The 72,089-nt window shown below is 38.5% G+C and overlaps 1 protein-coding gene across 1 annotated transcript; it reads right to left on the bottom strand.

The window, feature by feature from the left end:
• Positions 1-39,090: 39,090 nt before the first annotated feature.
• Positions 39,091-52,018, bottom strand: S1PR4 (sphingosine-1-phosphate receptor 4). Its single transcript, XM_053700670.1, has 3 exons — positions 51,965-52,018; positions 44,649-44,866; positions 39,091-41,492 (listed from the first exon to the last, which is right to left on the bottom strand). The coding sequence occupies exons 2-3, from the start codon at positions 44,846-44,848 to the stop codon at positions 40,571-40,573; spliced, it is 1,122 nt and encodes a 373-aa protein (XP_053556645.1). The 5' UTR covers positions 44,849-44,866; positions 51,965-52,018; the 3' UTR covers positions 39,091-40,570.
• Positions 52,019-72,089: the final 20,071 nt, after the last annotated feature.

The following is a 72,089-nucleotide window of genomic DNA, read 5'->3' as shown; positions in this document are numbered from 1 at the left end:
AATTCTTCCTTCCCCAAACTTCCTGCTCCTGAGTCCCAGAAACTTTTATATACTGTATTTAGACTTCAGATTCGTTCCTATCTTGTCTTGTGCTAGCTAGCCTACCTCATTTCTACAGTGCTCTTGCTACTGTTGTTCTTATCCTTCCTGGTTTTGCTGGTCTGTAATTGTCATGATCCAGCCTGGAATTGAACCTGGGACCTGTCTCTGTTTCTGCTGCTGTTCCTCCCCAGCCTGTTGTTTTGCCACTTTGCCACCAGATGGCTTGAGCACAGACTAAGAATATTGGGTTTTCTGATTGCTGCAACTTTGGTTCTCTGGCTCCACCTGCTTACCAGCTGAAACAAATCATATAATCAGCAGCCTGCTATATCTGGGAGGTTTGCTTTCAGTTCTGGGCCTTCACATTGAGTGTTATACTCTGACAGACCCCCTGGTCCTCTTTCCTGAGTGAAATACAGATTTGTTGGATTTCCTGGTGCCTGATTTCTGCTTCATTTACAGACTGCTCTTCTTGATTTTCCCTTGGCACTGTGTTCCATTTTTAGACTGATTTCCTGGCAATTGATCTTGGCTAATTCTCTATTTCCTAAGGACTGACTCAGGTACTTTTGCTTGCTTGTTACCTGTTACTACAGAGTTCCAGTTTGCAGTCTATGCAAGTTTCCTGTTTGTTACTACAGTGTTCCAGTCTACAGCATATGCAAGTATCCTGCTTGTTATTACAAAGATCTGCATTCCTGCCTGTTACTACAGCGTTCAGTCTACAGCTTATAGTTCCAGTCTACAACATATAGTTCCAGTCTACAGCATATGCAAATATCCTGCCTGTTATTACAAAGATCTGCATTCCTGTCTGTTGCTACAGAGTTCCCGTCTACAGCATATGCAAGTACCCTGCTTGTTCTTACAAAGATCTGCATTCCCGTCTGTTACTACAGAGTTCCAGTCTACAGCATATGCAAGTATCCTGCCTATTACAAAGATCTTTATTCCTGCCTGTTACTACAGAGTTCCAGTCTACAGCATATGCAAGTATCCTGTCTGTTATTACAAGGACCTGCATTCCTGCCTGTTACTACAGAGTTCCAGTCTACAGCATATGCAAGTATTCTGCCTGTTATTACAAAGATCTGCATTCCTGCCTGTTACTACAGAGTTTCAGTCTACACCATATGGTTCCAGTCTACAGCCTATAGTTCCAGTTTACAGCATATGCAAGTATCCTGCCTGTTATTACAAAGAACTGCATTCCTGCCTGATACTACAGAGTTCCAGTCTACAGCCTATAGACTTTGCCTTATATAATTTGCATATCTCTGCATTGCTAATTATCCTATCAATAAAACCATCACCTTTATTTCCTAAAACTTTGTACCTGTTTAATTATGCCAAAAAGGAAAGACTCACACAGACAAAATGCAACTTTAACCCCAGAACCTGACACCTCTGCACAACAGCTCCCAACTCCTGAACCTGCTCCCTTGCAGAGTATGACAGTAATGATACCTAGACACCTTGGCTTTAATCTGAATCGATATGGTCAGTGTTTAGACATTTACATTTCATATGTGTTGCTATCTCAAATTCCACAATTAGCCCTCCTAGACTAATGCAGTACTCCTGCCTTCATGGGCATTCGTTCCTTTCCATGACTAACTAAGGCTCAGGAACATGTCTGCATATTTATTTATTTATTTATTTATATATAGCTATGTATATATATATATATATATATATATATATATATATATATATATATATATATATATATATATATATATATATATAATCCAAGACAAATAGATGCACTCTCAGGTCTTTTGTTGAAAAAGTAAATACTCTTTAATGGAACGTTTTCGGGGACTTCCTCCCCATCATCAGCATAAACATATTGTGCATTAAACAAACTTATATACAAAATAAAGTGATTGCCAAAATTCAAATACCTGTGTGATTATTTCAGTGAAACTCGCGCCAAACAGTGCATATGTGGACCGCATATCTTGCGTTCCACACTGTGAACCGGAATTGGAAAAGTAACTCCATATCCGGTTAGCTAAATAAAGTATAACGTAACTTAAATGTGATATGTCATAAATATGTCCTATATCTTAACAACAGTAGTGTACATATTAGGTCCGTTATATGTATTGTTACATATTTACTGGTGTCTGTGTTATATGCGTAACTAGTGTAGCTGGTGCTAATTTGTGGGAACTTCACTTCAGTTCCTTTCTCTACTGTGCCCGACTGTAGATCATAAGTATATCTAACCTAAGTGCTTAACTCGAACTTGTAATCTACTAGTTTATTAATTTAATTTAATACTTTAGAGGGAGTCTCACCCGGTAGTTCCTATATCTGCTTAAGGGACCGCCGTCTTAGCCTGGTTGACATGGTAACCGGTTGTTGTGCCGGATCTTTATAGGCGGATGGTTCTATTGGCCCTACTAATAATGGTGCATACTTGCTTGTTTCTTCCGAGAGTATAATAACCTACTGCTACATAGCCTGTATTAGTGTGTTACACCTGTGCAGTGGCTATATCCTCAACTTATCCAAAACATATCCAAAAGCCCAAGTGGTGACACGTTCACTGTGCCAACCTGGCCTCAGGGCTACCAATATCTGAAATACAAGCAATATGTATAGTATAAGGAATGTAAGAGGTATCGGAACATAGAATATATATAGGGTTCTTCTCGCTATCCCTATTGCAGTATAAAGATTTACTAGGGTGTATGTATGAACAAATTTTGTATAAAACAAACAAATAGGAATAAAATTAAAAATAAAATTGACATATAGGGCAATAAAAATAAATAAAAATAAAATAAACAAACAATGGTTAGAGCAACCCTGGTAGTGTTGCTTCTATGTACACTAAGTGTTAATGTTAAGTGTATTGGTTTGAGGTATTAGATAGTGGCTATCCTTATTTGCAATCATACCCCTTATTCTTATATTATTCGTTATAACTTTCATAGCTAATGTCAAAGAAGCAGTTAACTCCATATTAGCTTCTATATCATATTGCTAGCACATTGCTAAATGAGGATTTTCTTTGATCATAAGTTTTAAGTTTTTAAACAGAATATTATACACGAGTCCCAGTTTAGTGTCCCTGTTCCATGTCCCTACACAACCTGTCTTGCATGGTGCTTAGAATGGTATTTCCTTCAGCGTGGGGGTTGTTTCTTCCCCTAAGGAAATTGTCAGTCCATGCTTTACTGGCAAATGGCTCTGTGGTATCCTATGATTGATTTTCTGTATCCTGTATGATGCACCTGTTTTCTGGATCAGGAGTTTGTATTTGTTATCCTTGGCGATTGCTCAGTGCTTCAAGGTTGCTCCATAATTTAAGTATGCAAAGATAAATATGGGCTATTAGCTAGGGGGACCGAGTGCTGTCAATGGAGGGGGTCACCTCAGTGTCCCCCCCAGAAACAGGATGTGTGCCCTGCACTGAATAGTCTACCTCATTAGAGGCCTGACCACCAAAGCATCATCACATTGTGCTCAAGGTCCTCCCACCGTGCCCCAGTGTGTATCTTTCCTTAAATGAGCGCCTTGAAGTCTGGCGGAGAGTTGAGTCCTCCTGGGGCTATGGTGCCCAGTCTATACATCCACTCTGCCTCCCTTCTTAGCAGGGCCTTGTTCCGATCACCCCCCCTATCTAGGGGGGGGACGTGATCAATCAGGATGTACCTGATGGTAGGTACTTGATGTCCCATTCTTGCACAGTGTCTGGCCACTGGTTGGTCCGAGTCTCCTAGGTCCAGTGCCTGTCGTATGGCCCGTCTATGGTTTGCCATCCTTTCACGGAGTGTTCCGCTTGTTTTACCCACATAGAACCGGGCACAAGGACAGAATAGGAGGTATATTACAAATGCAGTATTGCAGGATATTGAATGCTTGATACTGAACACTTTGTTTGTATGCGGGTGGTGAAAGGTTTTAGTTGCCATTAAACCATTGCATGTTGTGCACCCCAGGCATCGATATGAGCCTTTGATGTTAGTGTGCGTTGTGTCCATGTAGTTAAGTTTAGGGTCTGTGCGTACTAGAATGTCCCTAAGGTTAGTACCTCTCCAGTAAGCTACCATCGGTGTCAGGTTGTGCGTAAAGGTCAGTTTAGGGTCAGTTTGAACAACTGGCCAGTGTTCTCTCAGTGTTCTACCAGCCATTGTGGTGTTGGGTGTAAACGTAGTTGCCATTATCAATTTATTAGTTTTCTCTTTTGGATTGTCCTTATGTATCAGGGTGTCCTGGGTATATGGAAGGACTTGCTCCAAGGTGCTGTCAACTATTTGTTGTTTATAACCCCTCTGCAGGAATTTGTCCCTCATGAGTTGCAACTGTGAGACCCCTGTAGCGATGTTTGAATTATTGCGTATGACTCTAGTCATCTGGGATTTCACTATGCCTTTTAGTAGAGCAGGAGGGTGGCAACTGCTCTACTAAAAGGCATAGTGAAATCCCAGATTTATATGTATTGTTACATATTTACTGGTGTCTGTGTTATATGCGTAACTAGTGTAGCTGGTGCTAATTTGTGGGAACTTCACTTCAGTTCCTTTCTCTACTGTGCCCGACTGTAGATCATAAGTATATCTAACCTAAGTGCTTAACTCGAACTTGTAATCTACTAGTTTATTAATTTAATTTAATACTTTAGAGGGAGTCTCACCCGGTAGTTCCTATATCTGCTTAAGGGACCGCCGTCTTAGCCTGGTTGACATGGTAACCGGTTGTTGTGCCGGATCTTTATAGGCGGATGGTTCTATTGGCCCTACTAATAATGGTGCATACTTGCTTGTTTCTTCCGAGAGTATAATAACCTACTGCTACATAGCCTGTATTAGTGTGTTACACCTGTGCAGTGGCTATATCCTCAACTTATCCAAAACATATCCAAAAGCCCAAGTGGTGACACGTTCACTGTGCCAACCTGGCCTCAGGGCTACCAATATCTGAAATACAAGCAATATGTATAGTATAAGGAATGTAAGAGGTATCGGAACATAGAATATATATAGGGTTCTTCTCGCTATCCCTATTGCAGTATAAAGATTTACTAGGGTGTATGTATGAACAAATTTTGTATAAAACAAACAAATAGGAATAAAATTAAAAATAAAATTGACATATAGGGCAATAAAAATAAATAAAAATAAAATAAACAAACAATGGTTAGAGCAACCCTGGTAGTGTTGCTTCTATGTACACTAAGTGTTAATGTTAAGTGTATTGGTTTGAGGTATTAGATAGTGGCTATCCTTATTTGCAATCATACCCCTTATTCTTATATTATTCGTTATAACTTTCATAGCTAATGTCAAAGAAGCAGTTAACTCCATATTAGCTTCTATATCATATTGCTAGCACATTGCTAAATGAGGATTTTCTTTGATCATAAGTTTTAAGTTTTTAAACAGAATATTATACACGAGTCCCAGTTTAGTGTCCCTGTTCCATGTCCCTACACAACCTGTCTTGCATGGTGCTTAGAATGGTATTTCCTTCAGCGTGGGGGTTGTTTCTTCCCCTAAGGAAATTGTCAGTCCATGCTTTACTGGCAAATGGCTCTGTGGTATCCTATGATTGATTTTCTGTATCCTGTATGATGCACCTGTTTTCTGGATCAGGAGTTTGTATTTGTTATCCTTGGCGATTGCTCAGTGCTTCAAGGTTGCTCCATAATTTAAGTATGCAAAGATAAATATGGGCTATTAGCTAGGGGGACCGAGTGCTGTCAATGGAGGGGGTCACCTCAGTGTCCCCCCCAGAAACAGGATGTGTGCCCTGCACTGAATAGTCTACCTCATTAGAGGCCTGACCACCAAAGCATCATCACATTGTGCTCAAGGTCCTCCCACCGTGCCCCAGTGTGTATCTTTCCTTAAATGAGCGCCTTGAAGTCTGGCGGAGAGTTGAGTCCTCCTGGGGCTATGGTGCCCAGTCTATACATCCACTCTGCCTCCCTTCTTAGCAGGGCCTTGTTCCGATCACCCCCCCTATCTAGGGGGGGGACGTGATCAATCAGGATGTACCTGATGGTAGGTACTTGATGTCCCATTCTTGCACAGTGTCTGGCCACTGGTTGGTCCGAGTCTCCTAGGTCCAGTGCCTGTCGTATGGCCCGTCTATGGTTTGCCATCCTTTCACGGAGTGTTCCGCTCGTTTTACCCACATAGAACCGGGCACAAGGACAGAATAGGAGGTATATTACAAATGCAGTATTGCAGGATATTGAATGCTTGATACTGAACACTTTGTTTGTATGCGGGTGGTGAAAGGTTTTAGTTGCCATTAAACCATTGCATGTTGTGCACCCCAGGCATCGATATGAGCCTTTGATGTTAGTGTGCGTTGTGTCCATGTAGTTAAGTTTAGGGTCTGTGCGTACTAGAATGTCCCTAAGGTTAGTACCTCTCCGGTAAGCTACCATCGGTGTCAGGTTGTGCGTAAAGGTCAGTTTAGGGTCAGTTTGAACAACTGGCCAGTGTTCTCTCAGTGTTCTACCAGCCATTGTGGTGTTGGGTGTAAACGTAGTTGCCATTATCAATTTATTAGTTTTCTCTTTTGGATTGTCCTTATGTATCAGGGTGTCCTGGGTATATGGAAGGACTTGCTCCAAGGTGCTGTCAACTATTTGTTGTTTATAACCCCTCTGCAGGAATTTGTCCCTCATGAGTTGCAACTGTGAGACCCCTGTAGCGATGTTTGAATTATTGCGTATGACTCTAGTCATCTGGGATTTCACTATGCCTTTTAGTAGAGCAGGAGGGTGGCAACTGCTCTACTAAAAGGCATAGTGAAATCCCAGATGACTAGAGTCATACGCAATAATTCAAACATCGCTACAGGGGTCTCACAGTTGCAACTCATGAGGGACAAATTCCTGCAGAGGGGTTATAAACAACAAATAGTTGACAGCACCTTGGAGCAAGTCCTTCCATATACCCAGGACACCCTGATACATAAGGACAATCCAAAAGAGAAAACTAATAAATTGATAATGGCAACTACGTTTACACCCAACACCACAATGGCTGGTAGAACACTGAGAGAACACTGGCCAGTTGTTCAAACTGACCCTAAACTGACCTTTACGCACAACCTGACACCGATGGTAGCTTACCGGAGAGGTACTAACCTTAGGGACATTCTAGTACGCACAGACCCTAAACTTAACTACATGGACACAACGCACACTAACATCAAAGGCTCATATCGATGCCTGGGGTGCACAACATGCAATGGTTTAATGGCAACTAAAACCTTTCACCACCCGCATACAAACAAAGTGTTCAGTATCAAGCATTCAATATCCTGCAATACTGCATTTGTAATATACCTCCTATTCTGTCCTTGTGCCCGGTTCTATGTGGGTAAAACGAGCGGAACACTCCGTGAAAGGATGGCAAACCATAGACGGGCCATACGACAGGCACTGGACCTAGGAGACTCGGACCAACCAGTGGCCAGACACTGTGCAAGAATGGGACATCAAGTACCTACCATCAGGTACATCCTGATTGATCACGTCCCCCTCCTAGATAGGGGGGGTGATCGGAACAAGGCCCTGCTAAGAAGGGAGGCAGAGTGGATGTATAGACTGGGCACCATAGCCCCAGGAGCACTCAACTCTCCGCCAGACTTCAAGGCGCTCATTTAAGGAAAGATACACACTGGGGCACGGTGGGAGGACCTTGAGCACAATGTGATGATGCTTTGGTGGTCAGGCCTCTAATGAGGTAGACTATTCAGTGCAGGGCACACATCCTGTTTCTGGGGGGGACACTGAGGTGACCCCCTCCATTGACAGCACTCGGTCCCCCTAGCTAATAGCCCATATTTATCTTTGCATACTTAAATTATGGAGCAACCTTGAAGCACTGAGCAATCGCCAAGGATAACAAATACAAACTCCTGATCCAGAAAACAGGTGCATCATACAGGATACAGAAAATCAATCATAGGATACCACAGAGCCATTTGCCAGTAAAGCATGGACTGACAATTTCCTTAGGGGAAGAAACAACCCCCACGCTGAAGGAAATACCATTCTAAGCACCATGCAAGACAGGTTGTGTAGGGACATGGAACAGGGACACTAAACTGGGACTCGTGTATAATATTCTGTTTAAAAACTTAAAACTTATGATCAAAGAAAATCCTCATTTAGCAATGTGCTAGCAATATGATATAGAAGCTAATATGGAGTTAACTGCTTCTTTGACATTAGCTATGAAAGTTATAACGAATAATATAAGAATAAGGGGTATGATTGCAAATAAGGATAGCCACTATCTAATACCTCAAACCAATACACTTAACATTAACACTTAGTGTACATAGAAGCAACACTACCAGGGTTGCTCTAACCATTGTTTGTTTATTTTATTTTTATTTATTTTTATTGCCCTATATGTCAATTTTATTTTTAATTTTATTCCTATTTGTTTGTTTTATACAAAATTTGTTCATACATACACCCTAGTAAATCTTTATACTGCAATAGGGATAGCGAGAAGAACCCTATATATATTCTATGTTCCGATACCTCTTACATTCCTTATACTATACATATTGCTTGTATTTCAGATATTGGTAGCCCTGAGGCCAGGTTGGCACAGTGAACGTGTCACCACTTGGGCTTTTGGATATGTTTTGGATAAGTTGAGGATATAGCCACTGCACAGGTGTAACACACTAATACAGGCTATGTAGCAGTAGGTTATTATACTCTCGGAAGAAACAAGCAAGTATGCACCATTATTAGTAGGGCCAATAGAACCATCCGCCTATAAAGATCCGGCACAACAACCGGTTACCATGTCAACCAGGCTAAGACGGCGGTCCCTTAAGCAGATATAGGAACTACCGGGTGAGACTCCCTCTAAAGTATTAAATTAAATTAATAAACTAGTAGATTACAAGTTCGAGTTAAGCACTTAGGTTAGATATACTTATGATCTACAGTCGGGCACAGTAGAGAAAGGAACTGAAGTGAAGTTCCCACAAATTAGCACCAGCTACACTAGTTACGCATATAACACAGACACCAGTAAATATGTAACAATACATATAACGGACCTAATATGTACACTACTGTTGTTAAGATATAGGACATATTTATGACATATCACATTTAAGTTACGTTATACTTTATTTAGCTAACCGGATATGGAGTTACTTTTCCAATTCCGGTTCACAGTGTGGAACGCAAGATATGCGGTCCACATATGCACTGTTTGGCGCGAGTTTCACTGAAATAATCACACAGGTATTTGAATTTTGGCAATCACTTTATTTTGTATATAAGTTTGTTTAATGCACAATATGTTTATGCTGATGATGGGGAGGAAGTCCCCGAAAACGTTCCATTAAAGAGTATTTACTTTTTCAACAAAAGACCTGAGAGTGCATCTATTTGTCTTGGATTATCTATTGCATGCTTGCACCCAGGCAGACATCCTTCAGGAGGGTAACACAGTACATTGGACGGTAGTATATATATATATATATATATATATATATATACAGGGAGTGCAGAATTATTAGGCAAGTTGTATTTTTGAGGATTAATTTTATTATTGAACAACAACCATGTTCTCAATGAACCCAAAAAACTCATTAATATCAAAGCTGAATAGTTTTGGAAGTAGTTTTTAGTTTGTTTTTAGTTATAGCTATTTTAGGGGGATATCTGTGTGTGCAGGTGACTATTACTGTGCATAATTATTAGGCAACTTAACAAAAAACAAATATATACCCATTTCAATTATTTATTTTTACCAGTGAAACCAATATAACATCTCAACATTCACAAATATACATTTGTGACATTCAAAAACAAAACAAAAACAAATCAGTGACCAATATAGCCACCTTTCTTTGCAAGGACACTCAAAAGCCTGCCATCCATGGATTCTGTCAGTGTTTTGATCTGTTCACCATCAACATTGCGTGCAGCAGCAACCACAGCCTCCCAGACACTGTTCAGAGAGGTGTACTGTTTTCCCTCCTTGTAAATCTCACATTTGATGATGGACCACAGGTTCTCAATGGGGTTCAGATCAGGTGAACAAGGAGGCCATGTCATTAGATTTTCTTCTTTTATACCCTTTCTTGCCAGCTGTGGAGTACTTGGACGCGTGTGATGGAGCATTGTCCTGCATGAAAATCATGTTTTTCTTGAAGGATGCAGACTTCTTCCTGTACCACTGCTTGAAGAAGGTGTCTTCCAGAAACTGGCAGTAGGACTGGGAGTTGAGCTTGACTCCATCCTCAACCCGAAAAGGCCCCACAAGCTCATCTTTGATGATACCAGCCCAAACCAGTACTCCACCTCCACCTTGCTGGCATCTGAGTCGGACTGGAGCTCTCTGCCCTTTACCAATCCAGCCACGGGCCCATCCATCTGGCCCATCAAGACTCACTCTCATTTCATCAGTCCATAAAACCTTAGAAAAATCAGTCTTGAGATATTTCTTGGCCCAGTCTTGACGTTTCAGCTTGTGTGTCTTGTTCAGTGGTGGTCGTCTTTCAGCCTTTCTTACCTTGGCCATGTCTCTGAGTATTGCACACCTTGTGCTTTTGGGCACTCCAGTGATGTTGCAGCTCTGAAATATGGCCAAACTGGTGGCAAGTGGCATCTTGGCAGCTGCACGCTTGACTTTTCTCAGTTCATGGGCAGTTATTTTGCGCCTTGGTTTTTCCACACGCTTCTTGCGACCCTGTTGACTATTTTGAATGAAACGCTTGATTGTTCGATGATCACGCTTCAGAAGCTTTGCAATTTTAAGAGTGCTGCATCCCTCTGCAAGATATCTCACTATTTTTGACTTTTCTGAGCCTGTCAAGTCCTTCTTTTGACCCATTTTGCCAAAGGAAAGGAAGTTGCCTAATAATTATGCACACCTGATATAGGGTGTTGATGTCATTAGACCACACCCCTTCACATTACAGAGATGCACATCACCTAATATGCTTAATTGATAGCAGGCTTTCGAGCCTATACAGCTTGGAGTAAGACAACATGCATAAAGAGGATGATGTGGTCAAAATACTCATTTGCCTAATAATTCTGCACACAGTGTATATATATAAACATAATTTATGCTTACCTGATAAATGTATTTCTCTTGTAGTGTATCCAGTCCACGGATCATCCATTACTTGTGGGATATTCTCCTTCCCAACAGGAAGTTGCAAGAGGATCACCCACAGCAGAGCTGCTATATAGCTCCTCCCCTCACTGCCATATCCAGTCATTCGACCGAAACAAGCCGAGAGAGGAGAAACCATAGGGTGCAGTGGTGACTGTAGTTTAATTAAAATTTAGACCTGCCTGAAAAGGACAGGGCGGGCCGTGGACTGGATACACTACAAGAGAAATACATTTATCAGGTAAGCATAAATTATGTTTTCTCTTGTTAAGTGTATCCAGTCCACGGATCATCCATTACTTGTGGGATACCAATACCAAAACTAAAGTACACGGATGATGGGAGGTACAAGGCAGGAACTTAAACAGAAGGAACCACTGCCTGTAGAACCTTTCTCCCCAAAACAGCCTCCGAAGAAGCAAAAGTATCAAATTTGTAAAGTTTGGAAAAAGTATGAAGGGAAGACCAAGTTGCAGCCTTGCAAATCTGTTCAACAGAGGCCTCATTTTTAAAGGCCCAGGTGGAAGCCACAGCTCTAGTAGAATGAGCTGTAATCCTTTCAGGAGGCTGCTGTCCAGCAGTCTCATAGGCTAAACGGATTATACTCCGAAGCCAAAAAGAAAGAGAGGTTGCTGAGGCCTTCTGACCTCTCCTCTGTCCAGAGTAAACAACAAACAGGTTAGATGTTTGGCGAAAATCTTTAGTAGCCTGTAAGTAAAACTTCAAGGCATGGACTACGTCTAGATTATGCAAAAGACGTTCCTTATTTGAAGAAGGATTAGGACATAATGATGGAACAACAATCTCTTGATTGATATTCTTGTTAGAAACCACCTTAGGTAAAAACCCAGGTTTTGTACGCAGAACAACTTTATCTGAATGAAAGATCAGATAAGGAGAATCACAATGTAAGGCAGATAACTCCGAGACTCTTCGAGCCGAGGAAATAGCCATCAGAAAAAGAACTTTCCATGAAAGAAGTTTGATATCAATAGAATGAAGGGGTTCAAACGGAACCCCTTGAAGAACTTTAAGAACCAAGTTTAAGCTCCATGGAGGAGCAACAGGTTTAAACACAGGCTTAATTCTAACTAAAGCCTGACAAAATGCCTGAACGTCTGGAACTTCTGCCAGACGCTTGTGTAAAAGAATAGACAGAGCAGAAATCTGTCCCTTTAAAGAACTAGCTGATAATCCTTTGTCCAAACCCTCTTGGAGGAAGGACAATATCCTAGGAATTCTAACCCTGCTCCATGAGTAATTCTTGGATTCACACCAATGAAGATATTTACGCCATATCTTGTGGTAAATTTTCCTGGTGACAGGCTTTCGTGCCTGTATTAAGGTATCAATTACTGACTCGGAGAAGCCACACTTTGATAGGATCAAGGGTTCAATCTCCATGCAGTCAGTCTCAGAGAAAGTAGATTCGGATGATTGAAAGGACCTTGTATTAGAAGGTCTTGTCTCAGAGGCAGAGTCCATGGTGGAAAGGATGACATGTCCACTAGGTCTGCATACCAGGTCCTGCGTGGCCACGCAGGCGCTATCAATATCACTGATGCTCTTTCCTGTTTGATTTTGGCAATCAGACGAGGGAGCAGAGGAAACGGTGGAAACACATAAGCCAGGTTGAAGAACCAAGGCGCTGCTAGAGCATCTATCAGTGCCGCTTCTGGGTCCCTGGACCTGGATCCGTAACAAGGAAGCTTGGCGTTCTGGCGAGACGCCATGAGATCCAATTCTGGTTTGCCCCAATGGAGAACCAATTGAGCAAACACCTCCGGATGGAGTTCCCATTCCCCGGATGAAAAGTCTGACGACTTAGAAAATCCGCCTCCCAGTTCTCTACACCTGGGATATGGATCGCTGACAGGTGGCAAGAGTGAGTCTCTGCCCAGCGAATTATCTTGGAGACTTCTGACATCGCTAGGGAACTCCTGGTTCCCCCTTGATGGTTGATGTAAGCCACAGTCGTGATGTTGTCCGACTGAAATCTGATGAACCTCAGTGTTGCTAGCTGAGGCCAAGCCAGAAGAGCATTGAATATTGCTCTTAACTCCAGAATATTTATTGGGAGGAGTTTCTCCTCCTGAGTCCAGGAACCCTGAGCCTTCAGGGAGTTCCAGACTGCACCCCAACCTAGAAGGCTGGCATCTGTTGTTACAATTGTTCAATCTGGTCTGCGAAAGGTCATACCCTTGGACAGATGGGCCCGAGATAACCACCAGAGAAGAGAATCTCTGGTTTCCTGATCCAGATTTAGTAGAGGGGACAAATCTGTGTAATCCCCATTCCGCTGACTGAGCATGCATAATTGCAGCAGTCTGAGATGCAGGCGCGCGAATGGCACTATGTCCATCGACGCTACCATTAAGCCGATTACTTCCATGCACTGAGCCACCGTGGGGCGCGGAATGGAGTGAAGAACACTGCAAGCATTTAGAAGTTTTGATAACCTGGACTCCATCAGGTAAATTTTCATTTCTACAGAATCTATTAGAGTCCCTAGGAAGGAAACCCTCGTGAGAGGAGATAGAGAACTCTTTTCTTCGTTCACTTTCCACCCATGCGACCTCAGGAATGACAGAACTATCTCTGTATGAGATTTGGCAATTTGAAAGCTTGACGCCTGTATCAGGATATCGCCCAGGTAAGGAGCCGCCGCTATGCCTCGCGGTCTTAGGACCGCCAGAAGTGAGCCCAGAACCTTTGTAAAAATTCTTGGGGCTGTAGCCAACCCGAATGAAATAGCTACAAATTGGTAATGCCTGTCTAGAAAGGCAAACCTCAGGAACTGATGATGATTCTTGTGAATCGGAATGTGAAGGTAGGCATCCTTTAAGTCCACTGTGGTCATGTACTGACCCTCTTGGATCATGGGTAAAATGGTTCGAATAGTTTCCATCTTGAATGACGGAACTCTGAGGAATTTGTTTAGGATCTTTAAATCCAAAATTGGCCTGAAGGTTCCCTCTTTTTTGGGAACCACAAACAGATTTGAATAAAACCCCTGTCCTTGTTCCGTCCGCGGAACTGGATGGATCACTCCCATTACAAGGAGATCTTGTACGCAGCTTAGGAATGCCTCTTTCTTTATCTGGTTTGCAGATAATCTTGAAAGGTGAAATCTCCCTTGTGGAGGAGAAGCTTTGAAGTCCAGAAGATATCCCTGAGATATGATCTCCAATGCCCAGGGATCCTGAACATCTCTTGCCCACGCCTGGGCGAAGAGAGAGAGTCTGCCCCCTACTAGATCCGTTGTCGAATAGGGGGCGCTCCTTCATGCTGTCTTAGAGGCAGCAGCAGGCTTTCTTGCCTGCTTGCCCTTGTTCCAGGACTGGTTAGGTTTCCAGGCCTGCTTGGATTGAGCAAAAGTTCCCTCTTGTTTTGAAGCAGAGGAAGTTGATGCTGCACCTGCCTTGAAATTTCGAAAGGCACGAAAATTAGACTGTTTGGCCTTTGCTTTGGCCCTGTCCTGAGGAAGGGTATGACCCTTACCTCCAGTAATGTCAGCAATAATTTCTTTCAAACCAGGCCCAAATAAGGTCTGCCCCTTGAAAGGAATGTTGAGTAATTTAGACTTTGAAGTCACATCAGCTGACCAGGATTTGAGCCATAGCGCCCTACGCGCCTGGATGGCGAATCCGGAATTCTTAGCTGTTAGTTTAGTCAAATGAACAATGGCATCAGAAACAAATGAGTTAGCTAGCTTAAGAGTTCTAAGCTTGTCAATAATTTCAGTCAATGGAGCTGTATGGATGGCCTCTTCCAGTGCCTCAAACCAGAATGCCGCCGCAGCAGTGACAGGCGCAATGCATTCAAGGGGCTGTAAAATAAAACCTTGTTGAATAAACATTTTCTTAAGGTAACCCTCTAATTTTTTATCCATTGGATCTGAAAAAGCACAACTGTCCTCAACCGGGATAGTGGTACGCTTTGCTAAAGTAGAAACTGCTCCCTCCACCTCAGGGACAGTCTGCCATAAGTCCCGTGTAGTGGCATCTATTGGAAACATTTTTCTAAATATAGGAGGTGGGGAAAAGGGCACACCGGGCCTATCCCACTCCTTACTAATAATTTCTGTAAGCCTTTTAGGTATTGTAAAAACATCAGTACTCACCGGCAATGCATAGTATTTATCCAGCCTACACAATTTCTCTGGCACTGCAATTGTGTCACAGTCATTCAGAGCAGCTAATACCTCCCCAAGCAATACACGGAGGTTCTCAAGCTTAAATTTAAAATTAGAAATCTCTGAATCAGGTCTCCCCGATTCAGAGACGTCACCCACAGACTGAAGCTCTCCGTCCTCAGGTTCTGCATATTGTGACGCAGTATCAGACATGGCTCTTACAGCATCTACGTGCTGTCAGAGTATATGAATATTATGATGAATATTACATATGTATACATATATATATATATGCATATATATGTATATTTTATACACTGTATATATTAAATGAGACATCAGAATTAATTGAACATGAATTTGTTGAACACAGCTTCTAATCCACAGGTGGTCCCATCCCCCTACCAGATGGGCTGGGTGAATACACGTTTATCAGGATTGAAGATCAGCCTAGCTTTTGAAGCATGACTTCCTGCTGTGTAAGCACGCAGACAAATTTTCCTAAAAGCAACTAACTCAGTGACCATGCTCATTTGACTATATGCAGAGTTTTATGACTCTAAAACATTTGGTCTACCCAATTTAAGACCATCACTTAAAAGGATAAAATCTAAAATAGTTGGATAAGCATAGTACTTACAGGAAATGTGCTGTATTAAGACTTTTACAGCTACTCGTGGATTGACCCCATGTGGGGCAATGAAGGCCTTGGAAAACAAAAGACAGATGCTGAGGTGTGACTCTGAAACTCATTAAAACAGATAACAAATAAACATTTTTTTTTCTCTCTCTTTGAATGCATGCCCCAGAATGTATTAAATATAGAAATTTGGGAAATTATCTAATTCTCTATTATTGCATGGGTATTTGCTAAGCTGGGAGGCAACTGTTTTAGTCAGTCAAAAATGTTTAATAACCTCTGTGTTTTTAAGAATATAAATAGATGTTTGTGGACCTAAAAGTAAATGATTAATGATACTTAATCTAATTTCAGATGGACCCTAGACATATAAATGCTTGGATCACTTCTAATAATTATTTCTATTTTTATTGCAGACAACCATTGGTCATGGGCATCAATCTATGCACTTAGAAAGAGATGGAATGCCTGCATGAAATGAAATGTCATATCATATGAATGTGCAATAAATGTTTATAATGTTTTAAATACATCTCTTAAAATATAGTGAGATGAAGATATGGAAGTTACTTTGATGTGATACGACTATGAGATATAAATTTTCTGTTAGGCTAAATGAAATATAAATTATTTTAATATAATGTTAGATATATGTGATGTTTCATATCAAAATGATCAGAAAATTCATTAAGATATAACTTATCCAAAGCAAATATTGTGAATAGTTGTTACAGTAAATTATGATAAAATGAATAACCATTTCATAGAAATACTGATTTAAGTTGTTTCAAATGTTGCTGTGTCTGTTTGTGGTGCCACCTGGTGTTGCCATGAGAGAACTACAGCCAGAAAGCTTTTTGGCTGTTGGAAATGGGATATTCAGATTATCCAATAGAGGGACAAGGTTTCGAAGGGCCACCCATATTTCACACCTATGATTAGACAATAAGTTGTATGCAGAAGGCACACTGGCTGCAGAGTTTTGTAACTGACTGAAACTGTTTTGCGTGGGACACAGTCAAACTATAAAAACAAAGTGGGCCATACTTCTCCTATTCCATTGCAATTACACTTATTTTATATGAGGTGTGAAAAAAATCTTGAAGTTGGATATCATTTTTTTAACGTATATATATAGAGTATAAGAAAAGGGCTGCTAATTACATGTGATATTTTAAAGTCACTGCAGTTTAAAGATACAGTTTTCTGGGTTTTGTAAGATAAGTCATATGAATAGCCTTTACAGTTAATAGATTTAAAGAGCAGATTATACTTTTAAACTGTGTGTCATTGTCCTAGATAGCTCTTAGCCTACCTATTTGTATGCAAGCATTTAAAGTAAAAAATTACTATTGCTGGGCCTGGCAGAGTCAAATAAATAAATTGTATTTTAAATTGGTAATCCCAGCCTAGGTATTATTTAAATTTGTATCTGGTAGACTAAGTGATTTATCTGTGAAAGTTCTGGTGTTTTAAGTCAATATTGTATTAGGATAAATTGCAGTTAAATAGCAGAATATATATATTATCCTATTGTTTAAGAACACTGTTTAAAATTGTATTGCTTGGATGTTAAAGGTTATTTATAAATAAGGTGGGTTTTTAAGATAAGCGTGTATGAATTTTGTATAGTATATTTAAATAGTTTTCAAGCGCATAAAAAGTTATTTCATTTCCTTTTATTGCAAATATACTTCAATATGTTCATGGATATTATCTAAATAAAAGAGTTCAGGTATTTATATTAATTGTATGGTCTAGTAGATGCATGGTTGATTAGGGTTTCTATTTTTAAGGAAAATTATTATAAGATTGTGTTTATAACCCTGCCATATACTGATATATTATTTGGATAGCACTACTAAGACTTTCATAAATATACTGACATAATAATTGGAGGCACTGTTCTGAGATTTAATAATGTCCATCATATTTGATATTATATATTTGTAGTAGACAGAAATTATTATAAAAGAGAAAAAAAAATCATATTTCGATATTAATACTTTGAAGATATAATTTTTGAAAGGTTGAAATATTGATTTTCATATTTCGAGATTGATATTAATATCTTGAAATATTATTAAAGATTAATTTAGAAAAATTAATAAAAATATTAATTTTTCATATTTCAAAATTAATAAAAAATATTAATTTTTCATATTTTCAAAATTAATCAAAATTATTAATTTTTCATATTTCGGAATATTAATTTTTTATATTTCAAAATTAATAAAAAAAAAATTTAAATATAATTTTTTTTTCTTCTCTCTTTTTATTGGCAAAAATTGTATTAGCATTTTAGTTAAATAAATACTAAACCAATACAATAATGTCTGTAGCCAGAAGTGACTCATTTAATTCTATACATAGCGATGAAATTGGTCCCATTATAATACCCATTACTAAAGGTCAGGTCCTTAAGAAAGATATCTTAAGTTACCTTAAAGGGAAGTTTAATATTGCGGGTGAATTAAATGATTTTATGGATATGCTTGAAACTAGGGCTAAAAATATTACCGTTAATAATAATATGTGGAATGAAGAGAATGAATTCTTCCAGGAATTATTAATGATTAATCAATGCAAGGCTCTCAAAAAGCGAGACAAACTAATACTAAAATCCTGGCCCCTTTTAATATGCATAATTGACGAAATGTCGTTTTGTGTCACAGACAAACGTTTGCAAATACAGGAGCTAGAAAATAGTATTCGTTCCTCGCACAGATGCAAAGAGGGTTTAAAAATAGCTAAAAATAAAATGGATGAATTTGCCCAAAACCTAGCCGCCTTAGATAAGCATAATATGGACTTAATCGCGCAAAGCCAGAGAGAATTAAGCGATTTAAAAAGGTCATATCGCCATAATGAAAACCCTTATATTAACAGTGAGAATAATGCAGATAATGCTAACTCCTTTAGCGAACGCGTCAGGGACGAGGTACAAAAACATATGGACCAGTATAGACAAATGACCCCTAACGGATCAGAAATAGATTTCCCAAATAGGCAGTCACCTCATGATGTAAATCCAGAGGACTGCTGTAGCGCAGCTGGTGCGGGGGAGGGAAACTCTAACAGAGAATCCCAAAATAATTCTAATAAAGTATACGATTCCCATAAAATAATCACCTTCATACAACGCGCAGTACCTATATTCTCCAATAAGGGAACAACATCTGTAATTGACCATTTACAGGCTTTTGAAAATGCGTTAGCTATAATGAATGTTACAAGTGAGAAATTGAAAATTGAATTTCTGCCTTGGGTATTTGACAGTAAGCATCACAAATTTTTTGCTTCACTAAAGGATATGAATATTCATTCCTGGAATGGGGTAAAATGACAATGCAGAAAAGAATTTGGGCAATATCGCACTAAAACTGCCGCGAAAATAGCGGTATATGGTTTAAAGTGTCGTGCGAATCAGAGTCCAATCGAATTCCTTTCTGTATTGAAAAATGCGTACAGTATGGCTGAAGATAATCCCAAATTTGATGGCTCAGAATTTGTAAATTTATTTTTTGAAGCACTGCCTACACCCATCAAAATCAAGTTAGCTAGAGATTTTGATGAGGACTGCTCATTGGAATGGCTGATCAAAGAGAGTACAAAATTATACTCTATTCAGCAGTCCAGTGAACAGGGGGTGAAAAAGGAGTCAAAACCCAAAATTGTGGCAGAAACTAGGGTGTCACCTAGCCCCCTCAATTTGGAGTCTAAAAAGAAGACCTATGCAGAGGTGGCCAGTCAAAACAGGCCATCTCCACAGAGGTTTAACTCTGCCCCCTCCCCTACACAGGTTGAGGCGCAGGGAGACTATAACCAAAGTGGGGGACATAATCAGGTGAATAATTACCCACAAAGAGAATACTCACCCAATAATTGGTATCCGCGCAAGGGTAGATACAATAGACGGCGAAGATATTCTCAGGGTAACCAGACACCCCAGGTATATAATGCTCCCCAAAGTACTAATGCTGAACAAGCTGAACCCCAGGGGCAACCACGCCAGAATAGAAATAACGGCCCTGATTCTGAGGGAACCCAATGGTCCAGGAATCATTATTATGGGGCACCAGGAGATAGGCCCAGGGGTAGAGGTAACTTGTACAATCAGGTAGATATGCTGTTTACCCAGTTAAATCGGTTGAGCGAACAAATCGCTAATATGAGTCAAAAATCTACGGCTCAGCAACCGAACAATACTTTTTTAGGGGTACAGCCAGTGGTCAGCAGTGGACCACAGGCACAGTCATAAATACTGCAGCATCACCTGAGGGGGAGGGGAGAGATATACAAAATGTAATAATAAATATAAATGATACTAATCATGTTTTCTCCCCACAGACCGGAAACGGGCGATTTAGCCATGATGACAAACAACCTCATCCGGGAAAAATTAACAAAACTCTTTCCTTGCAGCTCTCTCCTAACCTTATCTCCACAGATGCAGTACAAAAGAATCCAGCCGACCCTGTCATAGAGGAAACAGGTAGGTATGAAGGTTCCTCTGCATCGAATGACACGGCGAATTCAGTTAATACGTGGCGAAGCCCACAAATGTATGCTAACGCCAACTTTATGTGTGAAATGGTAGAAACTGCAGGAAGATATTATGTATTAGTTGAGCTGCAAGATTCAGTCTCCAACCCTATCAGGGGATTAATTGACACTGGGTCACAGGCAACTATCTTATCCCACAGGTACTACACACAGCTAAATGAGCTAACACCCCACAAACCTAAAATAAAAGAATTTGACGGTTCTCTAATAGGTGTTGGGGGTGACTCCCTAAAAGTTTACGGTACTGCCTGGTTAAAATTTAAATTGGGGAACAGGTTCATAAGACACCCTGTCGTCATAGTGGATCTGCCAACTGATCGTTTAATTATTGGTAGTGATCTCCTGAAGCGATTAAGCACCATAATTGATTGCATAAATAATGTAATTTGGTCACAAGTTAAGAGACCTATCAATTATGAAAAATCTGGTATATCTCGCGCCCGACATAGCTGTCACGTGGTGGAAGAGAAACCAGATGCTGTGGAGATTCATTTCAGGAATAACTCTGTACCTGAAATCACTATTCTACAAATAGATGATCAGACTCCTTTTAGTGGCTCTGATGGTAATACTTTTAAAATATCGTCTGGAAAGATAGCGAATATTTCCCTAGATGGCGATGTATTAACCATATCACTCCACAAGGGGGATCATAAAATCCCTAAGGGGGAAGGCCACACTCAATACCTCACAGGGATTGAGAGAGTTAAAGAGGATCTATTTATCCCTATACAAGTGCATGACCTTGGTACAACCAAGTATGCTAAAATAAACTTAAAACAGGAAGCAAGCTATATAAGCGAAGGTTTATTAGCACAAATAGCTGAACCCAAAGTGATTAAATATCTTTCTCCCCAAGACCACTGTGTCAACGGCCTGGATGACAGGTCTGAAAGCTATAACATCACAGCTAAGTGCTTATTATCTATCTCTATTGGTAATAAGTCAGTGAAGCACCTGTTTTTAGTTTTAAATACTCCCCATAATCAGATATACATTGGCAATGATATCTTACATAGATATGCCATACAAATAGATTTGATTAACTCTTGCCTCTGGAGCAGGTTAAAGGGGTACTAGTATTTCAGGATGAAAATGCAGCCCTGAAGTCAAACCAGCAGTTGCCATATGCTGTAAATATGCAGGTATCTAGCAACGTTATAATTCCTGCTGGGGCTGATAAATTTCTTTTGCCCTTACAGGTAAAGAGAGGTCAGAAATTAAAAACTTCTGAAACACTGATTTGCCTCTCCCATAGAATACAAAATCTGGGTGTCACAGTAACCTACACTCCTATGGTGAATATTGGAACTGTTCCAATACATATTGTTGTGCATAACATGAACCCACAGGATAGAACATTATCCAAGGGAACTACCATAGGATATGCACTGGAATCAAGTTATTACACTTTTGGATTCCAGAATAATGTAATTGGGCTAATACCTGAAGGATACTTAACTGAAGAACAATTAATAGAACAATCCTTTGCATCCATGCCAGAGGGTCTATTTAATGTTCAATCTATTTATCCCTTCAGCTCAGAGGAAGGCATCTGTAAAATTGAAGAAGCCTCTCTAGTGTTTGATCAGCAAATCAAACAGCAAGATTACCCCAATACCCAGAGTCATGGGAGCAATGTAAATTATAATCAAGGGGATCTCACCTCTAGACTGGAAGAAGCCTATGAAATAGGACAGCCTGAAATCTTTCCAGGATTTCAGCAAATAGTCGAAGAGCAAATATCCTTAGCTAATGGCTGTTCCAGCGATGATGAACGCCAACAGCTGCGAGAACTCCTGATGGAGTACAAGGATATTTTTGCTAAGGATTCTTATGACTGTGGTACTACAGACTTGCACATTGCAAGAATACAAACAGATCCCGATGCACCACCTGTATTTGTCAAACAATACAGACTTCCCTTAGCCTCATATGATTCTCTTGCAGAGATCATAAGGAATTTGGAAGAAAGAGGTATTATCAGACAGGTGCACAGCTCTTATAATAATCCTATTCTAGGTGTCCTTAAGCCCAATGGACAATGGCGTTTGTGTGCTGACTTAAGACAGCTAAACAAACGAGTATACATGTCTGGCTGGCCTGTGCCATATATTGACCAATGCCTAGCACAAATGCAGGGATCCAAAATATTCACTGCCATTGATTGTGCGCAGGGATATTGGACCATAAAGGTACATGAAGAGGACCAATATAAGCTGGCATTCTCTTTCCAAAAGGTCCAATATGCATTCCAGAGACTTCCATTTGGATACATAAATTCTGGACATGAATTTGCTGTATTCATGCATAAGGCTATGCCTGATGCACTGGAAAGGGGGACCTTATCTTATGTTGATGATGTTTTAATCAAAAGCACAGACTTTGAAAAACACGTCGCAGAGCTTAAACACGTCCTCAGCCAACTTAAAAGGGCAGGTGTCAAATTATCCCTGCAAAAAGCTCAATGGTGCCGCACTCGTGTAAACTTCTTGGGACATGAAGTTACCTCTGAAGGATTAAATCCCCAAAAGAAAAAGGTGGAAGCTATAGTGAATTTTAAAAACCCAACTAACTTAAAGGAATTGAGATCATTCCTGGGTATGACAAATTATTCTCGCAAATTCATTGATAATTATGCGGAATTAGCTAAACCACTACTACTTCTTCTAAAGAAAGATGTGAAATAGCACTGGAGTGAGTCTCAAGAGACAACCATCAGAGAGCTGAAGGGAAAACTCACTCAAGCACCTTGCTTAGCGTACCCTGAAGGTGGTAAACCTTTCTTCTTAGAGACAGGTTACACAGATATAAGCATGAGCGCTGTTTTATACCAAAAGCATGATAATTTGAACAAAGCCATTGCTTATGCAAGCAAAAATCTATCCCCAGTAGAAATAAAGTTCAACGATTGCGAAAAAGCCCTCTTATCTACTGTATGGGCTCTACAAAATTTCTGCAGCTATATACAGGGCGAGAAAATTATTGTAGAAACGGCCCACCAGCCTTTGCTATATTTGCAAAGTGAAAGAATAAGAGATGGGAATTTGTCAAATAGCCGCATAACAGCGTGGACTCTTTCCTTACAAGGCTGGCTCTTAGAAATTCGCTACAAGCAGAATAAAAAGAATCCAGTCGCACAAGGGCTTGCTGAGCTCCACGACTGTACTGCTAGAGATCCTGGGGAAGAATTATCAGAAGATGATTTTCTGGAGGAACAATTGCTTTCCCCATATAAAATATACAATGAGGACCATTGTCAAACACTACCTTGGGTGTATGTTGATGGGTGTTCTTACCATGCCACTATTGATAATGAGCGCAGATTAGTCGCTGGCATTGGTATAACTGGGGCAAATGGATTCTCAAATATATCTGTAGGTTTCAACATTGGACCAAGATCCAGTCAAGTTGAGGAACTAACTGCTATTTTCAAAACCATTGAAATGGCTATTGAACATGGTATTCATGAATTTGTGATCATAACTGACTCAAATTATGTGCGTGACAGTTTTGTTGAATACCTGCCAACTTGGAAAAGAAACGGGATGCAGAAAAGCAATAACAAACCAGTCAAGCATGGCAAGTTGTTCTGCGAGATTGATAATCTGGTGGTATCCAATGATTTAACCATACACTGGAAAAAGACCAAGGGTCATTCCAGAGTTCTAGGTCCTGATAAGGAAGGCAATGACCTTGCGGATTCGTTAGCCAAACAAGGAGCCATAACTGGAGAACTCCTTAATATTGACCACTTAATGGGTGCAATTCAGGTAGAAGCCATTACCAGAAACCAGGCAAAACAACAGAGTGAGCCTAACTTGGTACAATGGAGTCAGGATTCTCCTAGTGAGGACCTGATCACTAGTCAAAAAGAAGACCCCATTGTAGGCATCTTCTATAAACACATAGAAGATCCTGAAAGCAACCCCATCTCAAAAGATGATTGTATTGGCAAAGAAGATCTGAGAATCTTAATAAAATCTAAATCACAATTCAAGTTACAGGATGGTTTGTTAATTAGAACCTCCAAAACTGGCATCCAGCAGTGGGTAGTACCCACCAAGTTCAGAGGTCTAATGCTTCAACATGCCCATGATGCTCCCACATCTGGTCATCGCGGTGCCAAGCTCACGTATGAAATATTGCGTGATTACGCTTTTTGGCCACACATGTTGAAAGATGTTCAAACCTACTGTCAAGGGTGTTTAATCTGCCCACAGTTCCAACCCACTGCGCCAATGCATAGAGCACCATTGCAGAAAAGGGGGATGGTAATGCCATGGTCAGATATACAAATTGATTTTATTGGTCCGGTAACAAGGTCATCAAAAGGTAACAAATACATGTTAACAGTGACATGCCTGTTCACTAAATGGGTAGAGTGCATTAGTGCACCTAACAACAGTGCTGAAACATGTGCAGCGTTGCTCATCAACCATGTGTTTTCCAGATTTGGTTTGCCCCAAAGAATCGAATCAGATCGGGGAACCCACTTCACTAGTGAAGTGATGACCAAAATGTGGAAAATACTAGGGGTTAAAAGAAAGCTCCATATTGCTTATAGAGCTGCCTCAAGTGGTGGTGTAGAGCGTTACAACCAGTCCATTGTTAAAATCCTCAAAAAGTTTGTGAGTGAAACAGGTAAAGACTGGGATGCAAAACTACCTCTAATCTTAATGGCATTGAGAGCAACTCCAAGTAGTGCTACCAAAATGTCACCTTTTGAGCTGATGACTGGTAGAAGAATGGTTCTACCTCAGCATCTACTGTACCGTACATCAGACCAAAATTTGATAAACGCTGCCAATACACATCAATATGTGGAGAACTTAAGAAAACATCTGCAACATGCCTTTGCATTTGCTCAAAGGAATTTAAAAAGAGCCGCAACTGCCACTAAAACCTATTATGATCTCAAAACATCCAAAAAGGAATATGAAATAAATGATAAAGTTTATCTTTATAACTTTGGAAGAGATCAGGTTAGGGAGAAGAAATTTCTTCCCTCATGGAAAGGTCCTTTCGTCATTACTGACAAAATATCTCCAGTGGCCTATAAAATAAGGATCCCCAAAAATGAAAGTTTCATAGATAAATGGGTCCATATCAATCAATTGCGAGCGTGTCATCCAAGATCCCAACTACAAGTCATAGAGGGAGAATGAAGTGTCATATCCCAAAATGAACTAAAGACCGACTGTAGTTTAAAGATGACCAACTGATAAACATGAAGGCTCAAAATAACAAACTTTCTACATAAGAGACTGTCTATGAGTTATACGGTTGATCCTCATCAAATACTACTGACTTTAAGCCAATTCAAATACATGTGTCCTACATCTATTTGAAGTTGGAAGGGGGATTTATGTCAGAGTATATGAATATTATGATGAATATTACATATGTATATATATATATATATATATATATATATATATATATGTAGTGGAAGACAGAAAACTAAAAAGGGGTAGACCTCTTAGTTAACCCAACAGCGCTCCTATAGGTTTAAGACACGTGTATTATAATTATAAATACCCCTATATACGTAATAAACACCTATAGTTTCATATAAGCTGCCAATCTCCAAAATGTCGGAGGATTTTCCAATACCTCCCAAAGAAATAGTGTTACAAAAGGAATATAGAGATGGCGCTATTGGAATAGGTGATACAATGAGAGGTAGTGAGTCTCAGTATAAAACAGATGTTCTAATGATGTAAACACTTCAATGTTAGAGCAAAGCAACGTGCTGCAATTAATATCAATTGGTTCCTTTAAACAAATAAAATTATAAATTTAAAAGGTAGAACATAGTGTAAGGACCTGTGTGAGGTCTATAAACGTACAGTCACTAATAATTTTCACAGTGAAATGGATGGTTTTCTTCTTATAATCCGGTAAGGTCCCCCTAAGGGTATGCACTTACTTCACAGACCCTCAATCAAATGAGGTAAGGATGATTCAGAAATGCTGTGCAAAGGTATTGCCTCTTGAATATGCAGTCTCTGGCAGGAGGAACTTTCTTTCTGGATAGGAGCTTGTGCCTGTCTTGGTGTCCTGGTAGAAGTGAACTTCCAATAGGTTTCCCCAAATCCTCCTCACTGCAGGCTCACAGGCTGGGGACCCTAATCCCAGGCTGATATCCCTGTGCTAATGTCCTTTTATTCCCAAAGTCACAGGATCCCTCCTCCTCCAGGGGAGCAGCAGCAAGTCCCAGGCGGCACTGGATAGTGAGTAATAGACAGAGACCGAGCAGGCAGCATGCACAAAACTGCTGGGGTCCGGGAAGAACCGAAGAAGAAGTCAGCTGTATCTGGTCAGTAAGCCCGGGATACAGGGATTACAATGTCAGTGTAACAGTACTCACTGACAGAGAGATGCGAGTAATGTGAGATGGACAAGCAGCACTACAGCCAGAGTAAGAGGGGCGGGACTTAACTAAAACACACAGGTGGAAAGTTCCTCCTGCCAGAGACTGCATATTCAAGAGGCAATACCTTTGCACAGCATTTCTGAATCATCCTTACCTCATTTGATTGAGGGTCTGTGAAGTAAGTGCATACCCTTAGGGGGACCTTACCGGATTATAAGAAGAAAACCATCCATTTCACTGTGAAAATTATTAGTGACTGTACCTTTATAGACCTCACACAGGTCCTTACACTATGTTCTACCTTTTAAATTTATAATTTTATTTGTTTAAAGGAACCAATTGATATTAATTGCAGCACGTTGCTTTGCTCTAACATTGAAGTGTTTACATCATTAGAACATCTGTTTTATACTGAGACTCACTACCTCTCATTGTATCACCTATTCCAATAGCGCCATCTCTATATTCCTTTTGTAACAATATATATATATATGTATATTTTATACACTGTATATATTAAATGAGACATCAGAATTAATTGAACATGAATTTGTTGAACACAGCTTCTAATCCACAGGTGGTCCCATCCCCCTACCAGATGGGAGCTGGGTGAATACACGTTTATCAGGATTGAGGATCAGCCTAGCTTTTGAAGCATGACTTCCTGCTGTGTAAGCACACAGACAAATTTTCCTAAAAGCAACTAACTCAGTGACCATGCTCATTTGACTATATGCAGAGTTTTATGACTCTAAAACATTTGGTCTACCCAATTTAAGACCATCACTTAAAAGGATAAAATCTAAAATAGTTGGATAAGCATAGTACTTACAGGAAATGTGCTGTATTAAGACTTTTACAACTACTCGTGGATTGACCCCATGTGGGGCAATGAAGGCCTTGGAAAACAAAAGACAGATGCTGAGGTGTGACTCTGAAACTCATTAAAACAGATAACAAATAAACATTTTTTTTTCTCTCTCTTTGAATGCATGCCCCAGAATGTATTAAATATAGAAATTTGGGAAATTATCTAATTCTCTATTATTGCATGGGTATTTGCTAAGCTGGGAGGCAACTGTTTTAGTCAGTCAAAAATGTTTAATAACCTCTGTGTTTTTAAGAATATAAATAGATGTTTGTGGACCTAAAAGTAAATGATTAATGATACTTAATCTTATTTCAGATGGACCCTAGACATATAAATGCTTGGATCACTTCTAATAATTATTTCTATTTTTATTGCAGACAACCATTGGTCATGGGCATCAATCTATGCACTTAGAAAGAGATGGAATGCCTGCATGAAATGAAATGTCATATCATATGAATGTGCAATAAATGTTTATAAAGTTTTAAATACATCTCTTAAAATATAGTGAGATGAAGATATGGAAGTTACTTTGATGTGATACGACTATGAGATATAAATTTTCTGTTAGGCTAAATGAAATATAAATTATTTTAATATAATGTTAGATATATGTGATGTTTCATATCAAAATGATCAGAAAATTCATTAAGATATAACTTATCCAAAGCAAATATTGTGAATAGTTGTTGCAGTAAATTATGATAAAATGAATAACCATTTCATAGAAATACTGATTTAAGTTGTTTCAAATGTTGCTGTGTCTGTTTGTGGTGCCACCCGGTGTTGTCATGAGAGAACTACAGCCAGAAAGCTTTTTGGCTGTTGGAAATGGGATATTTAGATTATCCAATAGAGGGACAAGGTTTCGAAGGGCCACCCATATTTCACACCTATGATTAGACAATAAGTTGTATGCAGAAGGAAGAAGAGGCACACTGGCTGCAGAGTTTTGTAACTGACTGAAACTGTTTTGCGTGGGACACAGTCAAACTATAAAAACAAAGTGGGCCATACTTCTCCTATTCCATTGCAATTACACTTATTTTATATGAGGTGTGAAAAAAATCTTGAAGTTGGATATCATTTTTTTAACGTATATATATAGAGTATAAGAAAAGGGCTGCTAATTACATGTGATATTTTAAAGTCACTGCAGTTTAAAGATACAGTTTTCTGGGTTTTGTAAGATAAGTCATATGAATAGTCATATGAATAGCCTTTACAGTTAATAGATTTAAAGAGCAGATTATACTTTTAAACTGTGTGTCATTGTCCTAGATAGCTCTTAGCCTACCTATTTGTATGCAAGCATTTAAAGTAAACAATTACTATTGCTGGGCCTGGCAGAGTCAAATAAATAAATTGTATTTTAAATTGGTAATCCCAGCCTAGGTATTATTTAAATTTGTATCTGGTAGACTAAGTGATTTATCTGTGAAAGTTCTGGTGTTTTAAGTCAATATTGTATTAGGATAAATTGCAGTTAAATAGCAGAATATATATATTATCCTATTTTTAAGAGCACTGTTTAAAATTGTATTGCTTGGATGTTAAAGGTTATTTATAAATAAGGTGGGTTTTTAAGATAAGCATGTATGAATTTTGCATAGCATATTTAAATAGTTTTCAAGCGCATAAAAAGTTATTTCATTTCCTTTTATTGCAAATATACTTCAATATGTTCATGGATATTATCTAAATAAAAGAGTTCAGGTATTTATATTAATTGTATGGTCTAGTAGATGCATGGTTGATTAGGGTTTCTATTTTTAAGGAAAATTATTATGTGTTTATAACCCTGCCATAAACTGATATATTATTTGGATAGCACTACTAAGACTTTCATAAATATACTGACAGCGCTCTGTATCTCGTCTAACCCCAGAGCTATCGCGCTTGCCCCTCAATTCAGGCAATCTGGATAATACAACTGACAGGGTATTATTCATGATTGCAGCCATGTCCTGCAAAGTAATCGCTATGGGCGTCCCTGATGTACTTGGTGCCATATTAGCGTGTGTCCCTTGAGCGGGAGGCGAAGGGTCCGACACGTGGGGAGAGTTAGTCGGCATAACTTCCCCTCGACAGACTCCTCTGGTGACAATTCTTTTATAGATAAAGACTGATCTTTACTGTTTAAGGTGAAATCAATACATTTAGTACACATTCTCCTATGGGGCTCCACCATGGCTTTTAAACATAATGAACAAGTATCCTCTGTTTCAGACATGTTTGTACAGACTAGCAATGAGACTAGCAAGCTTGGAAAACACTTTAAAGCAAGTTAACAAGCAATATAAAAAAACGTTACTGTGTCTTTAAGAGAAACAAATTTTGACAAAATTTGAAATAACAGTGAAAAAAGGCAGTTACACTTGCAAATGGATAATTAACCCCTTAATAACAAAAACAGAATAATAAATGACAAAAACGTTTTTTAAACACATTCACAACAACTGCCACAGTCTACTGTGATTGTTACCCTCCTCAAACACGACTTTGAAGCCTTTTGAGCCCTTCAGAGATGTCCTGTATCATGCAGAGGGAAGCTGAATGTCTCTGTCAGTATTTTTATATGCACAGAAAAGCACTAAAATAGGCCCTTCCCACTCATATTGCAACAGTGGAAAGCCTGTTACTAGGCAAAAATCAAGCCAGCCATGTGGAAAAAAACTAGGCCCCAATAAGTTTTGTCACCAAACATATATAAAAACGATTAACATGCCAGCAAACGTTTTATATTACACTTTTATAAGAGTATGTATCTCTGTTAATAAGCCTGATACCAGTCGCTATCACTGCATTTAAGGCTTAACTTACATTAATCCGGTATCAGCAGCATTTTTCTAGCAAATTCCATCCCTAGAAATATGTTAACTGCACATACCTTATTACAGGAAAACCTGCACGCTATTCCCCCTCTGAAGTTACCTCACTCCTCAGAATATGTGAGAACAGCAAAGGATCTTAGTTACTTCTGCTAAGATCATAGAAATCACAGGCAGATTCTTCTTCTAATGCTGCCTGAGATGAAACAGTACACTCCGGTACCATTTAAAAATAACAAACTTTTGATTGAAGTTAAAAAACTAACTATAATATACCACTCTCCTCTTACTACGTCCATCTTTGTTGAGAGTTGCAAGAGAATGACTGGATATGGCAGTGAGGGGAGGAGCTATATAGCAGCTCTGCTGTGGGTGATCCTCTTGCAACTTCCTGTTGGGAAGGAGAATATCCCACAAGTAATGGCTGATCCGTGGACTGGATACACTTAACAAGAGAAAATATATATTTTTTTAAATATATCTATATTTATTTATATATATATATATATATATATATATAAACACACAAAAAACCTGGCACTCACTAGCAGATACTCAGTAATGTTTAAAAGCAAAACTGGGGGAAGTCAGTTACATTTGGCGCCAAAGGATAAAGCCCGGGACCCTTTGGCGCCAAATGTAACTGACTTCCCCCAGTTTTGCTTTTAAACATTACTGAGTATTTGCTAGTGAGTGCCAGGTTTTCAGTGTGTTGTGTTTATAATGTTTGCAATGCTTTCCTGCGGGCCTGTCACCCAGGCTTTTCAGGGGTTTACTGCCTGGATTGCTGGGAACTGTGCAGCTGTCTGTCAGTGTTTAGGGCTGTGGAGTTAACAGTGGCTTAGGATGTGTACCCAGTCTAGTCTGTGAGTGCGGTCTATTCCTGTGTTTTATATATATTTATTTATATATATATATATATATATATATATATATATAAATGTTTGTGTGTGTTAATTCATAACGTAAAGCACTTTTCAATTAACTCTTGCCAAATACTTTATATTCATAAATTTCAATTATTCTCGGCACTCCATTTCAATTGCAATTTATCTGTACCTTTAATTTCAATTCATGATATCAGTACCAACATTTTGGCCCACCCATGCGGGGCTTTTTCAAAGTTGGTTGTTATTTTCGGCTGTGATCTAAGATACACATTTTTCTTTCTTGTAGCAAGACATTAGTGAAGAAATGAAACAAAGAGTGTGATTTAAAAAAACATCCACAAGATGGCGTAACTAACTTTCAACTGAGAGAAATGATGTGTAGGAGAACACAGCTGATGTTAATAAAGATGGGTATATCATCGTTATGTGGTCTATATATATATATATATATATATATATATATATATATATATGCAGCCAAAAAGAAAATGCACTCTCAGGACTTTCATAAACAGGTTACTTTTATTTCTGTAACGTTTTCGGAGGTCTTGCCTCCTTCATCAGCATGAATAAAGTGCAAACAAACAAACACTTAAATAGTGACATACTCACTTCAAATCATTTCAAACCACTATCTTTACTGGCGCCAAAATTACCGGTGTTGGACCACATAGTGCGTTCCAAATGTGCTAAGTGGCGGAAGTAGTGCGCCAAACTGCTTCCGGTTGTCAAAATTATGTGGCCGTAGCAAATCGGCTTAAAAAGTGTGTTAATGCCCTTATTGAACAATCATTATGGCATAATATCTTACGAACATAACAAATTCCTAACGTGCAAACGATTGTGCTATTATACTAAAATGGTGATAGTGAGTGTAGCAGCCGCTTGTTACCATGACAACCTCAATAACGCTAGAGTGTGACCCTGTTGAAAAATACAGATACAAACTGGCAGTAATTGACTTTCAAGGTGTATTACAGAGTGTGTCAAAACAAGCATGCTGCTCGACTACAATATGTGTATATTAAAAAATGTATATATTGAAAAAATGTATATATTGAAAAAAAGGGGAAGGTAAAAAATCTACTTTAGAGTCGCACCAGCTGGCATATTATACTATACACATGCTCCTATGTTAGCTTATATTAAGGATATGAAGCCCGTCTACCCAATATTTATTGAGGAATCTCATATGGAGATGTATGCCACCGATGTAATACCTTCAGTGTGTAAACGACTAAAATAATATCATTTATCTGGAATCCCTCCATTGTCATGAGCTACTGACATGCATACTGATCATACCTTCCATCAACACACCTTATTTACACAAATTGGAAAGTAATAAAAAAATACTAAAATGAAAAAATAGAGAAATTTTTGGTGAATTTATACAACTCAAATATTTCTTACTGAGTAATGAGGTTATGTATTCACCATATTTACTCTCAATACTAAAGCTATAGGGGTCATGTATAGCATACTCCACTCCCATCTTGTGGCTAGCAATGCCCCCATTCACTCACTACAAAACGCTCTAAACTCGTTAGCACAAATACAAAAAAATATGAAAACATAAAAATAAAAACAGTTGATATAACGGTCTTTCCATTGGTTTCAACGATATCCCACTCTGGATTGATTTAGCTCTAAAATGTCCATGATTCCCATGTATACAGAATAAAGAGCGCCTGGTCATTTATTTATGACTTTATATATGATGACCCGCTCTGTGTTTGTTTCTGTGCATTTTTCGGTGTCTGCGGTTATACCCTAGTCCTCTAGGTTAACGTGGCTTTTAGGATCGAATGCTTAATATGCATTATGTTACCCTGGTTGTTCAACCATCAAATTATGTTCCATGATGCTATGTTCAATACTGGTCCTCTTCTGTTGTTATTTCTTCATCCTTACATACTTGAGGATCAAGTGTCCAGCTTTGAGTATATGTAATGTTATTTAAGCTATGTGTGTAAAAAACTTGGTAACTCCAAGGAACCACTATCTGACTTCCACACAGGTATTAGAAATATCAAAGACTCCTATCCCTGGTGCTGTTTGCCAACATGGTTAGGAGAACCCCTAGAACGGGGCACGCCGACACTGTGGCCCACAGAGTCATGATAGTCTAGGTGCCGTACCCTGCAATTGTATCACACTGTATAGCCATATTACATCAAAGCCTTGAAATCTGGGGTGGTATTGAGCCCACCTGGGTAAATGGTACCTAGTCGGTACATCCATTGTGCCTCACGTTGCAGAAGTATTTTACCTCTGTCTCCCCCTCTGTCTAGTGGGGGTACATGATCAATAAGTGTGTATCTTATTGATGCCACCGAATGTCTGTGTTCTGCACAGTGTCTCGCTACAGGTTGATCCGATTCCCCGGATTTGTGAGCCGACCTTATGGCATGCTGATGATTGGCCATCCTTTCTCTCAGGGTGCCTGTCGTTTTACCGACATAATGCCAAGAGCATGGGCACACCAATAAGTAGATGACATACGTGGTTGTGCAGGTAATCGAATGTCGTATATGGAACTGCCTGTTGGTATGGGGATGATTGAATGTTCTGGTACTTAAAAGTCCATTACAGGTAGCACATCCTAGGCATCGATAGGATCCTCTGATGTTGGTATGTGTCATAGGATTACAACTGGCCTTCGAGTCAGTCTTGACTAATAAGTCTCGCAGATTTGTACCCCTCCTGTAACCAACCATGGGCGTAAGATGTTTACTAAACTGTAATTTTGGATCAGTGGAAACGATAGGCCAATGTGTCCTTAAAGACAGTCCAGCATTTCTGGTGCTAGGAGAAAATGTAGTTGCCAGTATGATTTTGTCATCCCTGGTTCGTCTGGGTTCTCGGGCCAGTAGTTGTGCTTGTGTTACTTGTGACACTTCCTTCATCATCTGACTGATATGATGTGTCTTGTAGCCCCTCTCTGCAAATTTTGCACCCATTTCGGACAACTGGGTGGCTCCTAATTTAGGATCAGAATTATTTCTTACTGTTCTAATAAGCTGCGATTTCAGTATGCCCTTTAGTAATGCTGGGGGATGACAACTATCTGACCTCAGTAGGGAGTTCCTATCCGTGGGTTTGCTGAATAGTGTGCATCCTAATCCCTGTGTGGTTTTGTAAACTTTGAGGTCAAGAAAGTTGATAGACTGTGTATCGCTCAGGATTTTAAACCTAACCGTGGTCTGTGTATTGTTGAATGTTTCGAATCACTCATGGAGGTCATCCAAGCCCCCTCTCCAAATTAGAAAAATATCGTTGATATACCTACGGTAGAAAATGATAGATGAATCACATTTTCCCCATAGGTATATATTCTCGAAATGCGACATGAAGATATTAGCATAGGAGGGGGCCATGGATGACCCCATGGCCGTGCCTGCTATCTGAAGAAAGAATCTGTTTTCGAATCTAAAATAATTCTTATGTAAACAAAATTCGATGAGAGATAGCAGGTATTCAATAGGAGGTCCCTCATAGAGGGGATTATTCGTGAGATGTGCCCTAACAGCTTCTAATCCCCCCTTATGGGGAATGATAGTATATATGCTGTTCACGTCCATGGTGACCAAAATATCATCAGGTTGGACGTGAACAGCCCCCAACTGTCTGATAAATTCGCTGGTGTCCAGCAAAAAGGATCGTGTTCCCCTGACAACCGGCTGTAATAGCAGGTCAATGTACTGTGACACCGGTTGGCACAAGAAATCCACTGCCGATACAATCGGACGACCCGGGGGTGCATTTGCATCTTTATGCACCTTCGGTATTGTATATAGTATGGGTATCCTTGGGTACAGTGTAGTGCAATATTTTTTAATGTGTTCAGAGATGAAACCCTGTTCATAACCCATAAGAATTAAATCATCCAGCTGTTTTTTATATGTACCTGTTGGATCGCCCTTCAGAGCCATGTACGTAGATGCGTCTGAGAGTTGATGTACAATATCGCCTTTATAATAGTCATAATTCAGCAGGACTATGGCTCCTCCCTTATCCGCTGGTCTAATGGTAAGGGAGGTGTCATCCTGTAGTGTTTTGATGGCTTTTCTTTCTATTCGTGTGAGGTTGTGCTTCCATATAGAGTGTTCTCTGTCTTTATCCAGGTCTTGAGAGACCATGCGAATAAAGGTCTTGGTGCTGGCGCTACAGTTTACAGGTTCAAATGAGCTTGGTATATGGCATTGGCGTTCAATCACAGTCTTATTGTTATCTGTAACAGTGTTCTGGAAAAACTCTTTAAGCTTTAAGGTTCTGCAAAATTTGTGAATATCAAGTTTCTGCTCATATTCATTGGTTGTTATGCTGGGAACAAATGATAGTCCCTTATTGAGCAGTTGTATTTCACCTTTTGTCAGAACATGAGAGCTTAAGTTAATTATTGCATATACATACATTATATACATTTTTTCAATATATACATTTTTTAATATACACATATTGTAGTCGAGCAGCATGCTTGTTTTGACACACTCTGTAATACACCTTGAAAGTCAATTACTGCCAGTTTGTATCTGTATTTTTCAACAGGGTCACACTCTAGCGTTATTGAGGTTGTCATGGTAACAAGCGGCTGCTACACTCACTATCACCATTTTAGTATAATAGCACAATCGTTTGCACGTTAGGAATTTGTTATGTTCGTAAGATATTATGCCATAATGATTGTTCAATAAGGGCATTAACACACTTTTTAAGCCGATTTGCTACGGCCACATAATTTTGACAACCGGAAGCAGTTTGGCGCACTACTTCCGCCACTTAGCACATTTGGAACGCACTATGCGGTCCAACACCGGTAATTTTGGCGCCAGTAAAGATAGTGGTTTGAAATGATTTGAAGTGAGTATGTCACTATTTAAGTGTTTGTTTGTTTGCACTTTATTCATGCTGATGAAGGAGGCAAGACCTCCGAAAACGTTACAGAAATAAAAGTAACCTGTTTATGAAAGTCCTGAGAGTGCATTTTCTTTTTGGCTGCATATCTTCTACAAATTTGCACCCAGGCAGTTTTCCTTTGTGGGCGAGTTCTGGTGTTTTGGATACCTATATATATATATATATATATATATTTATGGTGCATTTTTTGAATAAAAAAAAAGTCCCGGTACTCATTGATTATTGATTGATATATTGTGCTCAGTAACTTTGAGAAAAACAAAGGGACAAAGCTATTTACAATGCTTGATACATTTTGCAGCGCTCTCTTTTGAAAAATAGAGTATTTACATGATGATTACAAATTTTAGTTATGATATGTCAGAGGTGGTGGTACCGGTGAGTACCTCCACAAAAATATATATACGTATATATAGGGCATGACATTTCTAGTGGTCCAGTGGCCCCGGGCGACTTAAAAATCACAGCAAACAACTTAGAAACTTGACTTTTTCCTTTGTTTAACATTGAGTGGACTAGTAACTTTTTCTCTCTGGGCTAGTAGCTTTTAAACCCTGACTAGTAAACCATAGTGATATGTTTCCACCCCTGTATATATATCACTGGATTTTCAATATAGTTTACACTTTATTGTGCAAGCTCTGTGACGTTTCGGAAATTGTTCTCCGCTTATTCAAACAAAAGTGCAAGTGAAACAAATGTGTTAAAATATACTATAACCCCACCCCTTTGGAAAACCCACCCTCCGGGTTGTTAACAACCAAATCAAAAACATAATTCTCAATGTATGAATTCATATACATATCATGTGTGTGAAATTCAACTTTTATCCTTGATGTATAATTAATGTAAGATTCATAATAACAATTGTCATAAAACCAGGATGAAACATAATAAAAGACGCTAAGTGCCTCCATAGAGCCAAAAAAAATGCCATTGTGGTATGGCAATCTCACACCGGAGGAAAAACAATAAGATGTCACAGCAAGCAACGTGGAACCTTTCACCTACGTCATCCATTTCACCTACTTTCACTACCTCAAACCAATACATCCACCAGTCATCTAGGCAAGAAGGGAGCCAAGTAAAATAATCTGTATATATTGATCATCAATAGGAACATATCTGAGCATTAACTAGGAGCATAATATGCGCTTTGAGATCTGTAAATAACTCTATAAATATTCAATATATGGACATTGTACATAATCTGTATTAGGAGTATATCTGTCCATCATCTGATAATCATAATATATGCTTTGCTAGTTGTAACTGACAAATGGTCATCACTACAAAGATAAAGGGTCAGGACTCAGGTATCAAACAATATGCTATTGTCTCCTGATACTTATTATAACAAGGGATATACAGTATATTGTATGTGTCAGACAGCTTAATTCAATGTTACTTTTAAATAGTGGCATAAAGTGTTTTTTCCTATTACCCCTTCAAATATCATAACTTCACATCATATAAATAGCAAGGAGCATGCCTAGAACCACAGTAAGCCCTATATTGCATCTAAACTTTAAAGACTTTCCTAGTTAGCTCTCCCAATAATACAATAGCCTTATGTATGGTCATATAATACGTAATATAATAGCCGACTAAGGAATTCCAATGATTAATATTTGATACTCAATGTTTACAGCTGCTGACAATAATCACTAAACAAAATCGTATAATGTGTCTAAACACTATCAAAATCTCTAGTGACTAAACAGGCAGGGACCCCAATGTATTATAGACCAGGCACCCTATATATGAAGTTACTGTTCACAAGCAGCTGGTAAAGTGATAAAGTGGGCAGTACAGCCAATGAGAATCCTTACTGCCTATACTAATGGCTACTATGCAAGTGCTCCAGCACCTCTGCTACACCGGAAAAATACAGTCTTTCTAAAGTGGCACAAATCTTTATGAAATTTGGCCTGCAAATCATTTTATTGCCTAGTATGTTTTTTTTTTTTTGTTTGTTTGTTTGTTTTTGTGGGAAAATGAGTAATGAATGCTGAGATATAATAGTTTAAATTCACTTATTTTCATATATTTTAAACATGCTTCGTAAAAGCAAACAAGTGGGAAAAAGTGAAGACATGCTCAGTAGCAATTTTGATTGATATGCACAAAAGACAAACTCTATACACAAACACACACACACCATAACACTACACACAAACATGCTGCACCTAAACACAACCCAAGAAGAACACCACACAACCACTCCACACCACATATATCTATTATCTATCTATTTATATCTTTATCTTTCTATCTATATCTATCTAGCTATCTATCTATCTATATCCACCAATCTATATCTATCTATCTATCTATCTATCTATCTATCTATATATTATCTATCTATCATCTATCTATTTATATCTTTATCTTTCTATCTATATCTATCTATCTATCTATCTATATCTATCTATATCCACCAATCTATATCTATCTGTCTATCTATCTATATCTATCTATCTATCATCTATCTATCTTGTATCTATTTATCTATCAAATTAAAATATCTAGTTATGTAGACTATATGAAATAGCATCTACAAGCATTTCTTAGAAAATTATAAAATATTATTTTATTTTTTTGTTTTAAGCAAAAAATTAAAATGACAAAAAATCAGCACATCTACATAATTCTAAACATAATTTACCATTCAGTTGCATTTATATACATAGATATATTCATATACATGAAGATTATGATACAGTGTACATTTTCATTGTCAGTATATGCCTCATTTCATTGTTTTATTGGCATTTAAGAAAGTGTATGTAATGTTCCATTTGGGTATATATTTTAGGATACATTTGCAGAATGCAAACATTTAGCTTTTCCTTAAAAATATTTTAAGTCCTTAGGAAGATTTCTTATATTTCTTTATGGGGATTTAATTAGAGTTATGCTAAACTAATATTTATGGCATATTTCATAGGTTAAACCAATTTTTTTCATGCAAAATGTTAAAGAGACATGAAACATTAATTTTTTCATGATTCCGAAAGATCAGGCAATTTTAAACAACTTTCTAATTTACTTCTATTATCAAATTTTCTTTGTTTTCTTGGTATCTTTTGTTGAAAGCAGGGACATAATCTCAGGAGCGTGCATGTGTCTGGAGCACTATATGACAGCAGATTTGCTAGAATGTTATCCATTTGCAAGACCACTAGATGGCAGCACTATTTCTGCCTTGTAGTGCTCCAGATGCCTACCTCGGTATCTCTTTAACAAAGATTACCATGGAGACAAAGCAAATTTGATAATAGAAGTAAATTGGAAACTTTTTTTTAAATTGTATGCTCTGTCTGAATCACAAAATAAATGTTTGGGTTTCATATCCCTTTAAGCATAAGGTTTGTATTTTGATTTTTGAGCTAACAAAAAGTGCATGTTTGTGGAATTATGTGAGATATAGAAGCTTACTGTCTGCTAAGCAGAACTGCTACTGTTTTGTTGGTCAACAGTGACATGGCTCATATGCATAAAAAGAAAAAAAAGTCAGCACAGTAATATCTATTTGACAAAAAAACAAAATTGTAATACATTTTAATATGCCATATTTTAGAGGCAACAAAGTTCAAAATCACTTTAATGCCTCTTTAATACAGTGCATAGTTGTGTACTTGTTGCTTGCATGGGCTACACAGAAGGTTTTGTAGGTGGGGGGGTGGGCAAAAAAATATGAAATGCAATTCACAGTACATTATTAATATCAGTTGCAACATTTATTGCAGGAGAGAGATGCATATTTGTTATATGAGCTGCACATTATATTTTTAATTGGTGGCTCATTGGCATTAAAAGTGTCACTTAGGTGGTTGCTTTTACTTAGATATAAAGAACAAAGTTCCAAGATTTGCCCCCTCTTACCACTACCTCTGGGCTCCCATGGTGGCTTGCATGTTTACTACTGAACAGATTAACTCTACTAGATGTACTAGTGAGTGAGCCAATCCTAGCTTCTTATGGGTATGAGTGAATATTTATATATATTTATATTATTTTATATATTTTTATTTTACATGTATCTATACATACACTTGTGAGAGAATACTAATATTGTCCCGGTATTTTGAGGTTTTGTCAGTTACAGACAGAGTGAATTATTGAGGCCTCTGTATTCTAACATAAAGAGCCATCTTACTGACTTGGCACACTAGATATACTGGTGAGTGGACTCCTAATGCTTAGTGCACGTGAAAGACGTACACTGCTTCTCCTTCTCAGTGAACTCTCATTTGATGAGCCGGAGGTAATGTCTTTTCCAACTTGGCAACATGGAGGTAGCCTGACCCCAGCCTGAATACAGACACAGCAGCACAATGCCATCAGCGCCTTGCGCACTTCAGAACTGCGGAAGGAGTAAATTAGTGGATTGAGAGCTGAGTTAAGGACAGCCATAGCAAGAACCCATTCCAGTTTCAATGGAGATTTGCAGGCAGGTGGGGAGCAGGAGCAATCCACCAACAGAAAGAAGAACAGTGGACTCCAACAGATGACAAAGCAGCCCAGGATGATGAGAACAGTCTGGAGCAGGTGGAAGGATCTCCGGCTCTGGTTAGTTATTGCCACTCGCTTGGCACTAGTGCAAACCAAGAAGTATATGGTGCAGTAAAAGCCAATGATGCCAAGCAAGGTGGCCCCCAAAAGGATAAGGCTGAACAGCAAATAATGCCTAGAGTAGAGAGGAAGCAGACTGGAGCAATTTTCAATTTGGCACAGGCAATTCCACCCAAATAGAGGTAAGAACCCAACCACAATAGCCAGTAACCAGCATAAGGCAATCAGCCCTTGAACCCGCATGCTCTTCCCTAAGCGTGTTTCCGAAACTGGAAGGACCATAGTGCTGTAGCGTTCTACTGCAGTTACCAGCAGACTGAAGATGGAGGCTGCCAATGTTGTGAAAAGCAAACCCTCTCTCAGAAACCAAAGCTTTGTGTTCAGGAGGAAGGTGACGGGTCCTGAGAGTGAGACATTGAGCAAGTAAGAAAAGCCAGCCATAAAATCACTGAAGGCAATATTGGCTAAACAGCAGTGAACCCAACGCCTCAAACGTAGATACCTAGAACATACAAAAAAAAATCCATTATAATTTACTCAATAATTATTTAAAGGGACATTAGACACCTTGAGATTGTACTATAAAATGATTATGTGTAGTAAAACAGAAAATGTTTGCATTAAACTTTTATTATACTTTCATATCTTTTGTCCACTTTTCCTGTAATTTGAAAATTGGGGGCTTTCCAATTCATGAATAATGTGAAAATTAAAGGGACAGTCTATTCCAGAATTGTTATTGTTTAAAAAGATTGATAATCCCTTTATTATCCATGCCCCAGTTTTGCATAACCAACACAGTTATATTGATATACTTTCTACCTCTGTGATTACCTTGTACCCAAGCCTCTGCAGACTGCCTCTTTATTTCAGTTATTTTGACAGATTTGCAATTCAGCCAATCAGTGCCCTCTCATAAGTAACTCAACCGGCGTGAGCGCAATGTTATCTATATGGCACACATTAACTAACGCCATCTAGCTGTGAAAAACTGTCAAATGCATTCAGATAAGAGGCAGCCTTCAAGGGCTTAGAAATTAGCATATGAGCCTACCTAGGTTTAGCTTTCAAATAAGAATACCAAGAGAACAAAGCAAATTTGATGATAAAAGTGAATTGGAAAGTTGTTTAAAACTGCTAGCCCTATCTGAATCATGAAAGTTTAATTTTGACTAGTCACTTTAAGGACTGCAGACTGCTCTATTTCACATAGTCATTGGTTGCACACTCTACATTTCTAACTCTCAATTATAGGCCTGTGCAGAGAGGAAAACCTAGGTTATAATATGATGGCACCCATTACTTTATGGACACCTGAAATGTTTAAACAACTCCTAAAAATGTAAAATAATGCACATGCATATCATTCTTATGTTAATCTTTTCTTTGACTACACCATTGTAAGTATTTTTTAAACCATGTACCATTTTAGTAACCCAACTTTGAACAGAATCCAGTTTGTGAGCAGGGAGTGGCATTGCATAATTATTTCACTAGAAGTGCTTGTGCAATGAGCATGCTGTTGGCATTTAGCGATGTCAAGCGAACGTCTGCCCAACATTTAATAAATCTACCCCATGGCCTCCAGAAGTGCATAATACTCAAGGCCTAACAAGTGATCTGTAAAGTGGCACAAGAACCTTACTTTTTCTGCTGTTAATGTGTCTTCCCATACAACCAATCATTCTGTTAGCCATACCTGCTTCTTTACTTACCAAATTTACATTTTGCCTAAATAATAATGTGTCATAGTTTGTAATTAACCTTAGGATTTTTCTTTCCTAAATGCATAATTTTTCACTTTGTGATGCTGATTCAACCCCCCATATCAACTTTGCTACAAATGTTTGTATCTTCTGCAAACAGACACACTTTCCCCAGTACCCTCTGCTGATACAATTGATAAAAATGTTAAATGAAACAGGCTCCAGAACTGACTCCTGAGGAACACTAGTAAATCTTCCATTGAGTCATATGCTTTTGTAGTCAAGAGAGTGAAGAATATACACAAGGGAGTTTTAGTGGAGTCTAGCATGAGTTTTTTGTTTAAGGGAGATAGAACATAGCTGAAGCCCCTAGTCATTTTGCATGCAACCTACATCACTACAGCCAATTAAAGTGTGTGGGATATGTATTATTTAATATTGTGCAGTTTGTGTGCGTGTATATGTGTGCAGTGTGTACAAAACAAAAAAAATATCTTGAGCACTAAATGGTGGCAGTGTTTGTAACAATGTTTTACATAAAGTGCTCAAGACATGTCCACACTTATTAGCCTACCACTATCACTGAATGTTTTCCCACCCACTAAGATCCAACAATGACCTGCTCCTTGCATCTTTGACTATCACCTCTTCTCATGCTAGACTGCAGGACTTCTGTCATGCAGCACCTACCCTCTGGAACACTCTCCCTTGTGCTGTCAGGCTTTGCCCTAATTTTCTTCCTTTAAATGCTCCCTGAAGACTTTTTTGTTCAGAGAAGCCTACCACCCAACTCAATAATAAATTAATTTCACTTACCTAACATTTCCCTCATTTCCCGCATTAACATCTTTCTCAATCTTGCAGTCCTCACCTCCTGTTTCTCAACTTCCTACCCTTCTAGATTGTAAGTTCCCACGGGAATAGCGCCCTCAATTCTTTCTGTATGTGTTTGTTAAATTTTGTTCTGTCTCTTACAAGTTTTATATCGTTTTATTTAAATGATTTGCACCCACCCATGGACAGCGCTGCAGAATATGTTGGCGCTTCATAAATATAGTATAATAATAAATAATAATAATGAAATGGAGCTAAGCTTCAACAAAGGTTACTAAAATAAAGTAATACATTTGATAATAGAAGTACACAAACATTTTTTTTAATTGTACACTGACACTCTGTCTAAATAATGAAAGTTTAAAGGGCCATAATAGACGAAAAATGACATGCTCTAATTCCTGGTTTCTAAACAGCTGGGCTGTGGCCCAGTACCGAGCCTTGATGGCCCTGCTGGTAGGCCACGACCTGACATGCCCTCCACAGCGTGCTTTGGCAGGCCCGCTGCTCCACATATAAGGAATACTGGCCAGGCTTGTCAGAGTGCCATTGCACATGTGTGTATGCACTGTGCACATGTAGCAGCAGTTCAGTGGGAAGACAGAGTAGGACAAGGAGCAGACAGGACTGGACCAGGGCCCTGTGTATGACTACCGGGCCCTGGACATGTCTAGCTAAAATGTACCGGGCCTTGAGTTCACTTGGCTTGAGAACCACTGCTTTGATTCATTATAGCATGCCATTTTAAGATTATCGACCCTAAACTACTATCTGTTTAACCCCTGCAAAGAGTTTTAACACACCGTAAAAGTAACGCTCTGGATTCGCCGAGCACTGCTGGTCCCAAGCGGAAACCACTGCTGATTCATTTAGTAGTGCTATTTGCATAACTAAGCTGTGTAACTAGTACTACTGATTGGATCAGTGGTAGTTTTCACTTTGGACTAGCAGTGCTTTGTGGGTCTTGAGCAGTACTTCTACTTGTGTTTAACCCTTTTGTGCAATAGTCTTAAAATGACATGCTCTAACGAATTAAAGCATGTCATTTTGGCTCTTTAATTATGACTTTTATATCCCTTTAAATGCATTTTTTGTATTGTTCTAGGATGCACCCTCACCAGCAAAGTGCCACCAGCACAGTTATATTCTCCACCATGATAAAAAGGCTGATCAACACGCCTAACAGGTTGGTGAAGGTGAGCATTTCAGTTGATCGTCCAATCAGTCGCCCGGTGAAGTTGTAATGCAGCAGGATCAGGTTATCATCCCCATACAACACTGACTCCTTGCAGAAATAGGCATCCAAGGTAATGTTCATGGTGCCTCAGAAACACACCTGGAAAAGGTAATAAGATAAAACTTTATAATGTATGAACTTTATATACTCTATATACTTGTATGTCTATGACTTTGTCTGTTAGTCCATAGAAAGTCTTTATAAATCCTTCTAGTGGTCCATAGCATTGCTCTTTTTCATTTCATAAATCTATGCTCTATATGACAGACAATGTAACAATGATATGCATATAGGCTCAAGACGTGCACGTTCCTACCTCAGTATGCTGTCATGGAAACTGCTATTTTTCAACAAAGGACACCAACCAAGGGCTAGCTTTATTAATATACATTTGCAGTTTTTTTTAGCTATGTGGGGCAGGTTTGCATAAATGAGCCGGCTGACACATATTTAAGACACAGAAACTACTTATTTTTCCTCTCGGCCACCTCAGAGGGGGCGAAGTCAATCACCTCGACACTCGCTTGTTTGGCCTCAACACTCGCTTGTTTGTCCTGCTAGGGAGCAGCATTGCACAAGAAATTATAAGTGCAAATTGTAGGCAGACAGGTTCCAATCTTACAAATCTGTCTGCCTGCAGGCATGGACATTTTACCTCAAGAGTAAGAGGTGCAATTGATAACAGAAGTGAACTAGAAAATGTTATAAATAAATGTATGTCCTTTTATTGTTTTATGGTATGCAGCTTATTTGTCTATATTACCTTAGTTTTTAAAAGTATTCCTCCCTATTATCCGCCCTGTTGCTCCATATAAAGAAACATGAAACACTTTGAAATTGTAATTGTTTAATTCTAACTAGTAATAAAAAACCTTCTTTACCTCCCCTCTGTTTGCACCACATGACACATCATAGAACTACTAATTATGCACTATGTAATTTTCCCTAAGACTTCTCCTATATCTGTCCCAATAATCTCCTGAATGCTTCATAGAATCTTCCTTGCAACTATTTTTATTCCCATATGTATACACCTTATAACGTTCCTCATAGGTCCATATAACTCTTCATATGTATACACCTTATAACGTTCCTCATAGGTCCATATAACTCTTCATATGTATACACCTTATAACATTCCTCATAGGTCCATATAACTCTTCATATGTATACACCTTATAACATTCCTCATAGGTCCATATAACTCTTCATATGTATGCACCTTATAACATTCCTCATAGGTCCATATAACTCTTCATATGTATACACCTTATAACGTTCCTCATAGGTCCATATAACTCTTCATATGTATACACCTTATAACGTTCCTCATAGGTCCATATAACTCTTCATATGTATACACCTTATAACATTCCTCATAGGTCCATATAACTCTTCATATGTATACACCTTATAACATTCCTCATAGGTCCATATAACTCTTCATATGTATACACCTTATAACATTCCTCATAGGTCCATATAACTCTTCATATGTATACACCTTATAACATTCCTCATAGGTCCATATAACTCTTCATATGTATACACCTTATAACATTCCTCATAGGTCCATATAACTCTTCATATGTATACACCTTATAACATTCCTCATAGGTCCATATAACTCTTCATATGTATACACCTTATAACATTCCTCATAGGTCCATATAACTCTTCATATGTATACACCTTATAACATTCCTCATAGGTCCATATAACTCTTCATATGTATACACCTTATAACATTCCTCATAGGTCCATATAACTCTTCATATGCCAGTTTTTATTATTTTATTTTATTACAATCCTCCTTATAACAGCTCCTTTTGCTCAACATAGCACTACAGTGTCTCAAATTTCTATCTCTAGCCATCCCTTTGGTACTTCTCCATTAACGGACCCCACTCTGTTGGTGGATACAGAATGCAGCAGATGTAGATTAACATTATTTTGAGAAGTATAACTTCCTTCTTGGGTGCTTGATTCTCTTTCCCTGCATTGTTCTTGCTGCATCCACTCCAACCCTTTAAGGAATTATATTTACAATTGGGTCTTTGCTCCAATTACCCTCCCCCCCCCCCAAAAAAAAAAAGATACTGGGGATATGTGAGTTTCTTCCGCCATGGGTATTTTTCCATTAAAGGGATAATAAACCGAAATATTTTCTTTCATGATTCAGATAGAGCATGCAATTTTAAAAAAAACTTTCTAATTTACTCCTATTATCATTTTTTCTTCCTTCTCTTGGTATCTTTATTTGAAAATCAGGAATGAAAGCTTAAGAGCCTGCCAATCTTTAGTTCAGCACCTGGGTACAGCTTGCTGATTGGTAACTAAATGTACCCACCAATCAGCAAGCGCTACCAAGGTTGCTGAACTAAAAATTGGCTGGCTCTTAAGCTTTCATTCCTGCTTTTTCAAATAAAGATAATAAAGACAAATTGACAATAGGAGTAAATTAGAAAGTTGGTAAAAATTGCTTGCTCTATCCGAATCATAAAATAAACATATATATATAGTGCCATCTGCTTGCATTCTATATTCACTAACAGAGTGGCTGTTAAAGGAAAAATACCCTTCCTTTTCTTCAGTTCCAGATACTCCATATGCCATCCATAAAGTTCCTTATTGCTCTTTATCACTTTCCTTGCAAATCTCACATTCACACATTCACTAATGGACACATAGGGCGAGATTACATATGCGGCGCAGGCTTCAGCATAACTGCTGAAACCCGCGTCGCCTGTAATTTCCCCTCACACATCGGGGAATCACATATATGGCGCCGGCAGTTCATAAAGTGCTGTAAATCGGATAAACTAGCGATGTCCAGAAATGTGCGTAAATAAAAATTTCTGGAGTCGCCAGTAACTTACGGCACGTTAGAAACTGCCAGCGCCTAAGAAAATAAAAAAAAAAGTTAAATCTCCCGTAAAAGTCTAACCCGCCTCCCAAAAATAAACCCGACACATAAAAACCCTTATATCCGCCATCACCCCCATATCAGAACTAATAATAAAAGTATTAACCCCTAAACCGACGACCCCCCACAATGCAATATGCCTAATTAAACTATTAACCCCTAATCCGCCATTCACCCACATCGCAATCTCCCTAATAAATTTTTTAACCCCTAACCCGCCATTCACTCACATCACAATTAACCTAATTAAACTATTAACCCCTAATCCACCATTTATCCCACAACACACTAACCCTAATTAATATATTAACCCCTAAACTGCCAACCCCCCACAATGCAGTTAACCTATTTAAATTACTAAGCCCCCTAACCTAACAACCCCTAAATTAACCCCAATTACCTAAATTACAATTAAAAACCTAACATTACTTTAAAAATAACCGGCGACATCTTCCATCTTCATCCAGGACCAAGCCGGTGATGACACTATTCAGCATACGGCGTTGATTTACGAAGAGGATCCTCCACGCTCCATGGCTCCGCAGTCGCTGCTCTTCAGTTCCGCAGTCATCTGCGATCCGTGCTGGCTTGGTCCTGGATAAAGATGGAAGATGTCGCCGGTTCCAAGAAGACTTCACCGCCGCCTGGAAGAGGACCTTCTCCGCCGGACTTCAGGAACGGTGAGTACCTATTTGGGGCTTAGAGTAAGGATTTTTTAATTTATTTTTTATTTTTTTAGATTAGGGATTTTGGGCACTTGTAAAAGAGCTGAATGCCCTTTTAAGGGCAATGCCCATACAAATGCCCTTTTAGGGGCAATGGGTAGTTTAGGAGTTTTTAGTGTTAGGTTTTTTTATTTTGGGGGGTTTGATGGGTGGGGGGTTTTACTGTTAGAGGGGGGACTTTGTATTTTTTTTTTATGAAAAAGAGCTGTTTAACTTAGGGCAATTCCCTACAAAAAAGCCCTTTAAAGTGCTATTGGTATTTTAGTATTAGATTAGGGGGTGTTTTTATTTTAGGGGGGCTTTTTTATTTTCATAGGGATTAGGTTTCATTTTTTTATTTTTGATAATTTGGTTTATTTTTTTTCTGTAATGTTAGACTTTTTATTTTTTGTAATTTTAGATTAATTTAAATTTAGTTTTTTTATTTTTAAAGTTTTTAATTGTAACTTAGTATTTTTTTAATTTAGGTAATTAAGGTTAATTTAGGGGTTGTTAGGTTAAGGGGCTTAGTAATTTAAATAGGTTAATTGCGCTGTGGGGGTTTGGGGGTTTAGGGGTTAATAGATTATTATGGTTATTGCGTTGTGGGGTTTGGCGGTTTAGGGGTTAATAGATTTATTAGGTTTATTGCGATGTGGGTTAATGGCGGATTAGGGGTTAATAGTTTAATTAGGTTAATTGCGATGTGGGTGAATGGCGGATTAGGGGTTAATACTTTTATTAAGTAGATTGCGATGTGGGTGAATGGCGGATTAGGGGTTAATACTTTTATTAGGTAGATTGCGATGTGGGTGAATGGCAAATTAGGGGTTAATACATTTATTAGGTTTATTGCAATGTGGGTTAATGGCGGATTAGGGGTTAATACATTTATTTGGTTTATTGCAATGTGGGTTAATGGCGGATTAGGGGTTAATATACTAAGTTGCCCATAGTTCTTCAAAAATGCAGGGTTTATAGTGTCATGCTATTTTTTTTACTACAAGCAGATACTACACCTGGCCGTTACACACAATGAGCACGAGACTTCCTGTTTTTGGAGTTTTATGTTTTGGTCCCTATATCACAAGTGAGGGTGGCAAGAGGGACAGGAAGGGTGGGGAGCTAACCTCACAGTTTCTCAAAAGAGCTTTAAAAAAATCTACTCATAGAGGAGTTTACAAATCATCTATTAAAGTACTTCTATTCCTAAAGAGTAGTACATAATTGGAGTAGTCTCCCAACAGGTTTGGTAGGAACAATATACTCTACTATGCATAATGATATTATGAGGATTAAATCTAAGCTGTTGATGATAAAAGGCAGAATTGTTTTTTTTTCTGCTATAACAAATATGTACTTATGTAGAAGTCCCTACAACCTGCCAAAAATTGTTTTTGCAGTATTTAAAAACATCATATTGGCTCCATATTTGCTGTTTGCATGCCCTTAAAGGGACAGTCTAGTCAAAATGAATCTTTCATGATTCAGATAGAGCAGGCAATTTTAAGCTACTTTCTAATTTACTCCTATTATAACTTTTTCTTTGTTGTCTTTGTATCTTTATTTGGTTCAGAACCTTGGTAGAGCTTTCTGATTGGTGGCTACATTTACACACCAATTAGCAAGCGCTACCCAGGTTCTGAACCAAAAATTGGCCGGCTCCTAAGCTTACATTCTTGCTTTTTTCAAATAAAGATATCAAGAGTACGAAGAAAAATTGATAATATGAGTAAATTAGGAAGCTGCTTAAAATTGCCTACTCTTGCTGAATCATGAAAGTTTAATTTTGACTAGACTATCCCTTTAACCAATCTGGAACATAAACAGCCGTAAGTCACAAGAGCCTGTTTTTTTGGTGCAGGGGAAAAGGAACAAAGCTGCTGTGATTTCAGTATGTTCACACACTCCAAAAGCAGCATTTTGACAGCTGAGCTCTTTTACTTTTTAGCACTAGTACAGTCAAATGTTCAGAGTCCCTTTTGTTGTATGGACTTTTATGTTTATAAGTGTAGGATTCACAGTTGTCTATGAGTAAAAATGTAACTTGCAACGCAGCAAAGTTCAAGATGTCATCTTTTAACAGTTTATTTTAATGTAATTCTCCCACGCTAATCACTAGAGCGAAACCATTATTACCAATACCTCAACATTCATAGATATTACTCATCAAATTACAGAAGCACAATACTCTACTTGCATTTATGCAAATCTTTATGCTATTCCAGAAGCACTATTTTTAACATTTTAATTTATAAATTATTGGAATATGTTTTCCATTACATTGTAGTGATGAGATTATTAAGGTAGACTTTCCCATTATTGTAATCCTCTCGTGAAATGATATATTATATCACTAGACTCAAAAATATTATAGTGAGGGCTAGAGTTTTTCCAGTTGTCCGTGAATAGTGAGAAACTGCAGTGGATAAGGAAGATATAGGCTTTTAGTTATTTGTAATAATGAGTGAGCTAGTAACTTTATTCCTGAACAGTACCTAACTTAATGACCAGTAAAATATTCTGCATTTTAGAACTGTGTTTGTTGCCTAAGGGCAGTTGTACCCATAGGTAGCTGCATACTCTTACATTTTTGTTTTTAGAAAATTATTATTTTGTTTTATATTTCTTTATTATACCCCTAGCTTGTAGCTTACATATGGCAAGATGTCATTGGGGCAAAGATATGTAGGCTAGAACATCATAAGCTCATTGGTTTAGGATAACTGAAGAATTGATAAATATCTGCAAGGTTCTAATCTGTCTAGTTGCAGCATACATGGGTTCCTGCAGAATTTGTTCTAGGGGAGGAGGGGGGCACACAAAAAAATCTATATGTATAAATACAATTTATATAAACATTCCAGAACCCAGGCTCAAAGGGATATTAATATTGAAATTGAATTCCTCACAACATGTTTATTTGAAGTTAAAAAAAAATTGCAGTATACTTTAATTTTTTTATTATTGCATCTTTTCATGAAATTAACTGTGAAAATTGTGTGTGTTCTTCTCCTTAGAAGCTGGATTGTAATTTGTATTGTGCAGAGTTCAAAATACAACCCTGCAACATGCTAAACAATACTTAAGTGCAAAACTATGAAAATATTAAATGTTAATATAATATTTTTATAATACATTTCTAAAGATTTTTTTGCAATTCAATGATTAACTGCTGATAAATAATATGCAGGTATAAAAATTACTTTAATGTCCATTAATAAAGTCCTCTCACATTCTACATGTGTCAAGGAAAACAACTTTGTCAATATATTTCAGCTGTCAGCATAATGCTAGCGCTTCTGTAGTGTACTGGGACATCTGCAGATAATGTAGCTGCACAGACTGACACTCCGTTTAGACCCAAGAATGCTGGGTCAGAAGGACAGATCAGTAAACTCTGTGGAATGATAAAAACTGTCACTGTACTGATGTTTATATTATTAACTGTATTGATATTATCTTTATCTAATATACTTTTATGCACAAGTTCTGTGCTATTCTTATGCACTGATTATGTAATCCATGATAACCCCCCATTCCTAATAGATTAAATCCTTTGCTCACCTTTCTGCTGAGGGTCAGTGTGCTGGGTACCCAGGTGACAGAATGCTATGAAAATAAGTGACAGGTCTTGAGTGACAATGATGTGATCAGCAGGAAGTCTTTGTAACATTCACCACAGGGCAGCAGGATGAACCCCACCCTGGGTGTGGGTCCTGATACTAACCGATTAAACAGTCATACTCAAACACTGTACCTGAGGCTTTAATTATATTACATATTGAATTATATTAATTATAATTAAAATATTAGATACTGTATACAGAATAGTAGTTCACAACCATTTTAGTAATGTGACACCCTTAAATTGGACAAGCAATATGATAAGCACATTAACTTTTTCTGCTGAATAAATATACCATACAAATCACTACTACTCAAACTATGTGTCAATAATGTTTGAAATCTCTGATTTCTAACTGTACATATTCAGTATGTTCTGTTCTGTTTCAGATTTCATCATTCTCAAATATATTATTTTATGATATAGCTGGTAGGGAGTTTATTATATCACTATAACAGACAAATTAATAAACATTCATAGTTAATGTTCTCATTAGGGACTACAGATTTTAAATATCAGCAAATAAAAACACTTAAAGGGACATAATACCCAAGTGCTAAATCACTTTAAAGTGATGCAGCATAACTGTATAAAGCTGACATGAAAATATCACCTGTTCATCTCTATGTAAAAAATAAAGATATTTTACCTGAAAATGTCTTCAGCTTACAATATAGTAAGTGCTCTGGTAACAGTTATACTGCATCTACTGTCCAGCTGCAGTGCTGAGGTCATGCATTGTTTTGCTGTGAGATTTCACTGAAATCTTGTGAGTATTCATCGTAAACATCCTTAAACTGAGTAGGGAAATAACATGACTGCCTGCACATACCAGGTGCACACTCCCTTGCAAGTACTGGAACTAAAGTCCATTTACAATGGGGTGTGAAATTTTGAGGTAAATATCTTCCTTTTTTAAATAGAAATGCTCAGCTGATTTTTCTAGTCAGATTTTTACAGCTACGCTGCATCACTTTCAAGTGCTTCAACATTTGGGTAGCATGTCCCTTTAAATAGACAGAAAAGTCAAAATTGAAATCTGCATAAATGCATTTCAATTTTAAGTAAAGGCATATTGCATTATACATCCATTAGAAATAAAATGCTTCTAGTGAACATTATTCCTGTTTCAGCTTTATGTGATTACAGCATCAGGATTCAAACATCATGGGGTAGATTTACCAATGTCTGTCCGACATGATACGCTGTAGCGTATCATGTCCGACAGACATCACTGAATGTGTATTGCTTGTGCAATGCTGCCCCCTTCAGATTTGCGGCCAAATGATCGTTAGCAGGGGGTGTCAATCAGCCCGATCATATAGGATTGGGCGGATTGAAGACCGCAGCCTCGGAGGCAGCTGACAAGTTATTGAGCAGCGGTCTTTAGACCGCAGCTTTATAACTGCTGTTTCCAGCGAGCCTGAAGGCTCGCGCAGAAACAAGGGGAACAAGAGCCATTCAGCCCTTGTTAAATCGATCCCCATGTCTGCTCAGAAAGCTGGCAGTGGTGTGTATTAATTCAGGGAAGACTTCATTTGTGCCATAAAAGATACATCATATGTGCATATGCCACCAAAAAACAGTAATACATTTTACTTGAAGCATTTTTACTAATGAAAGTACTGTATGTATCCAAAAATGCTTCCATTCACAATTGAAATGCAACTACACACATTTCAATTTTAATCTTTCTATCCCTTTAAACCTAGTATCAAACAAAAAAAGCAATAAATGTTACCCTTTACATTCTATTAATAATAAAGTATTAAACAAATAAAGCACAATGATAAGAATAGTGTTATTCAGTAGCACAAATCTTTAACATAGCAAAACGTGTAACATCAAAAACCATGTTTAAATATATGTAATTGAGGGATACTGCACTACATTTCTAGTACAGTTTTATATAATATCTATAGTTTACTAGCTGCTTAGTTAAGAAATATTAAACAAAAAAGTTAAAGGGAGAATAAAGTCAAAATTAAACTTTTATGATTCAGATAGATCATGCAAGTTTGAACAACTATCCAATTTGCTTCTGTTTTTTTTGCTGTGTTCTCTTGGAATCTTTTATTGAAGAGTAAAACTAGGTAGGCTGCACGTTTTTAGTACTCTATTGCAGCAGTGTACTACAAATAATGTTGCAAAACACTGCTGCCATAGAGTACTAAAGATGTGCAAACTCCTGAGCTCTTATGAGCCTATCTAGTTTTACTCTTCAATAAAAGTTCCCAAAAGAACAAAGCAAGTTTAATAACAGAAGTAAATTGGAAAGTTGTTTGAAATTGCATGCTCTAGCCGTGTCACTAAAGTTTAATTTTGACTTTACTGTCCCTTTAACAATTATACCAAAAAATGCAAAGAAAGTTGCACCCAAAATATTGATCTTCCCTAATATACATATAGGGGCCGAATTATCATTGTGCGAGCAGACATGATCCGATATTGCGGATCATGTCCGCTGCACATCGCTAAATGCAGACAGCATACGCTCTTGGCATTTATCATTGCACCAGCAGTTCTTGTGATGCAATGCCGCCCCGTGCAGATTGGCGGCCAATCGGCCACTAGCAGGGGGTGTCAATCAATCCGATCCTATTCGATCGGGTTGATTTCTGACGATGTTTGTCCGCCACCTCAGAGCAGGCACAAAGGTTATGGAGCAGTGTTCTTTAGACCCCTGCTTCATAACTTGTGTTTCCAGCGAGCCTGAAGGCTCGCCGGAAACACGGGCATCAAGCTCCCTACGGAGCTTGATAAATATGCCCCATAATCTCTTAGTGCAGTTATTGCACTATAAGGAAATTTAATTCATACTAACTCATCATACATGCTAATTTATTGGAAAGATAAATGTACAGTCAAGCACTTCACACACACAGAAATAAAAAAAAAAAACACAAATCAAAACACAAATTAATATCAGACTAGTAAAGTTAGCTCTCTGCCTTTAAAATAAAATGACAGTAAATAGCTTTTCCAAATTACGCCCCTGTGATTTCTATATGAGGCTCCTTCTATAGCGGGAGCTGGTAAATTTACATAGTTCTAGATGTTTATAAGGTCCTCAAGAGGGGCACCACCATGAGAGCATAGTCTCTATTTTAACCTGCCCACTCCAGCAGTATAATCTATATTTACTATAGTTCTGTTATTTTTCAGTAACCTTATAAACATCTAGAAATATGTAAGTTAAACAGCTCCCAGAAGGAGCTTAGGGGCATATATCAAGCTCCGTATGGAAGGCTCGCCGGAAACAGAAGTTATGAAGTTATGAATCATCGGTCTAAAGACCGCTGCTCCATAACTTGTCTGCCTGCTCTGAGGCCGCGGACAGAAAGCAACGGACAGATCGAATACGATCGGGTTCATTAACACCCCCTGCTAGCGGCCGATTGGCCGCGAATGTGCAGGGGGCGGTATTGCACCAGCAGTTGACAAGAACTGCTGGTGCAATGATAAATACCGACAGCGTATGCATTTATCGATGTGCGCCGGACATGATACGCTACTTCATATCATGTCCGCTCGCACATTGATAAATATACCCCTTAGTCTCAGAATAGTACCAATATTACTAAGGGATAGCGTTAATTGTAATTACAGCTCCCGCTATAGAAGGTGATTTAGATAGAAGTCACAGGGACACCATTTGGAAAATCTACTTGCTGTCATTTTATTTTAAAGGCAGAGAGATAACATTTGTTAACTGTGTCTGCGAAGTGCTTTACTGTACATATACCTTTCCAATAAATTAGCATGTATGATGAGTTAGTAAGAATGAAATTCACTGATAATGCAATAAATGCACTAAGGGATTATATGTACGTAAGGGAAGAGCAATATTTTGTGTGCAACTTTCTTTGCATTTTTTGTTAAAATATCAAAAAAACATGTGCCTCAGATAATAGTTGATAAAGGGATATGTATAGTCCTAAAATGTTCTATAATCCTTGAAGACTATATGAATAAATGTAAATATCCAAACTGCTTTGATATAGTGCTGTTAGATGACCTGGCTTGTACACATTCTCAATACTGTCATAAACAGACATGCATGATATAACTACTGTATGTCTTATTTTAATGCTTCTTTACATTTTGCACAATATTTTGTCATGGAAGTCCAGTAAAATGTTGTGCTAAATCACTTGAAAGTGATGCAGAATAACTGTAAAAAGCTGACAGGAAAATATCACCTGAGCATCTCTATGTAAAAAAGGAAGATATTTTCCCTCAAAATTTCCTCAGCTCACCAGAGTAAGTGCTCTGTAAAAAGTTATCTTTCAGTTACTGCCCAGCTGCAGGTAAAAAAAAAAAAAGAGGACGAAATGAACAGCAGCCAATCAGCAACAGCAGTGCTGAGGTCATGAACTCTTTTAATGTGATCTCATGAGATTTCACTTAACTCCCATGAGATTTCATAATAAACTTCCTTAAAGGGCCATGATACCCAAATGTTAAAACACTTGAAAGTGATGCAGCATAGATGTAAAACGCTCACTAGAAAATATCACCTGAACATCTCTATGTAAAAAAGAAAGATATTTTACCTCAAAAATTCCTCAGTAGCCACATCCCATTGTAAATAACTTCTAAGCAACAAATCAGTATGTCTGTCCTGGGACAGCTAAGGGAGTGAGCTTACGTGCACACTCATCTTATTTCCCTATTCAGTTTAAGAAAGTCTACTTTGAAATCTCATAAGAGTTAAAGGGACACTATACCCAAACATTTTCTTTCATGATTAAGGTAGAGAATACAATTTTAAACAACATTCCAATTTACTTCTATTACCTAATTTGCTTCATTCTTTAGATATACTTTAATGAAGAAATAGCAATGCACACAGTGAACCAATCACATGATGCTAATTGGCTGCTGTTCATTTCTTCATTTTTTTTTTACCTACAGCTGAGCAACAGCTGAAGTATATTTTTAACACTAAACTTACTGTGCTGAGCTGAGGAGATTGTGAGGTAAAATATCTTCCTTTTTTACACAGAGATGCTCAGGTGATATTTTCCTGTCATCTTTTTACAGTTATACTGCATCAGTTTCAAGTGATTTAGCATATGAGTATTATGTCCCTTTAAACTGAATAGGGAAATAACATGAGTGTGCATGAGGCATGCTCCCAGTATGCCAGGTCACTCAAATCTATGAGAATTGTATACCTCAGATTTTGCATACAAATCAGCTGCAACTGTCCACTTCCACAAAGGAAATTTGCCCTGTACTTGTCACTCAGGGAGAAATTACTATTTTTATCCTGAAACTAAAAATAACATGTACAAAATAGTGACAGTTTGTTTAGCGGCTGTCCCCAAACTAAGTATAAGCATAAATCTGGGGATTTAACTTTCCTTAGGTAAATGTGCAAAATAATTCTTGTACTGATAACTTAAATGTTGAGATTTGATAACATCCTCTAGGCAGGTGTTTTTTTTTTGCAAGGACCTTCAGGCAGCTGTACACCACAGCACATTCTTATGTGATCTACAGTGCACCCAATTTACTATTGTAAGTGCAATTATATATTGTACTGAACATAATGACATATGATTCCATTATCATTTCTTATAACTATTTGCGCTATTAATATTTATTTATAAGCCAATAAAGCATTGTACTCCCATCATTGCCAGGGGATGTAAACAGATATTATGTTAGTCTGCATTTTTTATACTGTTGTACATTGTATGCTCTTTGGAATATTATTTGCAGTAATGTACCTCATGTAGGTTATGTACAGTATTATGATATACAAATTCGTATAAGCTGTTTATGTTGCATGTTCAGCAGCACACATAATGATTTTACATAGGCAGAACTTTCTGTCTCTGTAGATATTCAGACATTATTCAGACATGATTGGCGTCACCAATAGACACATTTTTTTAGAAAGTAAAGGCCGGTTCATATGTGGACACAATGGCAATGTCTTTCTCTGAGAAACCCAAGACTTTAGACACAGTATGTATACTGCACCTTCCTGAAGATTTTGCGGCTGTTAGGAAACTTGCGTTGGTTCACAGTGGAAGCTGCTTCTCGAGATCCATGCTGTGGAGACCCGCTTCGTGTTCAAATGAGCACTCTGAAAAACACACTGGAGTCAGATGCTCACACCACGTGGGTCGGTCAGTCAATGCCGACGTGCATTTCACCCCATCGTCTGTTAGTGAGATGGGCTTCGTCAGGGCGTATGAATGAGATCTGAAGCGTCCCTACTTATACTGTTACAAAGAAAGACGTTGCCATTGTGTCCACGTAGGAACCTGCCTTTACTTTCTAAAAGACTGTGTCTATTGGTGACGCCAATCTATGCTGATATTTGGGATATGCACCTTGATACTAAGCTTATACGGATGACTTGATGTGTCTGTATGGCTGCTTTCTGGTATAATAACTTGCATAGAACACTATCTGGCTTCTCATGTTCTTTGGACAATAGATACTAACCATGGCTACATATGCTTGACTGAGCTTGTTAACCCTCCCATGCTTTTATTGCATTTTCAGAACTTTGAGCATTGTTTTATAGGGTGGGTACACTTACAACTTAGATCCCAATAACCTTCCCTGCCCAGGTCATACATCCTGACTACTTTTATGGGGGTTCTGTGTGCAGCAGGGTGTAGTTGGTCAGTTAACCATCCTATGCTAATCTTTTGCATGCATATGTTCACACTGGCGCCTTTTGCTTACCCTGACTGGTCAGGTTCTTTATTCTATGTAGGTTTTTGTATATATGTATAATTTGAGTATGACATTGATCTTTTCTATACATTGGAGACGTATCTCAGTTAACATTTTTTTTAAGAAATACGGTGTATGTTTAGATTTAATTGTTTTTGTATACCAATAAATTGACACTTTTGTTTACTTTAAGTCTTTGAGCTGTTTACCCTTAAAAAGAGTGCTGATTTGCCTATCTTTTTTAAAACAAAGATATCTATTGTTTGTTTCTTTCTGTAGTAATTCACATAAATTATTATAAGGGTCTGCACCATTAGCCCTAACCGGCATTCTACCTAGGGTTTATGTTTAAACGACATTATCACTTTTTTCCAGCTCCTTAACTAGCACTTGCTTCCCACTTTGCTTCTTGCTTAATATATATTTATATTGTACCAAAAAAACATCATATATATATATATAGAAATATGTATTTATGAATCAATAAAACATATTCTGCTATGTGCAGAACATTGGAATGTGAAATATTCATATTTTCATGTCGGGTTAGCGCACATGAGAATATGCAATTGGGTTTGTGCGTGAATAAGGTGTTTTTTCCACTTTTTTTTTTCCTCCCTTGACTTCTATGCAGGAATACATGAAGGTGCTTGTGATATTGTAAGTTTGGCTTTTTGCGCTCGTCGGGTTAGCACCAGAGCGTCAACAGTTTACTTTCAACTAATAATACGAGTGCAACCCGATGAACATAAAAAGCTTACTTCTAGCACAATTAACGCTCAAGCGGGAGCGTTATTTAGCGCTCCACTTATAATCTGAACCTATAAGCGGAAGAAGCAGCGGTCCTAAGACCGCTGCTCCTTAACTCGTCCGCCACCTCTGAGGTGGCGGACAGCAATCAGCCCGATTGGATACGATTGGGTTGATTGACACCCCCTGCTAGCGGATGATTGGCCGTGAATCTGCAGGGGACGGCATTGCTATCTGCATTTATCGATGTGCAGCAGATATGATACAATACAGCGTATCATGTCCGTCCGCACCTTAATAAATTGACCCCTATTTGTCCTATGCTATTAGTGTACACAATTCTATAGTATATTCCCTCTAGGGATAAACCTTAAATGCATTGTACTCTGCATGTTTAATTGCTAATGCAGTTGTGCAGGATTTATCTGTATTTTAACAGTGGAGGTCCTTTAGAGATAACATCTATTGTTATCTCTTTTATACCTATGTTATGTGTAATTTATATCTATGCACAAAGGTTCTAAAATGCAGATACTAAACATTGATCATTAATATTTTCACTATCAGTAGAGATCCTTTAGATATAAGATCTATTGGTATCTCTTTTATAGTGATTTATGTATGCACTTACATTTATCATACAGGCACTGGTCATTAATCACCAATATTTTTTTTAACCATGTGCATTGTGTATTTACTTATGCAGTCTCTGCTTATTCTGGACATGGATTTACATGTATCTACCTTGTACCTGATGGTCTATATATGCTGCTTCTCTAGTCAGTAAGACCATATGACCAACAAAATGTGTGCATATGCTTAAGTAGGTACATGTATACTACATCTGATTCTTATGACATGCACAGATTTATTAAACTTTGTATAAACTTATGTATAAGTTTATACATTTTAAGATCCATAAGAAAAAATAGTTGTGATGTCTGGACTGACTCTCTTTGTCCTTTTAGAGTTTAAGAGTTGTGTTCTCTTTGAAGCAGAGTCCTCCTTATTGACTAGTGGTCCTATCTAAATGTTGCCAATGATCCTTCAGAGGCGGCAACATTTATACAGTGATTTAGAGGATAGGAGAATAATTAATCCCAGTACCTGTGTATTCTCAGGGTCAAGAGTTTTTACCCCATCTGTTCATTGTCCAAAGGGATTTACAGTCCTGTCCTGGATTTAACATCCCTAAACATATTGGTCAGGATTCCCATTTGTATTAAGGTAACATTCCTCACTGTTTTTTACCTTAATTTAAAGTTTCAGTTTATGGCTATTATAGACCACAAGGATTCTTAGCTGCACATCCCTATACACAAGTATCACTTTCAGTTCCTGAAGTTTGTATATCTGCAAAACACTACCAGTTTGCCACTCTGTGTTTAATACAATCTTACCGTTGATCAGAATCAGGACATTTCAGTTGTTCAGTATATGGATTATATACTAGTGCAAGCTTATTTCCTGTCACTAGCTATTGCTAATACTCACAAGCTTCTGTCTTCTTTCAAGACCATGTTTGGAGTATCAGTGTCTTATATCCTGCTATAAGGCTAGCATTTATAGGAGTTATGATAGACTCAATCTTTATGCATCTATTTCCTTATGGAACTTTGCAATATAAAGATTCAGAGGGCGTGTCTCTCCCTACAAAGATCTACATTCCATTGGTAGCTCAGTGCATGGAGGCGGTGGGTCTTATGGTATCTGCTTCAGATGCAGTTATTTTTCCCCCTTCTCACTTGAGACCCATTTAATTGGCTACACTACCTCAGTGGTCAAAGAATTATCTACATTTGGAACAACGGATTGCTTTGGATTTCTCCATCAGACAATCTTTCTCTTGAGGCCACAAAGTCTGTCTTTGACCCTTGGGATATCCTTCCTTCGTCACTCTTGGTCTATTGTGTCGACGGATGCTACTCTCTCAGGCTGGAGGAGCGGTCTGGATTTCTCGAAGATTGCAAGGAGTTTGGTATCCTCTAAAGGCAAGGTTACCAATCAACATTCTGGAACTTTGTATGATCTTCAGGCTCTTCAGCCCTGGCCACTATTGAAGGAAGAAAAGTTTATCTGGCAGGGGCCTACATAAATCAGCAAGGGGGGTAACCGCAGTCCACTGGCCATGCAGGAAGTGTCTAAAACTATGTCTTAGGCAGAGAGGAATCATTGCTCCCTATTGGCAATTCACTTACCAGGTGTGAACAACTGGGAGGTGGATCATCTCAACAGTTAATCGGTCTATCCAAGAGAGTGGTCTCTCCATTAGGACATTTTTGATTGCTCAGTAAACAAAATGGGCTACAGAACATAGATCTTATGGCCTCTCACTTAATTCTCATGCTTCCAAGCTATTGTGCAAGATCAAAAGATCCAAAGGTTCACATAATAGACACCTTGGTATGTCCATGTGACTTTCATCTAGCAAACCTGTTTCCTTTGTATGCTTTTCTTCCAAGAGTCATTACTTGAACCAAACAGGATTCAACGTCAGTAATATTAATTGCTCCAGCCTTGGTATAAGGATATAGTGCTGATTTTCTCTTGCTCTCCATGTCTTCTTCCTCTGAGACAAGACATGGGGCTCCATTTATTAAGCAGTGGATGCTGCTTCTGAGCCACATCGTTTCAGGTCCGCCTTAAACAGAAGTGAAGAAGTAGCGGTCGTAAGACCACTGCTCCTTAACTTGTCCGCCACCTTTTAGATAATTGGGATGATTGATGGCCCCTGCTTAGAGAGGTTGAGCGGACATGATTTGCTACAGCGAATCATGTCCGCTCAACTGTTGTTAAATCTACCCCCTGGTCTCAAGGTCCCCTATTCCATCAGGATCTCTAAATTTAATGGCATGGAGTTGAACGAATAGGCCGAGATTACATATGCGGCGCAGGTTTCAGCGTAACTGCTGAAACCCGCTTCGCCCTTAAGTTCACCTCGCACATCAGGCGTAAGTAGGACAAACTGGCGATGTTCAGAAATGTGCGCAACTACACATTTCTGTCGTTGACAGTAACTTACGCCAGTATTATGTATGCGTAAATTGTTAATAAAGAGTAGTTTTATGTAAATGAGGATATCACACATAAAATCAAAACTGAACACCCTTCAATATCACATATTTATGTACATGATGAGGAGCATGTTATTTGAAGTACTAACAAAAACATCTACAAATTTACTTGACATTACTGCTACATAACACAATGCAATTCATGATGTGATGTTGAATAGTGCAATACTAACATGTAGAATTTTCCTTAAATAGAACTGTAGCCATCCGAAAACTTTTAGCTTAATAAAGCAGGTTCTGTGCCCTAGATCAAGCTAAAGTAAATTGTGTGACCATAGTGTCACTTAAAGAACACATTATTTCATCATTGACATGTACACATAACTATTGTATGAAATACATCCCTGTATACTGATCCTATTCAAATCACTCACAATTTGCACATGCATGTAATAGAGTTACATGTGAATCAGTAAAGGCCCTAGCATGTATCAATGTACATTGTATCCCACATGGACATATATCTGACTGTACTAATCCCTCTCATCCTTTAACTCCTCCACAGAACCTCCTGTGAAAAAGATACAAACAGCCATGCCACCACCACCACCAGTCTTCAGGCAACCACAGGTACAGTGGGCTCCCAGGTATGAGCAGGGTTGGCTGGCTTTAATGCAGGACCTGGGAGTGATGCCACCGACATTGACATATGACCCCAGGCAACATTCATGGCCAAAGGAATATCCTCCCTTTGGTTCCATGTATTTCCACCCCCCCCCCAACACAATAACAGTTTCAAGTCAGTCATGGATATTACCCACAGACAATGTCACAGGATGTGGCTATTGAAGAGGCTGAGTGGTCACACACTTGTCCACAGTGGAAATATGAATCGACTGGGAGAGCTCCACCATCTGCATCCCTTGGGCAAGCTCCATTATCTGCTTCCCTTGGACGATCTGCACCATCTGCTTCCCTTAGACAAGCTCCACCATCTGCTTTGGTTGGACGAGCTCCACCATCTGCAGATGAAACTACAGTAGCAGCTTCATTATAAATAACTACAGCAGAAGCTACAGCAGATCATCCTACTCCAGCAGCAGAAGCTACAGCACATCTTCCACCTCCAGCAGCAGAAGCTACAGCAAATCTTCCACCTCCAGCAGCAGAAGCTACAGCAAATCTTCCACCTCCAGCAACAGAAGCTACAGCAGATCTTCCACCTCCAGCAGCAGAAGCGCGTCCACCAGCATCAGCTCCTCTCCAACATTATGGCCCTTTAACAACTGCCTGCCCTGTTGTCGGGGGATGCACTGTATTCTCCCCTGGATGGCGAATACATTAGACCCCAGAGGAGGCTCATCAGAAGCACAGAGAGGATTCACAGAGGCACAGAGAGGTTCCTCAGACAGAGCCTAGAGCTGCAGAGAGACATGGCAGCATCATTAAGTGCTACTGTGCAAAATCAGTCACAGATGATGAGAGTTCAGTTTTATATGCAGATGGACAATAGATGGAGAGAACAAAATCAGCTTTTGGTGTGTTGGTGGAACACTTTACACACCAGCAAGACACAGCCTCAAGCATATCATCTGCCACCAGCACACCAGCAGAAACACCAGCATCTGTAGAAAGAAGGAGGACAAGGTTATCAACCACAGGCACCTCAGCTTCCTCAACAAAAAAGCCACGTAAAAAATAAATATATTTCTCTTTCACCATAACCATTGTCCTTTGTTATTTACCATTTGAATATAATACACATCCATGTTATGGGTGTTAGAGTACACTAAAATTGAATATAATGATGATATGACCTGTGTTTGAGTGGCACTACACCACAGGTAATATAATATTGAACTCTAACTCATATGACATAGTTATGTATCATGGGCACAGATTGTAATATTCAATAGGTGTATGTTAATCCATGTTACACACACAAAAATAATTCAGACAGGCATATATATAATACATGGTTATAAAATGAGATACCTAATTATGCATAGGAAATTAACAGTTACATCTAAACATGAATAACACAATGAGACATATGCATGAATTAGGGGGGTTAAGGGAAGGGGTGTGAAATGTTGTAGATTAATCTACATGAAATGTGAATCCTCAGTATAGGATCATCTATGGGATTATGCAAAACATGAAATGTGAGGTGAGATACAGCCATACATCCTAATTATTGTGACCCATATGGTTTAGTGGCCTTAAGAACATGTCACTTACATGTGAATTATTTTTGGATAATGTAATTCCATAATTGATCCTCCTCAGTGTCCCCCTGTCCACAACCTCAGTTATAAACATCACTTAATGTTGCTGATGCTCAATGTTCCCCAATAGACGTGTGCCCTGTAAATCCTGGGTGCCCCCTCTGCTGATGCTGATGCTGACGTCTGAGTGGCCCTGCAGGCCTTAGATTGTGCAGAACCAGCATGCCATGACCAGCAGGACCAGAAGCTGGAACAACAAGGGACGCACCTGGGGCTGGTGATCCATGTGGCACCCCTCATGACTTAGCCTCTCCAAATACTTCTCATGTCTCAGGATATGGTGGGTAATCAGAGTGTGCTTTGTGGTTCAGGTATTTTAAGGGTTCCAGGTGAAAGGTTGTGTTGTTTGTGATTGGTTTGACACAATTGCAGAGGAGGAATATTGTTTTGAATAATAAAGTGGCCAGGCACTTTTTAACTATTTGAGATGTGCGGCTTAAATGTATGTGATTGCACATGCTTTAGGTGTTTATTAAGGCTTCCAGGGAGTTACAGTGCTTTTTTAGTCAGCACAAGGCTTGCTGCGCCTGCCTATGTGTGGTGAGATGGAAATTGAGTAGATTTTCTCAATTCTGCGTACGTAAGTCCTTGCGCTGAATATATGATACCAACTGGCGATGCCAGTTCTATGTTAGTTTATGGGAGTAAAAACTGCGGGTGACGGGTAAAATATACGCACATAACTTGTATGCTGCACCGTATATGTGATCGCTTGATTCGCAAAAAAACTGGCATTGCCGGCTTTTGCGGGTGATGCCGCATATGTAATCTCGCCCCTAGTTTTGAGACATAGAGGTTTCTCAGATTCGGTTATTGAAATTTTGATGCATGCCAGAAAGCCTGTAACACAAAAGATTTATCACAAGATTTGGAAGGCATATTTTAAGTGATGTTCTTTCAGAGGGTTTTCTTGGTATTCTGTTAGGATTCCTTGAATCCTTTCGTTTTCTCAGGATGGCCTTGACAAGTGTTTGTCCACTAATTTATAAACGGTCAAATTTCTGCTGTATCTGTTCTTTTTCATAGGAAGTTGGCTAAACTTCCTGAGGTTCAAACTTTTGCCCAATTGTGAAACCTATTTCTTCACCCTGGAATCTGAATCTAGTTCTCTCTGTATTACAAGGTTCTTCCTACATATGATTTTCTTCCTGTAACTCTTCTAATGCAGAAAAAAATGATTTCCGATGTCATATAATGCTTTCACATAGACATTCTGATTGGAGTAGGGGCTATTTTAGGTCAGACTGTGGCTCTAGCTGTAACAAATTTTGAACATTTGACAGATTAAGCACATTTAAAGGGACATTAAACTCAGCATTTTATCTCCATATAACTGTTTATGCCTCTATCATACTTAGGTATAGGGAAATTTGCCTGAGCCTGTAATCTTCTATAAAGCAACTGGTTAGCTTAAAGCACAAGCTTTATTTACCTTTGACCCTAATTGAAAGGACATATGCCCCTTTAATTGCTGATATACTATAAATGTAATGCCCTTTTAATTTAGTCTCCTACAAAAATGTACTATTATCATATAGTAATATGTTTTTGACACATTATTAGCTTGTAATTACATTACTTTTGTGGATTTGTATTTATAGTGCATGAAAAGATCAGTAAATCATACATAATAGTAAGTATCAACTTTCTACTAAGAGGGAAGAGGTGCAAGACTGTCAACAGGAAACAAGTACTAAGTATATGTATGTGAACAGCAAAAGATAGTGAGACAAAAAAAAATATATGTTAGAAAGAGAAAATAACATTTACTGGCAGCAGTTTAAAAACATACACATTGCCAAATAGGAGTCTGAGATCACCAGACCAACGCCTTATGCTCTGATGCATATGTGCACATTACTTCCCTTATATGTGATCATATTGAGCAAGACTAGTCTAGAGAACTATATGTATAACAATGCTAGAAACATTGTTGCAAACTGATACACAATAGTGCAAAAAGGAATAATAAGTGTTATTAAAACTACATCAGCAAAATCCAGCTTTTAACCCATTTGCTGCCAGTACATAAGACAAATTGGCAGCACTGTGCATTTTTTCTCTCTTTTGTTTAGACCTCAGGATCAGTTAATTCTGAAAGTCCCCAATGTAGGAAGCTGAACAACTTATAACGGGGCCGGACTGGGAATAAAAAACAGCCCTGGAATATTTGTAGATGAGCCCTATTTTTTGTTGAGTCAGTACAATACGCACGCCCCATTTTTACGAAAGGGGATTACTGGAATACTAATACCCATATTATTTTTTTCAGAATCATATTATATTAGTTTGTTTTAAAAAATGTGCCATATTATTGTTATATAGGCGCCCTACAACCCAATTGCATCCATTAATCAACCCTTTAACTTGTAGTTTTTCAGCCCCAGCTGCTGCAGCCCACCGGGGAAATCTCCTGGTACTGTGATAAGCCAATCCAGCCTTGACTTCTAATTAGTATTCTGAGCACCTAATATTTGACAAGCACCACAATGTAAGTAACACAACTAGGGTAGAGGATAAGTGACCCATTCCATTGAAATAATTATTTCAAATAGCTATAAAACAGACACTGAACAAAAGCTTAATTTTAGTCTAGAACATACTGTAAATGTATTTATTATGGCTATAGTTCTATTTTCATCTATTCCGATTTTGTTACGTAAGTATATACATTTGTTTATTTGTTTGTTTAGTAATTTAATCTTTTATCATATGTTATCTACAGCAAGCATAGGTCTCTCAGTCTTTGGAGTCTGTCATCAAAATAAATTACTTTTAGTAATATCATAAACAATAAAACATCAGACAGTTATGGGATTTAATTTGTGCACCACTTAAAGATGTCCCTAGTTGACTGTGAGGTCCTACGTCAGTAAAAAAAATAGTCTTAAATAATTACACAGTAGACTCCTGTAGACAATTATTTAAATTGTTCCTAAAGCAAAAGTGTTTAAATCCAGTGTGTGTGTGTGTGTGCATGTATATATATGTGTGTGTTTGTATGTGTGTGTGTCTGTGTGTAAGATATTGAATTCAATGGATAAGAGAATTTAGTATTAGTCAAGACTTCACCTTCCCCAGGACAGAATATTTAAAAGTTTAAAGGGATATGAAACAGTACTCCTTTAGTAGAAACACATCTTTTAAATCAAAGTAAAACATAAAAAGATGCTGATTGTGTAAAGGGAGATTAGAGAGGAGACATGTTTTGAAACTTTAGATGCATTCTTCCTCTTCTGAACATGAGCAAAACAGGCATACTGTCTCTCTAGCATTATCTGAAAAGTAAACCAACTCAACTTACTCTAGAAGATTTATGCCATCAAGTTAGATAGCCTTCCTAGGGTAGAGGATAAGTGACCCATTCCATTAAAAGCCTCCCTGTAGGGTTGTAACAGGAGGTAATAGACACTGCACAGAGTTAAAAAAAGAAATAAACAGTAAAATCCTTTTAAAATTATTAATTATACATTTTGCACTGAATTCTATTAAGTATAACCCACTGCTTAGTAACTTTTTTCAACAATGAAACAAACTGTTTAATATTAATTATTCATGACATCCCTTGGTGTGTATAAAACAAATTCATATTTTAAAGAAGCAAATTTAGTAGCCCACTGAAACCTATATGCTAGGCACATCTCAAACCAGAGAAATTGTCCGGAGCATCACTTAATGGAAGAAATATTCCCAGAACAGACTTCATATCAGATGTATGTTATATCCCCTCAGGCCAGATAACTTGTAAGTATAGGTCTCCATATCCTGCAGTTGTTCTTTTGTGAAACTCAAGCTCTCTTTGACATGACAGATTCTAGTAGCACCAAGTGTGGGTGTAACTTTGGACATTCTGATCAGATTATGATACTGGATAACTGGGAGGTTATGGGGAGCTATGATTAGATCTCAGATCATATGCCTAGTCTTGCAACCCTTCTCTCTGTAAGACCCACATCAGGCCTCAGATTAGACCCAAATGGCCTTGCAGCCACCCTAGAAGCCCTATACTATACCACACTTCAGATCACCCACATGCCAACATCAGACATCTGTGCTTTTTTCAGGCACAAATACACAAAAGCTCCTTTGATCAAACACAAATAACAATGGCACTATTGAAGGCTACCCCCCTGTCTGCTGTTTACATAAAATAAAGGTATAATATACCTAATCTTTGGTATTATACAGGGGCTGGTGCTTATGCATCAAATTCAAATTAGAAAACAAGTGGACAAAAATAGAAAGAGAAATTGCCACAAACTAGTATGCATATATTAGCACTCTAAGCCCAGACTGTTGGCCAGGATTAATTATATCTGATTAAAACATAACTTTTATTAAGGTACTGTGCTTAAAATAGGGTTACACACAATTAAAATCACAGGACATTAGCTTTGAAGATAATGCTATAACATGGTATAGATCAATCTTCAGTAAGGACAATGCGTAGATGGATTATAGTAATACCACTGGATGATAGCAATTGCAAAAATTATATTCCCCTTGCTAGCAGTCGTGATGCTGCAGTATTATAACTGAAAAGCAGTGCATAAACAAAATAGTTGTAAACACAATATCACATTTCTTTCACACTGCATCTGACTCTCACACCTAAACACATTAAATGATGATCAATATATAGCAAACAATTGTTTACAATAAGCATACTGTGTGGTATAGAGAAAGTATGTAAATATAGAGACAAACATTGTAACCTTTATATTTACCCTATCATTCTATTTTAGGGAGACTCCGGTGGGCCCCTGGTGTGTGGAGGTGTAGTTGAAGGCATTGTATCATTTGGATTTGACCATCCGCCGGGAGTGTATGCAAGGGTTGGCAAGTACCTGAATTGGATCAAGGAGACCATTTCTAAATATGGAGACAACACGGACTGACCACCTGAGCTTGTTACACACTTATCTGTCACACTAAACTAAAGCTCTTTATCTGTCATAACAGACCATTTTTTATTGCCTAATACTTTGGTTATGCTACACTATTAAAGTATATGACCAACTACTTTGTAATTCATATCTCATAAGAAGAAAACTATTGGGCAATAAATTAAACAGCAACTTGTTTAATACATTGACATCAGGATATGCATTCCTTACCTCAAATGAAGGTTGACCTATCAAACAGAGGCAGCGTATTTATCTTGGAGCTGTATAATGTTAAAACCACTATAATAGTAGAGTAAAAGAGAAAGTTAGTAAATGGTGGTCAGAGAGAGAAAAGGGAAAGTTTGTAAAGTTGGAAACGGCACAGAGATTGGTGAAGACCAAGTCAACTGAGTTGCCTTCAAAATGGGTGGGAGATGATGTCCACTGGGACAGGCAAAAAGAGGTGGTAAGAGATAGAAGTTTAGAGGTAGCAGGCATGTTAGAATTGTCAGTGGGTATGTTGATGTCCCCTAAGATGAAAGAAGGGATATTGCAAAGCAGGATGTGTGGGAGCCAGGCTTCAAAGTGGTCTACAAATTGTGATGCTGGGTCAGGAGGCCGATAGATGACAGCAACATGGAGAGCTACAAGGGAGAAGAGGAGGACAGCATGAGCATCAGAAGATGAGAAAGAAAGGGAGGGGGTGAAGAAATGCAGTGGAAGGTAAAGTATGGACACAGAAGAAGGCATACACCCCTCCACACCCCCTCCTTGTCTGTCTTCCGGCCTGGGAATGTGACTGAAGTGCAGGCCACTATAGGACAGAGAGGCTACAGCAGTGATCGTGAAATTAATAGGTCATGAATAGAAGCAAATTTGTTGCATACGGAGCGTGCATTCCAAAGGGCACAAGAGAATTGCGAGATATTAACAGAAGTGCAGTTAATGAGGTTGAGAGGGTTATGTGGGCAAGGTTTTGGAGGTGTCAGTTGGGGGAGTGAGCAGAAAGGACTGGGCTTGGGAGTCTGTGTCCCTGTCTTGGGGTTTGTGAGAGGGATATTTTTTATCTATGGCCGGGTTCCAAGTTATATTAAGATCCGCAAAGTGCCTCTATGGACCTGTTCTATTAAGGGGAGCAGTTTCTTCAGGAATGGGAGCTGTCTGGAGTTGGGGGCATAAACAGATACTAGAGTGTATAGGGTGTTGTCGAGTTGGCAGGCCATGATGAGAAATCTGCCCTCTGGGTCTTTTTTTAGGAACTAAATGTCACAAGAGATTGATCTATGAATCATGATCGCTACTTTTTTTGCTTAGTATGAAGCCGTTTGACATCTGGGGTATAATTTGGAGTTTTGGAGAAAAGCAGAACCCTGGGGCCAATGTGTCTCCTGGGGGAACGCCAGTTTTATATTGTGGTGCAACAGATGTCTAAGTAATAGACTTCTTTTAGACCTTGGGTATTTAAGGTGGCAGCTTTAAAAGTCGACATGGTTTACTACTTGGCGGGGATAGGGTAAAGACCCGGGGAATGACAAACAACAACAAACAAAAAAGGGGAGTGGAGTGGAGAGAAGGTAGGGGAGGATGAAGACTATCCAACTACTGCCAGTAGGAGGATCAGGGTTAAGAAGGGGTCCTTCCGACCTAATACTAACTTGAGGTACTAAATACTGGGATACTTTATTGTCTTAAGCCCAAGTAGGTCTGTGATAGTGTATACACAGCCAAAAAGTGCTCTAGTCTAACCTATAAAGTAGAGCAGTTAGTTTTAGTGTGGGGAGCGTTACCAGTGTGGAGACCAACGAAAAAAAAAGACAAAATAAAAAGAAGAAAATGGGGGGGATCCCCCCGCTTGAGCTAATCCTGAGCAAGTGGTAGAAGAAACAAAAACATGAATCAAGAACAGTACAATTCAATATTAAAACATTAACAGTGTAAATCATAACAGAGTGTCATTGCTATTTCTATGTGTGGGTGCCAAGCACAATCCTCGCGCTTGGCACAGCTCTCCACATATATCATCATCTGAAGAACCCAGCCTATAAAACTCAGGTTTCTTATTCCACCAGGGGAGGAAGAGGTAGGGAGGGAAGGAGAAGGAAGGGTGGTGGCTGAGTGAGGGGGTGGTTGGTTATTAGGGAAAATTAGGAATGGGAAGGGTGGTCTTTTTTTTACCCTCTCTTCCTCCCCCACTTTTTTTTTTCTTTTTCGTTTTTTTTTTTTTGGAGGGGGGGGGGGGGGCAGGGTGGAGTAGGGAAAACAAGTGAAAATTGTGTTATTTTTACCTGTAGGAAAAAAGGCATTAGGACAAGAGAACTCAACCTAACTGAGAAGGATACATGTGTGCATTGTCCGTACAGCTGTGTAGTTACTAGTTCTGTTATAAGGCTGGAGAGACGTTAGTGGAAGGCTTATCATGCCTCA

The sequence above is a fragment of the Bombina bombina genome, chromosome 2 (assembly GCF_027579735.1).
Source record: "Bombina bombina isolate aBomBom1 chromosome 2, aBomBom1.pri, whole genome shotgun sequence".
NCBI classification, from domain to species: Eukaryota; Metazoa; Chordata; class Amphibia; order Anura; family Bombinatoridae; genus Bombina; species Bombina bombina.
Note: the sequence above shows the minus strand (reverse complement) of the source record. Positions and strands in the feature narration are given on the sequence as shown.

Bases quoted from the DNA above. Each gene is read 5' to 3' on its own strand.
- S1PR4 (XM_053700670.1), bottom strand. From the start codon at position 44,848: ATGAACATTACCTTGGATGCCTATTTCTGCAAGGAGTCAGTGTTGTAT. The intron at 41,493-44,648 runs GTGAGGGTGCAT...TGTATGTTCTAG, and splicing joins GTGCTGGTGGCACTTTGCTG to GTATCTACGTTTGAGGCGTT.